The sequence below is a fragment of the Amaranthus tricolor genome, chromosome 5 (assembly GCF_026212465.1).
Source record: "Amaranthus tricolor cultivar Red isolate AtriRed21 chromosome 5, ASM2621246v1, whole genome shotgun sequence".
In the NCBI taxonomy this organism is placed as follows: Eukaryota; Viridiplantae; Streptophyta; class Magnoliopsida; order Caryophyllales; family Amaranthaceae; genus Amaranthus; species Amaranthus tricolor.
The window spans coordinates 24,166,127-24,217,726 of NC_080051.1; the positions used below are offsets into that span (position 1 = coordinate 24,166,127).

The 51,600-nt window shown below is 31.3% G+C and overlaps 3 protein-coding genes across 6 annotated transcripts; 1 reads left to right on the top strand and 2 right to left on the bottom strand.

Moving 5' to 3' along the window:
* Positions 1 to 20,558: 20,558 nt before the first annotated feature.
* On the top strand, positions 20,559 to 28,801 carry LOC130812971 (BTB/POZ and TAZ domain-containing protein 1). The gene is made up of 5 exons (XM_057678641.1): positions 20,559 to 21,193; positions 21,288 to 21,424; positions 23,277 to 23,580; positions 26,312 to 26,628; positions 28,158 to 28,801. The coding sequence occupies exons 1-5, from the start codon at positions 21,044 to 21,046 to the stop codon at positions 28,351 to 28,353; spliced, it is 1,104 nt and encodes a 367-aa protein (XP_057534624.1). The 5' UTR covers positions 20,559 to 21,043; the 3' UTR covers positions 28,354 to 28,801.
* Positions 28,802 to 30,868: 2,067 nt separating this feature from the next.
* On the bottom strand, positions 30,869 to 33,537 carry LOC130812973 (vignain-like). The gene is made up of 4 exons (XM_057678642.1): positions 33,005 to 33,537; positions 31,988 to 32,220; positions 31,403 to 31,543; positions 30,869 to 31,323 (listed from the first exon to the last, which is right to left on the bottom strand). The coding sequence occupies exons 1-4, from the start codon at positions 33,456 to 33,458 to the stop codon at positions 31,072 to 31,074; spliced, it is 1,080 nt and encodes a 359-aa protein (XP_057534625.1). The 5' UTR covers positions 33,459 to 33,537; the 3' UTR covers positions 30,869 to 31,071.
* Positions 33,538 to 37,005: 3,468 nt separating this feature from the next.
* Positions 37,006 to 50,290, bottom strand: LOC130812970 (autophagy-related protein 16). Of its 4 annotated transcripts, none has more exons than XM_057678637.1 (6): positions 50,032 to 50,283; positions 45,194 to 45,326; positions 40,098 to 40,279; positions 39,812 to 40,007; positions 39,325 to 39,363; positions 37,006 to 38,623 (listed from the first exon to the last, which is right to left on the bottom strand). In XM_057678637.1, the coding sequence occupies exons 1-6, from the start codon at positions 50,136 to 50,138 to the stop codon at positions 37,601 to 37,603; spliced, it is 1,680 nt and encodes a 559-aa protein (XP_057534620.1). In that variant the 5' UTR covers positions 50,139 to 50,283; the 3' UTR covers positions 37,006 to 37,600. The 4 variants fall into 4 exon arrangements, with proteins under 4 accessions (XP_057534620.1, XP_057534621.1, XP_057534622.1 ...); XM_057678638.1 differs by having other exon boundaries at positions 37,012 to 38,623; positions 45,194 to 45,323; positions 50,032 to 50,290; XM_057678639.1 differs by lacking the exon at positions 39,325 to 39,363 and having other exon boundaries at positions 37,015 to 38,623.
* Positions 50,291 to 51,600: the final 1,310 nt, after the last annotated feature.

Consider the following 51,600-nt stretch of genomic DNA (forward strand, 5'->3'; position numbering starts at 1 on the left):
TAGACTCTTTCCGACTCACAAATAAAACACTAACATCAAATTTTTATAATCAACCTTTTGGCTCCATAAATAGTGAGATTCATCATGATTGATTTTATTTTACATATTGGAGATTTATAAGCTCTAATTTGGTTGAATTCGTGTCTTGAAATGATATAGAATCAACGTGATAGGATAGATACGGATATGTGTTTGAATTTAATTTACACTGGAATATATAACGATCTATATGAGGAGGGCATATGTTGTATTTACAATTCTAATCCAAAAGACTCTCGTGTGAAAGGATAAGATAAAGTATAGTAGTAAAAGATATACCTAGGTTTCAACCTTAAATTAAATCATTTGGTTGAGTTAATTCCGTGATAGATCATGTCACATTTCTCTACTCTTTGGTCTACTGTCAATTATAGATCAGCATGTTTTGTACGAGACCGTCTTATGATGAGATGGGTCCATACAAGTAGTCCAATTAATTTTTTTAAAAAACAACTAACTAAGTGAATGGAAAATTTTTTTCCAGTTTTTTTAAAATTAAATATTAGGCTAGCTCATATTAAGTTGTTTTACAATGAGATAGTCTTAATAAAAATTTTGTCATTATAGAATATAGATACACAAAAACTTGGACGAGACGGTCTCATTATGAGACCATCAATTTGGGCCGCCCAATTCGCGCGTGTAATAATATTTCAATTTTCTGAACATTTATCAATTTTGACTTTAAAGTTATCAATTTTAAAAATTAATACTTTTCAAGTCAAAATTAATATTTTTGAGATCAAAATTAAAAAATAATCGGATAATAAAAAACTTACTAGGTTCTTACACGGATATTTCTAACCACACAAAATTCAAACACTGTTCAGTAATCGCAATCAAATCACACAGGCCCAGACAAATGCAAATGAAAGCACAGGTGAGACCATGCAGCCCACTATCTATTTGTTGGGTTACGATGGATGCTTAAAGCGGAATTTCAGGAAACACTTCCCTAACATCTATCTCAGGATCATAAACATAATCAAACATATGAATCATATAAAAGGATTAGTCTATATTACCTTTGTAGCGTGAAATCCACGAAAATAACGCGATAAGATAATATGGAGAGCCTCAAGCGTTGCTCCTCTATTCGGTCTACCGGAATCAATTGAACACCAACGTTTGCTAGAACGGAAGAGATTGTTTCTCTTGCTTTTTCTGGTTTTTCAATAACTGTATATGAGAATTAAGTATGGTGAGAGTTTTAAATAAACATATTTATAATACTCACATCCATCGTCCCATTATCCCCACTTCTCCACTACTAGCATTATATCCTCATATAATACTAGTAACCTAGGTCAAAAAGAAACCGATTCTTTTGTTAACCTAATTGGATCGCAAGCCCATACTCCTAATGGGCCCGAGTCATTTACCGTTCAATTGATTCTTTTGTAAGACCTTATAGGATTAATTATATTAGTTGTGGTCCAATTATTATTGACCCACCAATTATATTTATTCTCTAGCAAGCAAATATAATTACTAATAATAATTAACTTTATTATCTTCATAAATATCCTATATATTTATATTTAGTAATTGTCGGAAATGTCTACGGACATATTCCTTCAATCTCCCACTTGTCCGAAGACAATTGCACAATTATAAATTCCTTAAGCCACTTAATGTGAAATTTGACAACACAGTTTTATTTCTCAAATTATGTTTCTTGATCTCTGAGTTCGAATTGTTCAACTAAGGATTAACCATTTAATCTTATTCCGCATGGCCATGCAATTTTCAATTCTCGCTCATCAAGAGGCCTACACACCAATCCTATCACATAGGAGGACTTATTCATTCTTGTATGACCATAACTCCCACTCAATTCTTAGCCCACCTGATCACTGCCTTTATAGCCTCCTTTTACAGCACGACGTTTAACAGCGTCAAGGTTAAACTAATTATTTCGTAGTGATTAAGACATACTCATGTCTAAGGAATCCACTAAATATAAGGATTCGATTCTGCCCTTTCGAATCAGATTAGGTCAAGTCTCAATGCATCAGGTATGCATCCATGTAATCGATTAAACATCTCTATGTTTCCATAGCCCATGGAACCGAGCTATCAATTAATTACATGCTAATCTTTAATAAACCACTTATGTCCAATTTAGTGATTTAGATTAGGGACATTATATAAATTGTGATTTCAGTTCACTTATAGGGTTCCATTATCGAAACGTTTCCAATAATCCTATTGAAAACACAAATTATATGAACATTTTATTTAATACTAAACCAAGCAATTAAATAAGAAACAAACCATTTATATTATTGATAAACATTCCAAACATATGGTAAACAAAATTCTTTATAATTGTAAACATGAAGTAAACAACCTAAAGACATTCTCCTATATGCTTAAGCCCCATAGACCTAGTATGACTCTCATGCTTCGGCTGAGGGAGTGGTTTAGTCAACGGATCTGCTATGTTATCCGTGGTATCAACTCTACTTATTATTACATCCTGTCTTCCAACAATATCTCGAATAAGATGGAATTTTCTTTCAACATGTTTAGATTTTTGGTGAGATCTAGGTTCCTTGGATTGAGCAATAGCACCTTCATTGTCACAATACAACTTGATGCCATTCTCAATGCTAGGAACTACACCCAGTTCACTAACGAACTTTTTAATCCAAACCGCCTCTTTTGCTGCTTCAGCTGCTGCTATGTACTCAGCCTCTGTTGTAGAATCTGCAACTGAACTCTGCTTGGAGCTCTTCCAGCTCACAGCTCCTCCATTCAGACAAAATATGAAACCAGATTGGGATCGAAAGTCATCTTTGTCAGTTTGGAAGCTTGCATCAGTGTATCCAGTGACAAACAACTCATTAGCTCCGCCATATACCAGAAATTTATCCTTTGTCCTTCTTAAGTACTTGAGGATATTTTTCGCTGCTATCCAGTGTGCATCTCCTGGATTGGACTGGTATCTGCTGCACATACTCAAAGCAAATGCAACATCTGGTCGAGTACATATCATAGCATACATGATTGATCCTATTGCAGAAGCATAAGGAACATTATTCATACGCTTGAACTCTTCTGAACTCGATGGGCACATAGTCTTGCAAAGTTTAATGCCATGTTGCATAGGAATAAACCCTCTTTTGGAGCTTTCCATTTTGAACTTTGTGAGAATCTTATCTATGTAAGTCTCTTGATTTAGTCCAATAAGTCTCCTCGATCTATCCCTATAGATCTTTATTCCCAGTATGTACTCAGCCTCTCCCAGGTCTTTCATAGAGAAATGACTTTTAAGCCATTGCTTGACCGACTCAAGCATATTTTTGTCATTCCCAATGAGGAGTATGTCATCTACATACAAGACCAGAAAGGTGATATTATTCCCACTTAACTTCTTGTATACACAAGATTCCTCTTCATTTCTAAGAAAACCAAACTCTTTGACTGCCTCATCAAATCTGAGGTTCCAACTCCTTGATGCTTGCTTCAATCCATAAATGGATCTCTTAAGCTTGCATACTTTCCTTGGATTTTTCGGATCTTCAAAACCTTGTGGTTGTGTCATGTACACATCCTCCTTTAAGAACCCATTCAAAAAGGCAGTTTTGACGTCCATTTGCCATATTTCAAAGTCATGAAAGGCAGCTATTGCAAGGATTATCCTAATGGATTTTAGCATGGCTACTGGAGAAAAAGTTTCATCATAGTCTATACCATGAATTTGTTTGAAACCTTTTGCTACCAACCTTGCTTTGAAAACACTAATGTTTCCATCCTTGTCTGTTTTCAGTTTGAAAATCCATTTGCATCCAATGGGTTTTACCCCATCAGGCAAATCAACCAAGTCCCAAACTTGGTTTTCAGACATGGAATCCATTTCAGATTTCATGGCTTCAAGCCATTTTTCGGAGTCAGGACTCTCCAAAGCATCTTTGTAACTAGTAGGCTCTTCTGATTCTAACATGGTTATTTCAGAGTTTTCAGTCAAAAGGAAATCAATATATCTTCTTGACGGAATTATTGTCCTACTAGACTTACGTAGGGGAACAACAAGAGAAGTTTCTGCCTCATTAGGTAGAGTGACTTCGAGTGGATTTTCTCCACTTGGGGCGGTAGGAGGTAAGTGCGTTGAATGTATTTCCTCCTGGGCATTTTCATGCTGGGGCGCCTCTAATGAGGTGTTAACCTTATCCATTTGTTGCTCATCTCGAACTTCTTCGAGATATACATTACTCCCACTTGTTTTTCTAGAAATAAATTCCTGTTCTAGAAAAACACCATTGCGAGCAACAAACACTTTGTTTTCGCTTTGGTTGTAGAAGTAGTATCCCTTTGTCTTTTTTGGGTAACCCACAAAAAGACATTTGTCAGATTTGGGTGCTAGCTTATCAGATATTAAACGCTTAACATAAGTTTCGCAACCCCAAATCCTTAGAAAAGACAACTTCGGAACTTTTCCCGTCCACATCTCATATGGTGTCTTTTCCACTGCTTTGGTAGGTGCTCTATTAAGTGTGAATGCAGCTGTATCCAATGCAAATCCCCAAAATGAAATAGGAAGATCAGCAAGACTCATCACTGATCGAACCATATCTAATAGAGTTCGATTCCTCCTCTCAGAGACGCCATTTAATTGTGGTGTTCCTGGTGGAGTCAATTGTGAGAGTATGCCTTGATTTTTCAAATGATCATCAAACTCGTGAGACAAGTATTCACCACCACGATCGGATCGTAATGCTTTTATTTTCTTCCCAAGTTGGTTTTCTACTTCATTTTGAAATTCCTTGAACTTTTCAAAGGACTCCGACTTATGTCTCATGAGGTAAACATATCCATATCTGCTTACATCATCAGTAAAGGTTATAAAGTAGCTGTAACCACCCCGAGCCACGGTACTCATAGGTCCACATACATCAGTATGTATGAGAGCTAAGAGGTCATTGGCCCTTTCACTTGTACCTGTGAAAGGTGACTTTGTCATTTTTCCCATCAAACAAAACTCGCAAATACCAAATGATTCAAAATTAAATGATTTTAGAATTCCATCTTTATGAAGTTTCTCTATTCGTTTTGAACTTATGTGGCCTAATCGACAATGCCATAGGTAAGTGGGGTTTGAATCATTTGTTTTACGTTTCTTGCTGTCTATGTTATAGATGTGAGTTTCTAAGTCTAGCACATATAACCCATTTAATAATTTAGCTGAAACATAGAACATATCATTTAAATATGCAGAACAACAATTATTCTTAATAGTAAATGAAAAACCTTCCGTGTCCAAAACCGGAATTGAAATAATGTTCTTGGTGATGGCAGGAACATAATAACAATTATTTAGTTCTAAAATTAAACCAGAGGGTAATGTTAAAATATAAACTCCAACAGCTAAAGCAGCAACTCTTGCTCCATTTCCGACTCGGAGATCCACCTCACCTTTGCTCAAGCTTCTACTTCTTTTTAGACCCTGCACATTACTAGTAATGTGAGACCCACAAGCAGTATCAAATACCCAAGAAGCCGAAGTCGCTAAATTAATTTCAATAACATATATACCTGAAGATGAAGCACCAGACTTCTTTTCTTCTAGATAGACGGGGCAGTTCCTCTTCCAATGGCCAATCTTGTGGCAGTGGTAGCACTCATGTAGTGCTGCTACTTTAGCCTTTGGAGTAGCCTTTGGTCTGGGAGAGGCATTAGTGGTAACTACCTTACCATTGCCATTCCATTTAGGAACCCCTTTCTTCTTGAACTTTTTATTCTTTCTGACCATAAGCACATCTTTCAGTGCGGGTTCAGAAGGTAAGCTCCTTTCAGCCTGAATAAGCATACCATGCAATTCTGGCAAGGTTGCTTCCCCTCCTTGCATGTAAAAATTTAATCTGAAAGCATCAAAAGTTTCTGGCAAGGATCTGATCACAATATCAGTGGCCAGCTCTTTGGGATAAGGAAAACCCAACTTTTCCATGACTTGAAAATGCCCTATTAAGGCGAACACATGGGGTCCGACGGGTTTTCCCTTGCCCAGTTTGCATTCCAAAAGTTTACAATTAGCTTCAAATCTCTCTAATCGAGCATTCTTTTCGAACATTGTTCTAAGTTGCTGGATTATTGTGTAGGCATCAAGATTGTTAAAACGTTTTTGAAAATCATGTTCCATGCAAGCAAGCATCAGACATGTTACTTGCACAGAATTGGCCTCGAGATTTTGCCTAGCTCTTTTCTCTGCAACTGTTGCAGTTTCTGGCAGGGGTTCAGGGAGTGGAGTGTCAAGAACACTTTCCCTTCCTTCAGCTCTGAGAACAATTCTCACAGCCATTTCCCATTCAAGGAAGTTGTTTGCATTCAATTTGTCTTTTTCCAAGACACAGCGCAAGTTAAAAGCAGGAGTGTTGTTGTTAGTTGAACCAGACATGATTTCTACAACAATGTAATAAAGTAAAATTAATAGTCTATCAATAAGCAGTAATTAAACAATTTAATAATTTATTCAAAATTTTTAAAATCCCCTTTTGAATAAATAACAACTAAGATCCTCTCCCACTACAGTTAAACGGACTTTGGCCCTGCCTTTAACTATAGTAGTTAAGGTAAGTAAACGTTTTACTAATTATAACTAATTATAATTCTTAGTAGATAGATTGATAATTCTTGTTCAATCCTATCTCTTAGTTTCAAAACCCAAAACTTTGTTTTTGATGATTTTGTTGAGTGAAACCAAACATGAACCTGTAAATTTTCAAAAAAAAAATTTACCCTATATCCCAAGATTTATGAGCAATACCTCGCTTTGGCAGAATGTATTATTCATTATCAAAGGCTTATAGGTGTTGTTTGGAAAAACAATAAAACTCAATATTATTTATGGGGATTCAAGTTAATTAGCATGGTTAATATTAAGTGAACACATAGCATATTTAACCAATACATTAACTTATGCATGAAAAGACCAAAATAAACGCTCAAAGCAAATAAAAGCATGAATAAAAGATGATCTAGTATGGCCCCTAAAAAAAAACTAATCTTCATGAAGCTTCCATGAATTTCCATTGATCACCTTCCTTGAAACTCCTTTCATTTGTGATTACATACTTTGAATAAAAATATTACGATACGCAGATCGTATTTAATTACATTCAAAACAAACGATTCGCAGATCGTATATAATTACATTCAAAACAAACGATTCGCAGATCGTATTAACTATCCTAATTTTATATATAAATTTTGTTTTGGGCCATACTAGTCATAACATGTCAAAATAATATCAAATATTATAAACGACAATAACAATGCAATATATCAAACTAAAGGGTCATAACAATTAGCATATAAAATATTTAAATGTTGAGTCAAACTTAACTAATTTAAGTGAGACTTTTTTTTTTTTTTTTTTTATTTTTTATTTTTTTTTATTTAAGGAAAAAAAAAACGCACCATATAAAGCCAATTAAGACTCAAAAAGGGGTTATTTTGCACATATTAAAACAAATACCAAAAAAAATAAAAAAGAAGATGGTCACCTTCATCTAAGCTACTGGAACAAAGAAAACAGCAAAGGGAAAGAAGGGAACCCAGCAACCCTTCCAGGAGCCGGTTCACCACTGCCCCACCAGCCCGCCTTCGAGGAGCGGCTACACAACTGCCGTGCCACGCAGCTGTGCCTCCCTCCGGCCACTAAGTCACCTCAGACAACTCGTGGCGTTCGCATGCTTCCCGGTTTGTTTTCGGTTTTTGTTTCCCTTTTTTTCTTTTTTTTTTTTTTTTTTTTTTTTGATGAATTCGAACAAATTCGAACTGATATACAATCTTTGTGCATGAATTGCTTCAAATTTCAGGGAAAACAAGTTTTTCGCATTTAAATTTCAAGCCAATTGAACAAATTTTGTGTTTTAACAATTAAAATTGAATTGGGGATAAAAAAAGGTTTTAAGCGTTTTCGATCCAAAACCTTGAATTCCTTAACGAAAAACACAATTAACAATGAACAAAATTTGTGTTTTAACAATTCATTGTGTGTGGGTTTCGTAACTGATCAAATCCCCAAGACAGTTATCACAAAATTTCGAATTTTCATCCAAAAAAAAAAAGATGTTTTTTTTTTTTTTTTTTTTTGATTAATTCGAACAAATTCGAATGGATATACAATATTTGGGATGAATGGCTTCAAAAATCAGGAAAAACAAGTTTTTGCATTTGAATTTCAATCTAATTGAAATGGAATATTATGAATAACTTCCAAACAGTTATCATAAAAAAACCTGATTTTCATGAAAAAGAAACGGTTGTATTTTGTTCCAGAGAAAAAAAAATCATATGAATATTATGAATTAGGCTTAACTGATACCACTGTTGGGTTACGATGGATGCTTAAAGCGGAATTTCAGGAAACACTTCCCTAACATCTATCTCAGGATCATAAACATAATCAAACATATGAATCATATAAAAGGATTAGTCTATATTACCTTTGTAGCGTGAAATCCACGAAAATAACGCGATAAGATAATATGGAGAGCCTCAAGCGTTGCTCCTCTATTCGGTCTACCGGAATCAATTGAACACCAACGTTTGCTAGAACGGAAGAGATTGTTTCTCTTGCTTTTTCTGGTTTTTCAATAACTGTATATGAGAATTAAGTATGGTGAGAGTTTTAAATAAACATATTTATAATACTCACATCCATCGTCCCATTATCCCCACTTCTCCACTACTAGCATTATATCCTCATATAATACTAGTAACCTAGGTCAAAAAGAAACCGATTCTTTTGTTAACCTAATTGAATCGCAAGCCCATACTCCTAATGGGCCCGAGTCATTTACCGTTCAATTGATTCTTTTGTAAGACCTTATAGGATTAATTATATTAGTTGTGGTCCAATTATTATTGACCCACCAATTATATTTATTCTCTAGCAAGCAAATATAATTACTAATAATAATTAACTTTATTATCTTCATAAATATCCTATATATTTATATTTAGTAATTGTCGGAAATGTCTACGGACATATTCCTTCACTATTTTGGTCCGAAACCTTTTAATAAACTAGTGTTAAAAGGGTAAGGGAAACCCAAAAAAACTCAGGCTCATGCAAAACAAAAGCTACTTAGTTGCATTTTTTTTTTTTAAATTTCACGTGTTCATTCTAAGTTTTTGACTGTTCCACAAATATTTATGTGATGACTTTGAACTTTTAACTTTTTCATGTGGTAGACAAAATGTTAAGCTTTTCGTTATATTAAGCATTTATTTCGACTGGATTTCAAAATATGTGGTCAATTAGGTGATCACGACGTTTATTTTTTGAAAAAATATCATTGGTTGAGTAAAAATAGCGTAAATTTAATAAAAAAAACTTTCCTTTTGCCTACCACGTGGAAACATCGAAAGTTCAAGGTCACCATTTGGATTAAAAAAAGGTTTGTACCACGTAAAAAAGCCAAAAATTTAGAATTATCAAGTAAATTTCCCTTATTTGAATGCACTCTTTACTAAAATACTACAAAGAGGTTATGGATCGATTTTCACCTAGTTATTCACGGTTAAAAATTCAGTAAAAATATTGATTCAAGTATTACAAAAAGGTTATGAATCGATTTTCACCTAAGTTATATCACGTAGGGCAATTTTTAGCTTGCATTGATGTAGGGTTTGATAGGGATGCAAGAATCCCATGTGCCATGATTTCGAATCTAAGAAGAACAAAGAGTAGAGAAGGGGTGCTTCAACGAGCAATAATTTCGCTTGACGAGGAACATGAAACATCTGTACAAAAAAGCTTAGAGCATGCTTTGCTGGAACAAGCAAAAGTGCTCCTATTTGAACTACTGGGAGTAGGGATAGTAGAATTATCCCATATAGACATATTTTTTTCCCTTTTCAAATCTAATAGATGCGAAGTTTATTTTTTGGCTCTAACGCAAAATATTAAAAAAGCTCATAAAAACTTAACAACTTAAAAGCTCATAGAGTATAATATTCTTTTTGTTTTTGATTGTTAATATTTTCATTACTTTGTTTTTGAAATAATAATTAATAAATATTTGTATTCTACTAAATATAATTTATGCCTTAAAAAAGGAAAAACATGAGAAAGCTAGAAAGTTTAAATAGAGCCCATTAATAAAAGTATTTAACCAAATTTGAATATCAACTAAGTTCGTATCGTGAATATTGTTTTGACTTACATTAAAATAAAATATCAAATAATCATAACATTTTTAACAAAAATAATTTCGATCTCTTTTGAAAATGTTGTAAAGTTTTATTGCCTACTCTTTTATTTCTTTGAATTGTTTTAAATAATGATAATTTTCCACATAACATATAACATTTAATTATTAATAGCAATATTAAAGGAAGAATACATTGAGGATCCCTTTAAGTTTTGGAATGTTAATTAATTGCGTTAGTTTCTAGAATGTACCTTGGACATGCAGCTCTGACATACATATCACATATGCTACTCCAACAATTTTTCACCGTAAGAATAATTTAAAAGACTATCAACGCCCATTCTATATACTTTGTCCAACCGACCTACCACCGCCAAATACTTCCACCTTTCAAAATAATCTTAAAACATTCCCTTTTCGTTTTCACAATATTGACTTTGTGAAGATTAAAAAGATAAAAATTATTAAAAATTATAATTATTGAGTAAAGTAAAGTGGAATATATAAAATCATGGGCGAGTATCTCTCATATTCTAATTACATGTGTGATTTAATTTTTCACATTTTTTTATACATGTTAGATAATTGAAGAAGAAAAGAGGCAAAAAGAATTTAACTAAGGATCTACGTATTTGGAAAAGGTATATGCTCTATTCAATTACGATAAGACTCAATTTTTAATTTGCATAGTTTCAACTTTGGATTGTCTATTTCATTTTGCATAATTTCGTTAGTTAGAATTGGACTTTGGCTGACGGCCTTTTCATTTTTTTAATCCCATCCACACATTTAAATTCATTTTATATCATTTATGTTAGGGGCAGAGCAAAGATTTTGGAGGCCTTATTTATTTTTGCGATGTCTTTCAAGATAGGGTCCTTCATTATTTTAAAAAAATAAATTTGTTCTACTTTAAGAAAAATAATTTAAAACAAAATGTATTGTAACATTATATTCTAAATTACTTCAAATATAAAAACATTACAAACCAATTACTTAAAAAGTATTAGCTCAGAACCGAGCTTAAATAGCACCATTTGATATTTGAGACTCCTTATTTCTGAGGGCCTAGGCGGTTAACTACCCCTAATGGAGTCAAAACCAACCCTGATTTCGACAATTCAATCTTTCTTTATTTATTATCACACTTATTATACTAAAGAACAAAATAATACCATTGTTCACACTCTGCTTAATCCACTCTTTTTGAATGTTGCAAATCTAACCTAATTCAATCTCTCACTTTATTAATTTTGCAAATCTAACCAAATATATAATCCATCCAATCTTAAACTTAATGTATTTACACCAAGTATTTCAATTAGCCATATTTTGTTGCATTTAAATCACCCATGACCGAACCTTAACTTTGTTTTGTCATTCCTAAAATCCAAAAATAAAAAAAAAAAAAAAAAAAAATCCATAGCAATTAATTAATTTGGGACGAAGGGGAGTACTTATCTAATGAATCACATCAATTTTTTGTTTTACAAAAATGAAAATAATTACTTACTTCTATCAATTCAAATAATAATAAATTCTTTTAATGTTTGAAAATAGTAAGTGCATCAATCTCCATTAATATAGCATGCATCGCGAGCTACGTATTCTCCCAAGAATATGATCATTTCTTGAGGATTAAAAATTGGCAAAATGGAAGAGTTCAAGTCTTTAATTTAATTAATTAATTAATTCCAAGTCTTAAAGAGTTCATTAATAGTTCTTCTTGACCTCATATTGATAAATTTGGTTATTCATATGTATAGAGATGAAAATTTTGTATTTTATATTAGTGCTTGTTTGGACTAAGACTCTTCTCAAATTAAAATTTAAAATAATTTTTTTAATTATTATAGTACTAGCTATTAGAAGTATATTCAACTCACTAGTCACAATGAACGTACTAATAATATTCATAAGTTAAAAGTTTACCAATAAGATGTTGGCCGAAAACTTAGAATATGCAAAATCAAATTCTTAGAATTTCTCACAGAGAAAAGTTGCTCTCCCCAGGAAAAAAGTTGGCTAGTTCGAGCGAATGAGTGAAGGTAGATGTAGAAGAATATGCAATGTTTACTCTATATTGAGCAAAGGGATTGATGCCTGAGCAAATGGTGCTTGCCTAAACACCTTGTGCTCACCTGAAAAAAAAATTATCAATGAATATGTTTATTGAAATTAATTCAATTAGAAGTGATCGAATGTCTTTCTACCGTGAATATAATGTTTATTCTTATTATTATTAATAGATAATGTAATCAAACTAATTTTTATAAATTTAAACTAAACTAAATAAAATAGAATTGATAATTTAAGAATAAAAATAATATGATGAATTAAACTGAATTTAATGCAATTGAGGTGTTTTTTAAATATTTTTTCAAAATAAACATATCCTTCTTTAAATTATTTTTAAAAAATAAATGTTGATACATACAAACTTATCCATAAATTGGTCAACCACATTAAGTTAATTATTGATCCTGTTTCTTAATTACCTTATGACTCATTGACCTTATACTAAAGCTGAATTTTGAGTGATAATATAGTGTTATTTTTTTCATAGTGGATTGATAGAACTTAAATAATACTCCTTATTACACAGTATATATATAAGATTCTATTATCCACTAGGATCTTTAATAAAGTAAAATTGTAGGATATTATAATGCGATATTATTGTTTTCCTACACAATCAATGAGTCATAGTGTCCACATAATCTTTAAACTATACTTTTTGCCTTGTTGTTTGCTACATTTTTATTTTACAAAAATATTTTCACTATTTTCTATATTCAGACTTATATTAAGAATAAAAAATTATAGAGAAAATAAAAGTCACACTAAATAAATGTCATTAGAGTAGAAAATTATATTGTCTTTAAAAGTAAAATATAATTGTAAAGTAATGAAAAAAATAAAATAACTTTTCTCCTCATTTTTAGGGTGAATATTTGTATCATTTAACTTTTATTTTCGTTGTAAAGATTCACTCTCACTACAAATATATTTTAATTTATATATATATATATATATATATATATATATATATATATATATATATATATATATATATATATATATATATATATATATTTTAATATTATTCGCACAGTTTAAATGTTGTCTATCTATCGTTAAATTTTGTGTGAAATATTTTTATTACAATTTCAAAGAGATTTAAAAAAGTATTGGTTGGTACACAATAAATTAAAACCTATTTGATTCATTTTGTTGGCACAAAAGAAACCAAAAGAATTGAAGAGAAACCAAACAACTTGGTACTTTTCCCACCATTTTATTTTTTACATATATTTAACTAATGACCTTTGATCTTAGCCGAAAGGATGACCGAAAAGGTGCACTTTTTCAAAACTTAACGTAAATTAAAATTAGACCAACCAAAACATAATTAATTATTGGCGATGGTGCACTTTTCCACCATAACTTGCATTAAATTAAGTTGCTTAGATTGACATACAAAATGTTTGTTCATTTGGACCAAGTCACAAAATTTTGTATTGCCTTTTCGTCACTAATGAAAATCATGATCATGTTAATGGGTTATTTTCTTTTCTTTTGTCTAAAATATTGTCAATTTGTAGCACTTTATCATTACTTTGTATGATTAAATATTTTTTTATTCTATTGATAAAATTATAAGGTCATAGTATCCAACTATCAATGCATGACATTTGTAAGAGTGTTATAGAGGTAAAGAAAAACACTAAACTAGTTAAGCAACTAGGCATCAATCATCTTTATTAAAGTTATTAGCTAGCATTGAAACATAGAATTCATCGTTAAAAAAACAAATCAACTATAAACTTAAATTAAAATGTCATGATTTATTATATATTCTAACATGTCTCCTTATATGAGAGCTCTTTTGGCTAGAAATATGGATACAACATATGTTCTTCTCATATGTAACACAGAATATTTCACTTTGAATGAGCGGTGGTTGAGAATCGAACTTGTAACCTCTGATACCATGTCAAAGAATCAATTCAACCAAAAATTTTAGCCTATAATTAAGGCCTTAAAATATGTTATATACTCTAGCTTGGATCAAGGGGTAAGTTTAAAACGCATGATCACATGATCCAACTTATGGTTTTGATCACATCATATTTTTAATGGTAGGATTATAGATCAAATCAATTCGATTTTAATAACAATGAGTATCATATTTGCTCGCATGTCAATTAAATTTTTTTAGATTGAAATGTAATTGTATTGATATGAGACATATACAATTTTGATAGAATGGTTAAAGGATTGCAAACTTTGTTTAAATAAAGAAAATTTAAGCAGATTTTTATGTGGCCATAAAGATAAATCTAAGTTCTTGTGATTTGATGACTTAGTTTATCCAATTCTTGCCTAAATAAGCCAAATATTTTGAACTCTACCACTTACAGTTATAAAAGTAATGAATGAAGTTGGGTATTAATTTTTTTAGGTTTTATCGCAAAATTTGTTTATGGATTTTTTTTATTTCACACAATAAAAATAAAGGTCATATAATATTAGCACTGGTAATAATTTTTTTTTTTAATTCGCCCCTAAAAAAGTTAAATATTGAGATATAGTATTCAAGGTTGTAGTATGCAGATACTCCAACAAGCACCTTAAATTTGTTATTTGCCAATATTAATATCAAATATTGGCAAATAAGAATTTGTGTATTCACTTATACATTTTATTTTCTTTACTTGCTCTGTTGCTCATCTTCAACTTTCGTTTGTATTAATTTTATCTTTATAAGCACTATTATTATATGATAAATCTCAACTTGTCATTTCATATTAAAATTGATTTAATTATACATTCAAATTATATCAATATTTGTCTATCTAATTTCAAAACATTTACTCAAAAAAAAAAGTTCTAATTTCAAAACATTTAGAATCATACAAAGTTTAAATTAAGTATTAATTATGTATAGATGTATATTAGTATTATACACTAACAGTTTTGATGAGAAGAATAAAATGTAAATAAAATTTACAATAAAATAAAAAATGACTATTCAATAGATAACTAATTAATTAATATATATTTAAATAAGGAAGTGATAACCTTAAAAATAAAAAGGATAAAATAAAAAGGAATTAGTGTAACATTAAATAGAAAAAAAGTAATTTTTACAATAATATTTATATATACGTACAATAAAAGTATTATACTTTCAAATTTCAATACATACGTTGCTTTCGGTATGATCTTAGTATTTAATTAGTAAAAGTAATTGCCTTGTGCTCTTCCTTGCAATTTGACAAATCCTTCAGTCCTATCCTCTAAAATTATTGATGAAAGAAACGGAGTATAATATATCACAATTGTTATAATAATTTTTTGAGAATATATATTTGAAAATCATATTCCAACACAATTTAAGCTATTATAACAACGTTTAACTTTTTTACAAAAATTACTCTCAAAAATTTGTGTTCCTGTGCTATTGGTCATATTGCACATGCATGTTACATGAAACTCAATCCTGATCAAAATATTAAAGTTACGTTTTCAATTAAGATATAATTCTAAATTAAATTCTCAATGCTATGTTTAGTGCTTGGAGAATATTAAAAAAATAATTTAAAATCGTATAAAATTTGTTAAACTTACCCCAATTATGCATGATCTGTTCATAATTATCTCTTCTATTGGTTAATTTAAAATAACTCATACTATTTGGATAACATTTTAAATTTGTTGACTTGACACTTATTTTAATATTGCATTTTTAATGTGACAATCTTAGATCTAAAAATTAAAGTTCAGTTTACAATTTGATTTTTTCATAAAATCAAATCAAATCAAAATAATTTTTTTTATTTTTTAATTCAAATCTAAACCAAATTTAATTACAATCCAAATCAAACCAAACAAATTTAATTCACTTCAAATTTTTTGATTCTTATCCAAATCAAATTTACTACTTAAAAACAAAACTAAACTGCAAATCAAATTAGAAAATCATATTAATAAATCAAAAAATTTAAAGTTATAGTAGGAAAAGTCCAAATGAAAAAATAAAACTTGAATTGTTAATTAAATACTTGTTTTTGCTTGTAAGAGAGCTTAGGTTTTTTCAGTATCGACTATACAAAATGTGAGCTCATATTTTAATTCGTTTTGGAACTTTGGTTTTTGAGCTTAATGATCTTTGTTAAGCTAAAACCCAATCCAAATCAAATTATTTTAGTTTAGAAATTTTTAGTTCAAATTCAAATTAAATTATAAATAGTATAAATTATATAACTCATTCAATTTGAATTGATTTGGCTTATCATTTTTATCTAAAACATGTTTTACTTTTACCCCTTAATTTGATCCGTTGATGCCTTTTTGTTACAATATTTTAGGAAAATATTTGGGAAATATTTTATTAGCTTATTTCCCAAATATTTCCCTAAAATAAGTAACACTTTTGTTATTCAATACAATTTGATAAAATCCTCCAATCCTATCCTTTAAAAATAATTCTATGAAATGATTGATAATAACACAAAATATATTCCTACTAGATCACCCAAATAACTTTAGCCATAATTATAATAAAAAAAAATTCCGTAAACATTTAAGTGGTTATAGGTAAGTGCCACGTATAATCAATTGTGGGAGCTTTATCCAAAACAGTGTCTACCTGTAAAAGGATTACTTTGAAAATGACACGTTGGATTATGCTTTTACTAAAACACCATTTCAACCATTCCAACTTCCAAGAGCCGCTCTTTTTCTCTATCTTGTTTCAAAATATCTGACCCCTTTCCTTCCCTTCCTTATTTATTTCCTATCTACTTTTTATGTTTTTATTAATTTTTTCAATTTCCACATCAGAAAATAATCTTTGTCTCATAAGTAAAATATCCAAGGTTTTTGGGCCACCCTAAATAATAGAAGTGGACATGTTTACAAATCAAACATGCATCAAATTGTTCTTTCATATTCCCTACCTACTTTATAGTTTCCTTACTTCCTACACTGGATTGGTTGTGTTTAACGTACTATTTTACATTTTGTTTTTTTGGTTTATTTTGATTTAAATGCAACTTAAAATTAGCGTTTAGTAAAGTAATATTCTCTCCGTTTTCTAATTTTTTCCATTTAGAATATTCTATTTTGTAGAGAGAAATTTGATTAATATTTTTAAAACATATATAGATGATAAAATATATCCATGTGAAATCTTATTAGATTCGTCTAAAATATTCTTTTCTATTATATATTTTTAATAATTTTTTATGATCCGTATTTAGAGATATTAATACTCAAAGTTTGTTTTGAAATCTATGCAAAAAGTAAATAAAATGAATATTAGGAAACGGAGGGAGTATATGTTTTAAGTATTTTTTAGTAATTTGACAGTTGTTTACAAAATATTGATCATTGTAACATTTGAAGTAGCAATATAGAAAAAAACATTGTTTATGAAAATAAAATTCAAAATTCTAATTAAAAGAATAATACTAGAGCATACTTCAAAAAGTGATTTTTTCATTCAAGAGTCTTTGGTTTTACAATAGAAATGTTGCGATGTATATTTGTTATCTATATGTGACTTATATATATATATATATATATATATATATATATATATATATATATATATATATATATATATATATATATATAAAAGTCTTATACTACTAAAAATCGATTTTAGAGGTGAATCTCATTTGAGTTTCTACAAGTTATCTATTCTCCTCATTGTTTAGGTTGCTAGACACATTTTCTAAATTGCATGAAGAAAAGCAATTCATTGTTGCGTTTGTTTATGTTGCTCTTTAATTAATTGCTATTTTTATTTCCCGATTGAGTTTGTTAAGAAATTTCTCTACATGTTATTATTTTGCGTGATTATTTAGTAATCATGGACTGATGTTTTGATTTGATATTTAATAATGTCATTTCTATCAATTCTTTTTGCTATATTACTATTTAAATTTAATTATAAATAAAATTACATAATTATGATCTTAATAAAACAATTAAGTATTTAACATCAGTTAAAATAATAAATTATATTCTGACAGGTGACAGCTATTTTGTTGAACAATCAATTATAGTAAGTTAGACAACTATTACAACCCACAACTACCTAGACAACTACAGCTACCTACAACTATTCCGACTACTAACAACTTTTTTGCTCCAAATAAGCTCATATTTCTTTATTTTTATTTATTTTTTATTCTTTTTGGCTTTTGAACTTTTTATTTCATTTGTTTTAATTCAATAGTCTGCAAGAAGGATGATAATGATGATAAATTATTTTGTAATTACCCTTATTAATTAGTTTTTGTGATTTACTATACCATAAGTGATAAGTCCATAATCCGAGTGTGCCTTTTGTGTTGCTGGTTGGCATTGTCGTCATGTAGAAATTACTCCTAAAACGTCCTCATTGAATGCCATATAGTACGCATTGAACAATATGCAAAGACTACTAGTCTACTACAATACTATCTATAGTCAGAAGTGAAGCCTAAATTTTAATTTATAGGGTGAAATTGTCGATGTACTAATAAAATATTTACCATATAAAAGTTAGAGGACTTTAAAATAGATTTAATGACCCGAAATTTAACCTATATTGTAGCCGAATTTGATTTGACTTGACTTCAAAAATTATTTACAATTATGTAACAATATGGACACAAAATATGATTTCAAATCGACCCAAAGTATGTAATTCGAAATTAAATCGATAATCCGAATAAATACCTCTAAAACAACTAGTTAAACAATGGAAATTTTTAAATGATATGTACTGAAATAAACTTGAATAATTGCAAAAATTACATTTAACAAATGGAGTTGAAGCTTCCCTACAATTATCCTTTTTAAAAAATCTATGTATTTTTGACTCTATATATTTACGAAGTAAGTCTCAAAAAACACTATTAAAATTAAGATTGCAAAAACATCAACGCACATTTATAAATATAAAATTATGAAAGATAAAAAGTAAAGACATTATAATACAAATTTACTAGTATATAAAAAAATAATTGTTTGATTTCAAATGTACTACTCCATCCATTGAGCCATAGTAACGTTTGTTATGCTTTTACACTCTTAAAACTATATATCATATTAGTAAGGGGCTAAAGCTAAAATTACAAAAAATTGTGTTTTCGGTAAGGGGGGCCGGAGGAGGCCCCATATGGCTTCGGCCATGTCTATAGTGATTCAATAAGATAATTCAAGTTGTTTTTCTAGCTTAGATCTATTATAAAAAATAATTATTATATATGACTTAATATTGATGTATTGTACAATATTTGATAATTGGTATGTCCTCTGGTCTTCAATCTCTTCAAAAAATTCTGATTGAGCAGATTTTTCTATAAGTAAAATACATGATGATAATTTACCAATTGAAATTTATTTTTACTGAACTTGATCGTAATTTACATTTTACTCTAAATTTATAAATTTAAACATAACTAAATGTAATAATGTTTATTTATCTCAGTGTAAATTTTATAATTATTAATTTTTATAATATTTAATTATTTACACAATAAAAAAATTAAATTATATAGCGTGCGAAAGCATATGAAATATTGTAAAAGAAATGAAAGGGTGTGAATTATGGTCAATTCAAATTTATTAGAGTACCGAGGTCTGAGGTGTATTGGTTGTTTACAAATATATTCAAATAGACGCTTTACTTAATTCAATACATAAGTAATAAATACAAATGCCAAATGATAGGAGTAATAAATAGCGAAAAGCAAAGGCAAAAACAAAGGAACCAAAATAATACTACTCAGTTTTGCACGACACTATCTCATCTTAATAAGACGAATTTATATAATTAGACAATTTTTATAGTTGATGATCTTTATATTGTAATTATCCAAAAGAGATAATTTCACCATGTGATAGTCTCATTTAAAAATTTATATAATATTTTAAAGATCGAATGACAGTCTAAGATAAATAATACTCTCTCTTTTCCATATTAAATAATATGAAATGGAGTAAAATTTTAAAAATAATTAAAATTAATAAAAAATACGTCTTATAAATCTAAGAAAAAAATATATCATGAAAAATGGAAAAAAAAAATAAATAATAAAAAAAGAATAAATTTTAAAATGAATTAAACAAAAATGAGGCTAATGGTATGACACATAAGCTAATACTCCTACTCCTAATAAATAGAAAAGTACAAAAAAAAATAAATAATAGTCCCCCCGAAAGTGCTAAAAAGGGCAAGGCAACTCCAAGTGAGGAGAACAGATAAGGCCTCCCCTAGCTGCTGACTGATTTCCAGCTTCCATCTTCAAGTCGCCCCGACCCCCGCCCATTCCTTATTCTTAACTATTTCACACAAATATAATAAAAACTTCTTAATTAATAAATATGTAAAAAATTATTTATGACCCCTAAACAATTATAAATATATATATATATAAAAGTTTGAATCTTAGCATTAGTTGAAAACTAATATTTTTGGGGAGCTCTGAGCGTAGGCACATTTTGCACTTGCTTAGGGCCGACCTTAATTAAAATATACAAAATCAAAAAAGATATATTAAAACAAAAAGACTTTCACTCTATCATATCTTATAACGTAAAAGGTGTTTTATTAATTTAAAAAATAACTTGTGTTTACTAACATTTTCTCTTACCATCACGCGTGTGAACCAAATACATTCTCCACGTCTTTAATTTTAGGACTCCCTCCCTCCTATAAATCCCACCACCAAACACTACCATTTTCACTTTCCACTTTGATCAATTCCCATTCTTCTCATTCTCTTTCTCTTCTGAAAAAGTCTCTAACCCTAATTTCTACTCTTAATTCAAACAACATTATGTGTCCTACTAAATTCGCCAACGAATTCGCTCTTTTGTCTCTAGAATCTTCTCTTTTCGCCGATAAACTCGCCAATGATCTTCCTCAACCTGATATTCACGTCATCACTTCTGCCGGCCTTCGCATTCCTGCTCATTATCACATTCTGGTATTTTTACTTCTTTTTTTCTTTCTAAATCAATTAATTTATTCTATTTTTAATTATATAGCTTATTTGAATTTGAAATGGAAATTATTGGAAGGCAATGGCATCTCCGGTGGTGGAGAAGATTCTGGAAAAACCGAGAAGGAATCGGAAAACAGGGAAGAATGTTATTCCCATTCTTGGAGTTCCTTGTCATGCCGTTTCTGTCTTTGTGCGATTCCTTTATTCATACCGGTTAGTTTTTTTTTTCTGAATCATTTTCTGCAACTTCTGTTGATTTGTTAGAAAAATTTTTTTGGATTTGGTTGATTATGTTATATAAGATATCCTGGAGCCTCAACCATTCGCTTAAGCTTTTGATTGAGTTGGTTCCTACATGGTATCAGAGCCAACGTGACAAGAGGTTACGGGTTCAAATCTCAACCACCCTTCAGTTAAAGTGGAATATTCAGCGTATATGCGCATCCACACTTCTAGCCCAATGGATTCTCAACCATTAACTTAAGCTTTTGATTGAGTTGGTTGCATGTGAATTTGTTGGACTTCACATGGTATCGTGTGGAGGTATGATGAGGCAACGGTCAAACGATTCCAAGATTAGAATCCTAGTTTCTTTTGCTTGTAGTTGTGGTCTTTAGTCCTTACCAACTTTATAGAAATTGATTATAATTTTTGATTAAGGATGCCTTACTTTGATTTGGATGTTGTATTGGTTGGATGATTCTGCCTCTCATTTTGCATACCCTATTTTTTTTTAATATAATACGAGTATTTCAATTCTCCTCAAATTTTATTGGCATGATTCAATCTCTTTTCAAAATAAATTAAATATAATATTTTGTTTTCTTTTGACGGGTAGTAATTTGATGGTAAAAGTTTGGTATGTCATTTCCTTTTATTAGAGTAAGAATATTTATTTGGATTTGGATTTTAAAAATAAGAGAAAATGATTGATTTGTAATTAGAATTTGTTCGCTTATTTTCTTAAGGAATTTTGATACCACGGCATTTTTGAATTAATAGAAAATAAAAATATAAAAATGGTATTGATTATTGAATATTCTCTTCGTTATACATATTTGAAGATTTTAGGATAAGGGGTGGTAACTTTTAGACGTATAAAACTTATGCAAAGTGTATAAAGAATGAAAAATAAAGGATCATTTGTTCATAGTCAAAGTAACATGAGTTGACCAGGTATACTTTTACAATGTGGAATGTACCAAATACCGTCCAACTTTCCACCACGAGTTGCAAACAAGACGTAAGAAATGATCAATTGATGGAGTAGATAGACTTATGATACACGAATCATATCACATGAATCATATTTTATTTGAAATTAGCTATTACATGTAGTATATTTTATGATTTTATCGTAAACTTCTATTATTATTATTATATGAAAAGAATAGTTGAAAAAAGCTTTTGTAAAGGATTTTTTAACCTTACGTTTAAGTTAAAATGAAAAAGTTAATTTAGTTATTTTATTTTATTGTTTTTTAGCTTTTAAATTTATTTTTTATCTAATAAAAAACAATTATCAATTTTAATAGAACATTTCTAGAAACATGTAACTTATTCCACTAGTTTGCCAACTTTAAAATAATTAATACTCTTAGCTGATCAAATAAAAAACTTAAAAAATCAATAACTAATAATTATTTTCCAAACACTCTATTATTGGCAAAAAAAAAAATAAATAAATAAGAGAAAACATATTTTATAGAACGAAATGAATGGAGACACTTAGTTTTAAGATAAGTCATTAGATCAAGGAAGAAAATTCTAATCCGTGTCTTTTGAATTAAAATAAAATACATTAAAATCAGTTGAACCCTCAAAATTATTTGATAGATAAGATAAGTTTACCATGTCTTAACTGCATATGCACTATTAGAATATCGTAACAAATGTATTGTTATTTAACCTTGGTAAAATTTAGTATGAATGAGTAAAAAAATTAAGTCTTAGTAAATCTTTTTCAATCGTTGATTTCTGTTAATTTGTTAGCTATGCTAATTTTTACTATTTATGGGTCGTTTGAGAAACATAGATGCTGATGTTGGTATGTTTTTGTGATCAGTTGTACCGAAGAAGAGATGAAGAAGTATGGAATTCATCTTCTAGCACTCTCCCATGTATACTCTGTACCAAAGCTTAAACAGGGATGTACTAAAGCATTAGCTGATGGACTAATGGTTGAGAATGCTATAGATGTACTTCAATTAGCTAGACTATGTGATGCACCTGATCTTTATCTCAAAGCTATCAAATTGGTTGCTACCAAATTTAAAGCTGTTGAGAAAACTGAGGGCTGGAAGTTTCTTCAAAAACATGATCCTTGGCTTGAGCTCGAGATTTTACAGTTCATGGAAGAAGATGAATTGGTATGCTCATCTTTCTTTTGCTTGAATTTATTTAGAACGTGGTTTGGTTGCAATTCATTTCCCTTAGAATTGTGAAAAATTCTAGTGTATGGTTGAAAAAAAAGGAAATTATAAAAATAAATCAAATTTTACTTAATCCGTTGAAAATAATTTAATTATTATTTATTTTTAAATAAATTTATCTATCGATATAATTGCTGAAAATAAACTCTTAACTATTATTATTACTAATAGCTTTACTTATAAAAAAAACTTTGAAGATGATTATAAATAATAAATGAGTCTATTTTAGAAAATACCATAATAAGGAACTTTATTTGAAATTAAATAATAAGTGAATTTATTTTCTTTAGATTAAGCAAATGTGGATTTATTTATTGATAATTTACAAAAAAGAAATGAAGTGTTATAGTATTATAAGTTTAATTATGAAAATAGCTAGTCTCTTGAGAGATCGTCTTTTTAAGAGACGTATATGAAGTCTAGCCCATTAAAAATTAATGCTTACTTATTGTATTTTTAATGCTTATATATATCATCCTTAATGCTTATTTACCGTATTTTTAATGTCTATTTTTAATATCTTAAATATCTACTTGTATCATTTCTAATGCCTACTTATAATATTTTAAAAAATATATAATGGGCTAGTCGAACTAGAGATGGTCTCTCACAAGAATGTATGTTGTGAAAAATACTACACAAGTTATTATGTGATTAAATATAAATTCGTTTTGTTGATAAATTGGTAGTTTAAGTTTTATTTTGTTAAATTGTTAAATTGATGTTTTTACGTATCATACCATTTTAGTACATTATCTGAAATACTTTGTCATAGCAACAAGTGGTTAAATTTCGTTATTAATGAACAGTGAATTCAATCGGAGTAGCCGTGAGCATGTTAATCGAATGATTTTTAGAAAAATATCTGCTGTTAATTCAAAGTGAAAATAACAAGTGATGAGACAAAACCCCAATATGTGTGGTTAACCAATAATAGTCGTGTCATTTACTCATTTACATCCAACTAGACATTTCATATATGAAGCCTTCCATTGGATGTGGTCAATTTTGTTACATCGTGTCAAATTAGATTCTTCTTATTGCAATAGAAGTTTTTTCAATTTTCTTCTAATAAATACTCCTATTCCTACTGCTGTATGCTACTGTTTCCATATTTTGTTGGGTAAATTGTCAAAAATAATTAATTTTTAATCTGTTGAAAATAAATTTATCTGCTGATTATTATCAAATAGACTCACCTATTCGACATAATTGTTAAAAATAAATTTAACTATAGTTTATTTTTAATTGCTTGATCACAAAGAAACATAATAGGTATAAAGCAAATAGATCTAATAAATAAGTTTATCTAAAAATAAATAATAATATGATGACATATTTTCAACTGATCAAATATATGTTAATTTATTATGGGAGTTACTAAATTTCGCCACCCTTTTCATTTTATCGCCAACCCTCCTTCCCACGAAATTACGTATTTGCCCCTGAAGTTTAAAAAATTACAAAATTGCCACTCCTTACAAATTTCTTATTTATAATAATAATAATAATAATAATAATAATAATAATTAACTTTTTATATTCTTAAAAAAAATATAAATAAAATTAATAATAATAACAGTAATAATAATAATAATAATAATAATAATAATAATAATAATAATAATAATAATAACAATAAAATTAAAATAAATAATTTAAAAAAAAAAAAAAAATTGAGTCGCCCAGAATTGGGCGCCTGAACCATGGTTCAGGCGCCCAGAACCGGGCGACTGGACCCCGGTTCAGGCGCCCAAATTTGGGCGACTTAATTTTTTTTTTTTTTTTTTTTTTTTTTAGTTTTTGGAAAATAATAATAATAATACTAATACTAATAATAATAATAATAATAATAACTTATTGATTAATGTGGCCTATTAGCTCAGTTGGTTAGAGCGTTGTACTAATAACATAAAGGTCATAGGTTCGAGACTTGTACAAGTCATTATTTAATAATTATTAATTTTATAAAATAATTACTTGTACAGGTTTCGAACCTGTGACCTTTATGTTATTAGTACAACGCTCTAACCAACTGAGCTAAGGCCACATTAATCTATAAGTTATTATTATTAGTATTAGTATTATTATTATTATTTTCCAAAAAGCAAAAAAAAAAAAAAAAAAATTAAGTCGCCCAAAATTGGGCGCCTGAACCGGGGTCCAGTCGCCCGGTTTTGGGCGGCTGAACCATGGTTCAGGCGCCCAATTCTGGGCGACTCAATTTTTTTTTTTTTAATTATTAATTTTAATTTTATTATTGTTATTATTATTATTATTATTATTATTATTATTATTATTATTATTATTATTATTACTGTTATTATTATTAATTTTATTTATATTTTTTTTAAGAATATAAAAAGTTAATTATTATTATTATTATTATTATTATTATTATAAATAAGAAATTTAAAATGAGTGGCAAAATTGTAATTTTTTAAACTTCAGGGGCAAATACGTAATTTCGTGGGAAGGAGGGGGTGGCGATAAAATGAAAAGGGTGGCGAAATTTAAGGATCGGGATTTATTATTGACTATTTTTCTAATTTTTTGTCCGTAGGATGCCTTTAACATACTAGGATCTAGTATACGAATAAATCACTGTTTGTTATTTTTACTCATTTTATTATTCTATAAAAATTAAAGTTTGAACATAAAAATGCAGAGGAAAAGGAGGACAAAAAAACAGAAGGAAGAGCAGAAGCTGTACATACAGCTAAGCGAGGCAATGGACCGTCTAGTACACATTTGCACCGAAGGATGCACCAGTGTGGGGCCCTATGACATGGAACCGTCCAAGAAGAAGGAGCCTTGTAAAAAATTCTCCACGTGTCATGGCCTCCAACTTTTGATCAAACATTTTGCCACGTGTAATAAAAGGCATAATGGAGGGTGTTCCAGATGTAAAAGGATGTGGCAACTACTTAAGCTTCATTCCTCCATGTGTGAGCAATCTGGCTCTTGCAGGGTTCCTCTTTGCAGGTCAGATACCCTCTCTTGATTTTTTCCGCTATGCTACAATGTTAAAATTTGTTTTTAATGGTGTGTGAAATTTTCATAGCTTAATAAATTGGGGTTGAAGGATAAATCGTCTACTCGGGTGTAACTAATAATATTATTACATGTTTTTTTGATAACGATAAATCGCTCAAAATAATTTAAGATTTTTTAGTTTTTCTAATTTAAATTTTGAAAGTTTGACTCTTGAAAAAAATCGTGCGATAGAATTATATTTTGTTTTAATTGAAAAAATGTTTTGAATTTGATTTTTCCTTCTCTTTTGTCGACCTAAAAAAAGATTTCAATAAAAATCTAGAACGTGACTGGCTTAAGGTGGAACTTATTGCAAACCTACCTTGTAAATCGCTTTGTGTGAGCTTTCGGCGAGTGGTTTGCCGATATTTTTATCATTAAGAAATAAGATTAGGGCCGTTGGTATCAGTTAATAATGGATTAGGATATGAGATCTTTTTAGGGTCCCTTTCAACTCCTTAAGAGTTGTAATCACGTAGGACACAATTCTTTCTCATTAAGGGCCAAAGTTGGGTTGACAACTTAATTTGTCCTTAATTGCACAATATTAGGATCTAAGTTTTTGCCACTTTTCCCATCTAATTAGATGCCTTTTGTTAGGTAACTTACATACATGTGGGACCTTTTGTAATTGCGAAGTAATTTCCTATGTATTTTTTGATTTCATTATAACTGGGGTAGGTTGATTATCACTGTTTTTGCTCATGTTTAAAGTGCCTACCTTTCTGATTAAAGTGCCTACCTTTCAATAATGATGAAATTTCTAGCTGTCTAGTCATAATAAAGTATGTAAAATTTTCTTTTTTATCATACAGTTTTCCTACAGTACATAGTCCTCTTAGTAAAACCATGATTTCATGGCATGTCTTAACACATTTGGAAATATATTATGTAAACTGTAGTGAACTAGTGATTTTATGAGAAATTACCCATTATCCACATTAGGTTGTCTGGAAGAGGGAAAATCCAAAACAATCTATTTGGTTAATGATATTAAATAATAGTAATAGAATTAATTTATAGCATAAATTTTTATAAAATAAGTTAATATCATTCCCATGGAATTAAAATATTATACTTAAAAACATATTGTTTACAATTATCCATTATTATCAAATATCATCTCCTTAAGTAATGCGCTCGAATAAATTTAGGTAAAAAAAATTAAATCAAGTATGATCGTTTAACTCGGTGATTTCATACCTAAATTGTACCAACTTTAATATTGACAATCAAGGAACATGCAAATGTTATAATTATGTTGAAAAGATAGGTGCATTAATATTTAATAGTAATTGACATATTGTCATTTCAGCATACTAATTTGATACAACTACAATTCCCACAAGTTTCATGCTCTAAACTTAGTCATTATGGGTCCAAACCAAAGAAATATATTTTTGCCAAAAATGTTTGAAAACAATAAAGTAGTACGTTCATACAAAAATTGACGTTGAAATAAATGTGTAATTGGACAGGCAATTCAAATTGAAAATGCAACAACACAAAAAGGGATCAACCGAAGATGCAAAGTGGAGGCTTTTAGTGAGGAAGGTTGTTTCAGCCAAGACCATAACTTCCTTATCTCCGTCTAAACCACATGTACTTAAACAATTCAAGACGCCTAGTCTACTCCATCACTCCAACCATAATGGACCCATTTCCTGTCCATAATTTTGCTAGGTTATGGTGGAGTCATATGAATACGCCGGCCTTTTTTTATAGATATTTTTATATTAGTGTGTAAAAATTTGAGTTAAAAGATTTTTCTTTTCATTTTTTCGGAGTTTTTGTTGTTGTAATGTTTGGAATGGTCAAACGGTGCAACTAAAAAAATCTCAAAAGGTTTTTTTTTTTTTTTTTTTTTTTTTGAGAGGTGGTTGTATATTAGTATTAGAGTATTAGTTTGGTGTAGGATATCTATTTCACTTCTCGCTCAAAGTTTTAGGTAGTAGAGGAGACTGGAGATAGTTGAAATATGATGCTATTATTGTGAATAGTTTTAAGTGAGAGATATGTCATATGATAGATTATCTTTGGTTGTATTTATAATATAGAAAATAATAATATCTTTTTAAGAAGAGTAAATGAGAAAGTTTGCTTTGTATCTTTGTGCACCTAACATTAAATCTCTATTCGCAACACTTGTCAATTCATCATGATGTAATTATAGGATTGGAGATGTGAAGACTAGATCTTGATCACTCAAGATTGATGGAAGGGACCTTTACTGGGATACCTGAAATTGAAACGTACAAATAAGTATAAAATATTGAAAGCATAAATATGCAAATTAGATCTAATAAGATTTACCTGATGTGTTTTACGTTTTTTCTTTCCCTGTCTTAGATTGCTTTCATTGATTGATGAAGAATAATAGAGTTTAAAAAACTCAAATGAGAACTACAATGTGATACAAAGTGTTTTATATGAAAAATCAATTAAATCCTAAGCAGAGTAGAATATAGGTTAAGAAAAAAATTGGATGAATTTGAATTTATGGTTTTTAGATGGAAAAGGAGGAATCTTTTGTGGTCTTGAAATGAGGGATGGATAAAGGGTGGTTTAGGAAGGTAATGGCAAAGAGAGAAAGACAAAGGTTGATGAAGATTCGAATTTTAGTGTGTTAAAGTGATTAATTACAGAAACAAACTAACTATATGAATCTATCTTGTGGTGAGATTGTCTCATACTTCAAGTCTTGAAATAAGTTAGGATAGGCTCATGATTGGGCCTAAAAACAAGCCTTACGCATTTTGGACTTTAAGTCTTAGTCCTATTGGACTTCTAGTCTAATTTAGATTCTTCCATTCTACCTTTTTTGCAAGTGACCATATGAAGAAATTTTCATACTCCCAAAATTTTATCTTCCTCATGTCTGGAGCAATTGAAGCCTTAAATCTTTCATCTAGGGATTGAAAGCAAGAATTTGATCACATCTTCGGGAAAAACAGACCTAAGAATCTGAAAAGGAAAATTGTATTATTATAATGAGACGCGTCTTATACATGAGTTAAATAGTCCATCTGATACATATTATGAGAATATGAGCTCTTTATAGACTTCGTAATTAAAATCGTCTCACCGAGAGACGGTTTCTCTCAAGAAAAAAATAAATAAAATTATTAGTTGGGCCTTTGTTGAGATTAATGCTTGAAATTCACAATTTAAATGTTAAAATGGGCATTTCACGTCTTTTGATTGGGCAAAATGTTTCATTTTGGGTGATTTAGAAAAATTTATTGGGCTGGACTCTTCATTTGGTCGCATGGATACAACGGTCTCACATAAGATTTTCTACCTAACTAAAACCTAGCATAAAATAAGTGGATTTTGGCAAAGACTTTTGACCCAACTAATTAAACGCAAAAACTCGGACGAGACCGTAGCAAGTTAAGACGAAGTGTGGGCTGACCCATTTCACTCACGTGAAATAACATTTCAATTTTCTGGACATTTATCAATTTTAACCTCAAATCCTTTAAAGTCAAAATTGATACCTTTATGATCAAAATTGAAAATTCCTAAAAAATGAAAAAAAATGCCCAGATTGCTACACGCGCGAATAGGGCCGACCTAAATTGATGGTTTCATTATGAGGTCGTCTCGTCCAAGACCAGCTGCTAATTAAATAGGCCACGACCTGTTTATCAAATAAGTTAGCTTAAGGTCAAAATAATAAATCCGAAATCAACTTGTATAACCCATTTACTTAATTAATTTTGAGTTAAATCAATATAACTTAAACTTAATCACAAATTGTTGTGAGAGATTGTCTTTTTAAAAGACGCATTAAATATATAGGCTAAATAACCCAATTAATACAAATTAAAGAGAAAATCAAAATGTAAGAATCTTGTTTGGAGGTCATCTCTTTAAGAGACGGTCTCTCACAAAAGTAGATGAAACTTAATTCATTTAATATTTTCCTTTTTTCATAATAATAACAAAAACCAACTCACATGCAAAAATTTAAATTAAGGCCTAAAAAATATGATGTAATCAATGATAAAAACCTAAATTGAAAACAAAAAACTCTACAAGTGGTGGATGTGATATACTAAAATAGTACATGAGACAATCTCAGAAACAAAGAAGAAAGTATGCTGCAAAACAGCTTGAGTGACCCCATCAAATGCATGGCTATGTACGTTTAAATCCAAATCATATATGAATTTGCTCATCCATCTTTGTGCAAATCATATCATAAATTTTAATTTAGTAAAACATAGATTGAACACAAAGCAAATGCAAATTTTTATTTCTTAATATGCTAAACAAACTACTCCATAAAGTATATTAGACCAGCTTAAAACAGGCCATTAATTCCAGCAATCATCATAATTAATCATAACGTATACTAATATCATTAAAACAATATGTGATTCTGATTCAAAGTTCATCCTTCAAAGACTGTCCATCCATAGAAGTGTTCTTAACTGGGTAAGAAGCTTGCATTGCAATACCACACAATCCTTCTTTCTCCGAAACGCCGCGTTTCAACCTAATGTAACCATTTTCACCCCAATGTTCTCCCCATGAATTCTTGACAATCCAATACTTGGTTCCATCCAACGTAGTTCCATAGCCCACGGCTGCAACACCGTGGTTCAAGTCTGTTCCACATTTTCCATCGTACACGCCCTGTGTGTTTAAATATATTAACGATTGAATTAGTGCATTATAAATATATGTGAACGGAGGGAATAATAAAAAAAATTACCTCTGAATAGAATTGCATGTCATCACTGCCAGCATCTATTGCTACAGATACAGGTTGGTTTGCAACAGCTTTAAGCAGAGCACTCTCATCATTTTCAGGTACATCTTCATGCCCATCGATTGATACTTTTTTAATATTCTTCTGAAAAATTATAAAAATTATATATTTATATGAATTAAATTTTATGCTTAATATGTAATATTAAAATAAATTGATAACAATTGTGTTAGGTTGTGACAATTCGTCACATAATCACCCCGTTAACAATTAAATGATATTAGAAGGATTATCCATCAAGCATATTTTTAATTACACAATCCACTATTTTAGTGACGTGGGATGAAGTATTTCCAACACTCTATCTTACATCTAAGGCACATCATATCCAAGAACTAGACTTTCGACTCTGATACCATGTTAATTTTAGCTGGACTTATTGTCAATCCAGCATATAATCGGGTAAATACGAGGTATAGACACTTTATAAGTCAAGATGATATCATTCTGGATCATATGGCAATGGGAGGAAGAGCTCTAATCTAATACTTATAAAGTGTATACGCTATTTTTTTAGTTAATGGATACCTTAAGTTTACATTTTCCGTCTTGACCAACGTAAGGGTAGGTATCTTCAGTGGTGATGCCACCTTGTTTTTTAATAAAGTCGAATGCATAATCCATGAGACCACCATTACAACCTTGGTTCTCTGAGGTATCACAATCAACAAGTTCTTGTTCTGATAAGGATATCAACTTCCCTGTTTTGATTTGGTTTATTCCCTCTACTGCTGCAACTGTTGAAAATGCCCAGCAACTTCCTGTACGTAGTTAACATTTCTAAAATGTTAAAAATTAGCAAATCAGGCTTATGGGTCTGTTTGCTATTTAGTTGTTAGCCGGAGCTGTTGGTTGAAACTTAAAAATATTGATCGATACCTATGTTGTTTAAGCCAGTTGTTCAAAATACGTTTGGTAAAAATAATTTGTTGGTCTTTGACCGTTTATCAAATGAAAAGTGGGTTTAAAAGCAAAAAGACAAACGACATGTTTGATAATTGGTATTAAACGGTAGAAATGTTGATGGAAAGATAGTTTAGTTTTGCTAGAAATATCTGTTTTTTTCTTTTTAACAATTTTATATTCTTCACAAAATTCATTTTAATGCATTAACATTTAAAAATACGGTATTAGATGGAAACTGTCACTTTTTTGATTTGCTGGAAACAAAATTCATTCCAGTACATTCTCATTTTCATCATTTTGTACTGATCCGAAAATTAAAGGTAACTTAATTTGCTGGAAACTGTCACTTTCGTGATGGAGTTATCTCAGCTTTTCAAGTAGTTCATAACAAGGGTCAAAAGTTTCTTGCAAGTTTGGTATTAACTAAGAATAGTCATTCCAAATTAAGTAATAATTCAATTATTTTGAATATTTATGGATGAACTTAGAAGTCGCCTTGTTTATTTTTTAGTTTCAGAGCGAAAGATAAAAAAAACTTTTAAAAAATTTATGACCCAGGCAGTAGCCCACTTTGCCCTTACTAATCGACGGTCATTCATGAACTAAATGAATAAGTAAAAAAAAAAAAGTAGTGCATACCACATTGGCCTTGATTCTTAATAGGAGTAACAGCACCCATCTTCCTCCAATCAACAGATGTAGGAACATTCTTAACATTTGCATACATAAAACCTTCACTTCCGGAATTCTTCTTGCCATGGAGCATCCTGTGGTGGCTAATGCGGGACCCAGCAAAGTGCGTACGAAACTCATGGCTAGTCATATCAGCAAATTGGTTCAATTTAAGCTTGTAAGGCTTGTCCATTTGATTTACTTGATGTACAAGTTTTACATTTTGCTTGAACACATTGAACCTTTTATGCTTGTCATTAAGGCTCCTTGACACCGTATGATGACTACGCCACCTTTCGTATAAGTCCCATAACCGATCTTCTGATTCGAGATCATTCTCATGGTAATCAAAACCTTCTGAAAGACTTATGATCATTGCTAACACTAAGGATACTAGAAAAATGCCTTTTTTGTAACCCATTGTGTTATATTGCTTGTTTTTCTTGTGTTTTGGTGAATTAATTAAGTGGGTTATGTTTGATGGAATGAAGGGAAGATAAGAGAGGTATTTATAGATGTTTGATGGAGAAATAAGACAAATATCAAGGGTTTAATAATAAAGGGAAATAGAAGAGGGTGCCTTGTAGGTAACAACAACTAAACAAGCTAAATTGTTTGGGGAGTGTGAAAAGATATATGGGGTTACTTCTAGTTTGAAGTCAAGTTGTTTAGTGGTAAACTCTTGAGGTGAAATTTTTACCAAAGATTATGGAGTGTATTTTGAGCTTACTTATTTTGCTAGATGATGAAAATAATTAATTATCTATTTTGAACTTCACAAAATAAGCTACAATTTATCATTGTGTTGTTCTTTGTTTGTTAGGAATTTGGGGCCAAATTATGTATAAAGATTTAACTTTTTATAACAAATTGTGAATCAAATATATTGCATATACCTTTTTTTTTTTTTGATGGGATATTGCATACATCTTCAATGTAAGAATGTACAAGTGCTAAGTTGACAACAATTACTACAAGAGAAGAGAGCTAATTTGCATAAGGTTCTCCCCTCCAATCTTTAAACTATTTTTTTTTTTTTACCAAAAATCCTTATTTGTCATAATTCCAACCACAAAAAATCATGTGAATACTAAAACCTAAAGTACATATTGAACTTTTTGGAATACATATTCTAGTGGCATTTTGATAAAATTTGTAAATTTAAAATGGGATACATATTGTTAGTGATAGTTTTGAAAATATTAAAACAACTGAAACTAAAAATCATATATACTCTGAAAATTGAATTGGAATGACATTATTAATTTAACATTTTACTCATCCGCTGTGGATCATCTAACCTTTGAATTATTTACTAATAATCTAACCTTTGTCATCTATTTACCAACAACATACCATACTATTAGCAATAGGTAAAAATATGGTGTGCTGTCAGCAAACTAAGACAATAATTGGATTTTTCACAACGAAATAAAGACAAATATTAGATTACTAATCAAAAGATGTGATTATTCATACCGAATATGTGAAAGACTGAATTATTAATGTTAATTTTTCGAATTGAATTTCACTAGTTTCACCACTTTTGTTAGCTTCTCCCCATTTCAACAGCTCTCTAATTCAACCTTGCATCCAATCATTTTTCAATTTTTTTATTTATAAAAAAACTGCTCAAATAATTTCAAACTCAAAATAAAAAATCACATGATTATAGGAGCATAAGGTTCACATTATGAGTTCAAAAACAGATAATTTAAAAATTAGTTTTTTTATCTATTAAATAAAAGACTATATTGTATTTATTGATAATTTTGTCAACATGAATATGAATATATCTATAGTCGAGAGAAACTTACGCATGTAAAATCATAATTCAAATCCAATTAAATTTGAATTATTAAATATACACGACCTTAGGATTTAATCATAAAATTGTATAACAATTCTAAATTACTAAAATTCTTAAATTGTGATAAAATATGTGTTCTTAAACGTTCATTATTGTATTATTATTTGGACTAACAATGTTTGAATATTTGAAAAAATATAGGAGTAATTATCATCTTAAATCTTATCTAATTAATTGAATTTCATCAATCCCCAGACGAAAAGCGTTGCTCTTATGTCAACAATTTAGTGGTTACATTACATGTACACAGTACATACTTCCTTTATTGTTAAAGAATGACCACTATTATTTTGATGGCCATGCAGCTTTATACTCCCTCTTCTTACCTTCTCCGTACGCAATTTAATATTTTAGTTCATCTAATTAGGTATAATAAAAATTTATAAATACTTGATATTAATAAGATAAATCAAATAAGATCTTATTTCACTTTCTACTTATAATATATGTAGATGTTTACGAATCGTTACAACTAGTATTGTTATAATTAAAATCAAAAAGTAATGATTTAAGATTTCTCTATATTTTTTTCGCGTAAGTTATTTTTCAACAGCTATCATAACTATTAATTTTTGTCGAATAATATTAATTCACACAACTGAATATTTGTCGGGAACTCATACAACTACAATTACCATTTACAGCCATCCATACAATTACGTTGATAGAGTGAATTTAAATTTGAAATTTACAAAAATTAAGTACACAATACGTAATATAGTTTTGCTCATTGGTTTCAAAAATGAGAAACCATAAAACATTAACATTGATATTCATAGAAGGGAAAAGACAATTACAGTTGCAAAACTCTCGTGGTTGTCCGTCATCCCCATATTCTCACCCATCCAAACAATCTACGTATTTCTAAAGGAGCGAGTCATATAGTAGTTTAATAATTTCTTCCTATGTTATCTTATATTGCTTCATTTTGTTAGTCACATTAAATTTTTTTTTTTCATGATCCACATTTTTAATTTAATTTTACGTTTAACTTATCTTTTCGTCATATAATAAACATTTTTCTTCTATTACCTCATAATATTTACTTTATAAATTCTCAAATGAAATAGTCTAATGGTAAAATCATCTCTATTGGATGACCTAATGTGCACTTAATGTCTTAAAGTGATCACTTAATCATTTATAGTTTTAAAATATTCTCTTTATAGTCTTAGAGTGATCACTTATGACCTTATAAAGTTATCACTTATATAATTTTAAAGTGATCAAATTAAAGAAATAAACTAATTATATGAGCCTCGTCTCATACAAAATTGTTTAAATTTATCTTAATTTTTTTTGATTTTTCAAAAAAACAATTGTAGTAAATTTAATAGGACAGAGTAATTACGTAAATGATTCTCCAAACAAAATAAATTTAACAGTTAATTAGTGGTAATGAGGGTTATTATCATGGAGTTTCAACTGAACATTAATCCAATTTAGAATAATCTCAAGAGTAATCACAGATTAACAATCAAATAAACCAGTCTAATAATACCCATCTACAATTTACTTTTAGTAACATGATTTATCATGGCGTTGCTTGTAGATTCAAGCTTACGTAGTGTGTTGGGTGGTAATGGCTTCTTCAACTGAAATTCTAAAATATTGCTTAATAATCAATGATAAAATCACAACTTCACAATTCATGTGTAAATTTCAATATTTTTACCTTTTCTCTTATTCTTTATAACTTTGCCTATTAATATCTCTAATTATCGATCATATTATTGTTAAATTCGACACTAGAATAGCTACATTTTTCTTCAAAACTCTCAACGTAAAAAAAAAAAAGAAGTGTAGCTTTTGTAAAGAAACGATACATATTGTTGTAATTATTATAAAAGGAAGGATTACATACCGCTATTTCGAAAGCATTTTAAATAGATTTATAAAATAGTTTTTAATTATGGTTAGTTTGAATATATACTAGGTCATTGTTTTTAGCTTCAAAGGCTAAACAACAAGAAAACCAGTCATTATTGAACGTAATCCTTTCAAAAAGGTTTCTTGTCTGCTTAAGAGTAAGGATTCAGATTATTAGGTTAATTGATTAGATTAATCTTATGATAAAATCAGGTTTTCTAGGGATTATGGTGAGTTAGAGTTAACATGATTCTACATTTGGGTAAGCATGTATGATGAAGCACATAAAGATTAATCATTTAAACACTTAATAGAGATCCAATGTTTTGGCCAACAAATTAGGCATATTTGCTGGTTCCAAACTTTTTATTATAATAATCCATAATAACATGATAATGATAATCGATAACATCAATATGACCTGATTAACCGAAATTGTAGATGAACTCACCTCGAAAGTAACCCACATATAAAAAGCAAATATGAGAAGCGAAATATTTATTTACATAAACCCAAGACCCCAAATGGAGCCGACCCAAATATTGTATCTGAAACCCAACCGAACATTACAAACAGAATACCATGATTTTACCAATTTTTAACAGTGTAACAATATGATCCAGAGGAAAAAATCAGATCATACTTTTTTCTAAACTAATTTTGAAACAAAAAATAAAGGCAAATCATTTCTTAGGGAGAAGAAACAACTGTACATAGAAAGAAAAAAATAAATCATCACATTTCATGTTTATGATCCCTTACAGCACGCCGATGAGATTCAACATCAGGAACAACATGAAGGCCATTAAGAGACATAAAATGCATCACATCCAAGTGCAGATAACTCCATTCTTGTCGGAAGTCGCCAATGGCTTTCCTAGACCACTCCAAGTACAGCATAAAACAGACGAACCGTGTTCTTTGAGAGTGCTAACAATATCTGCTTTCTGTATTGACCATATATGTACAGATCCATCAGCAGATCCTGCAGCAACATAATTGTCATCTGCACTGATACAGGATCTGCTCCAGTTAGATGCCATTCTGTTTCCACTTGCCCTTAATGTTCCATAAACCTCGAGTGTTCTCAAATCGAACAGATTATGCACATTATCTCTTCCACTCGTCAAAATGGTGTTTCCATTTCGAGACAAGGAGATTGATGTCACAGCAAGAGAATGCGCAGCAACCTCACTGAGAAGCTTCCCTGACTCTATGTCCCAAAGCCGAAGATTACCATCAACATGACCTGAACATATCGTTCTTCCATCTACACTGAAACAAATGGCATTGCAATTGCTTGGATATATGATTGTTTTAGTGCAGTAACCTTTCTGCAAATCCCAAGATTTTATAGTTCGATCATATCCTGCACTGACAACATGGCGGTTGGAGACTTTGCTCACATCTACCGCACATACTTTGTCTATATGTCCTGTAAGAGTATGTCGAATTCGGCCTGAGGTTACATCCCAAACATACAAGTTATTTGAACTACTTGCTGCTATAATAGTTTTATTGTCCTGAGTGATTGTGAGATCAAGAACAGAACCCAAGCAACCATGAAGCGTACGACTCAACGATCCTGTGCTAGTATCCCACATCTTAATAGAATGGTCCTGCCCTCCAGTGACCAATTTGCTCGAATTGTACTCAAACAATATGGAAGCACAACCACCATCATGAGCATGAATCCTGTTCTTGCAAGTTGAAGGAATGATTGATTCAGCAAAAAACTCAGCACCTTCCTCAAATTGACGAACCACACCATCAACTTGTTCACGAGCAAGTTTCTGTATGCTGCTGGCCCTAAATTGTCCCAGTAGGTCATCATAAACAGCATTTACCTATATCAAAGTGATTACAGAACATTAGATGCTCTGAAAATTGGCAATAAAACAAGGGGTGTAAAAGCTGATGCATAGATTTAAGGTCCTCTCTTGGATACTACATACAACAACAACAATGTTAGAGCCACAACCCCAAAAAGATTGCGCTTGGTAAACCGGATACTACATGCTAATTTTTATTCCTTGGTGTCCTACATCATAAGCAATCAAGGGTCAACCAACAACAGCCTCATCGTTATTAAATGGGTGACCGTGAAGTTGCTCACATCTGAATCCCCCAAACCCCGCACAGGTGGGAACCACTTTGCATAGGGGCATTGATGTGCTTCCAATGTCCTAAGTATGAATGCTTAGGGATGAATTGAGGCATACTCAATGTTTGAAGCATTGGTTTTGTTGTTTGACATATGCTTGAGGATTATGCAAGGCACCAAGAACGTAAACGCCATATGCATAGCCAAAAGCAACAACATAAGTTCATTCTCGATTGGGCTAAGGAGTTATAATTCTTTGGTTTAGATTTATAATGGACTATCTTAATGGCTCATTATATTACATGCACTTGTTTGCCGCTCAAGGGTCAATTGGAGACAACCTCTGCATTATCCGGGAGAGCTGCCTACACCTCTCCAGACTCATCAATTGCAAGTAACAGAGTAGCAGGTGGGGAGAGGGTGGAAACTTATAGAAACACAAACCAGACAGTCCCTCCGGTGCCCAATGATTCTGCTCACTGCCTAAAGCCAAACAAAAATAATGCTGCTTAGCTTTGAAGTGATCTGCAAATTTTCTTGCAAAAATAGAACAAAGCCCCCCACCAAAAAAAACAAGTAAATAAAGCAACGAAAAGCCAAGGCCTATAAGAATCAAAAGGGAAAGGGGCTAGAAATCAAAAGCAAAAGAGTGAAGTAGTGCTAAGAAAAAAAATTATGGAATCCATCATGTTGCAATATCAATGTCAACATTAAAAGAGTTATGAGACGCTCTGCAAAATTTTTTTCTCGCAGGTATAAAAACCAAAACGACCAAAATTGATGGCAGTGATTGACAATGGATTCATACTAACTTTAAAGCCAATAAACATTTCTTTTCCATAATTCAGTAACCGCACAGAATCTTAAAGTCAAGAATAGTAGTCTTTACTGAACTGACAGCTTGACAGTTGACACAGACCACATAAATTACCTCATTGAGACGCTCTGCATCCTGCATCTTCTGAAGCATCCATCGATCAATCAACATTTTATTTTCAGCTTCTGCACTTTTCACTTTCAAACTTATCTCTTCAAGTTGTCTTTTCAGCTCTTGATTCTCACTTGTCACCAATTCTAAACCCTTGGTCTTTTCATCTAAAAGCATCTTCAACTCTGAGTACTCGTTGCTGAAGTGGACACCATTCAATATCAAAATGAAATGCAAAATCACAGTTATAAATAACAAAAACTCATAGTGGAAAACATAATAGGCTAACCTGATCTGATCAAACTCCTTTTTAAAGTTAGCTAAAGTTGTTTCTTTCTCTTGAATTACAGATTTGCTCACTCGACCCTCTGCAACTTCAGTCACAAGCTGCTCTGATAGTCGAGATTGGGCTTTGTAACATTGCTGCAATTCAAGCTCCAACTGTTCTGCTTTTTCTTTCCATTCTGATCCCTTCAAAAGTGGATAGAAGCATTCAGTCCAACTTCATAGAAATGAGATTACAGAAGACATGTATGCAAATTGCAAAACCTGCATGCTCATGCAAACAGAGCTCAAAAGATGAAATACTGTGATTTAACAGGGACACAATATAGATGCTTAAAAACTAACTATTTTTGTGGGGTAATATGCACAACAGAGAAAATTTTGACAAGAAAAAAGGACCATTGACGAAGACACATTAGCTCAACCAAATTGTTCACTAAAATATAATACACAACAAAATTCTGTTTTGGCACTTGCCAATTAAAAAATTTATAAATGTTTTAAGATATCAAACTAAGAAAAATTAACATTATGAACAATATCTAAAGTCGCACAAAACAGACCAAGGCACTAGAGGGTCTGCCTAGGCGCAAAATGTATCATTGAAGTGAGGCACTTAGGGTAATAATCAGATATTCTGTGTGGTTAAAACAGGTTGCAACTGAAATCAGTGCAGCCAATATGCCTTTTTGCAACTAAGTATGGTTTTGTGCAACTCATCCAAAACATCTTGCTATCAACAGCAACTTGAGCCTCAGCACTTAAGAACGCCTTCGGTGCACTATTATATACAATAATGAATATGAGTTGTGTATCCACAACCAAGTGAAGTATTAAACTCAAGGCCAGCAGTGCACAAGAGATAAGTGGCGTACCAAGTTGTAAAGGTGTCAAAAGAAAAATGCTTAGGCATATTTTGAAAACCCTATAGTGAGGAGTAAAATAACCAACTAGAGGCCGTTCTTGTGAGTAAGCTAGAGGTGCATCAGTTGTTGGTGGCAATGGCAGCAATTGCTCTTTAATGTTGGCATAATCAATACAAGTTTTACTTCAAAGAGACACAAAGATAGTATGATATTCGTCTCATGATTCACTCAAAAAAATGATTTTCTGGGTTTGATTTGATCAAAAATATATTAACTCTCAAGGTGATCGCTTCCTACAACTCTCAATCAAGCGTATAATTGATTTCTTGAATTGGTTTATGTTTAGGCAAATGAGCTAACTCTCTATTTCTCCTTTACATGCTCTTGTTGGCAATGTTATACAACACTCTTACTCAAGTTCAACAACAAATTTTCATCGGAATTCTCTACTCTTATATTATGCACGTAATTTGTCGATTATATTAAGAATAATAACCTAGTCCAATAACTATACGCAGATACGTAACCTGACTCACAAAAGGGACACTGCAGGAATTTAGGATGAGTCGGCATCTATGGATACGGGCTGGAATATGTCGCTGCATTCTGGCACTCTCCAGTCTTGCACGTTGCGTACATCCTTCACCTATTAATGCTTCACTCCTAACATAGCCTAAACACATGCTAACAGAAAACTAACAAGACAACTAAGCGATTATCAAAGACCAAAGTAATCAAACTACTAACAAGCTAAACAAAAGACAACTTGCAATGACTTGAAATGATTTGACACCCAAGCTCCTTGAACGTGTCATGTAATGTGCCCACAATTGGTGAAAACTCCCCATAACAAAAACTCACTCTCAGAATTTTGTTCATAACGTCCAATAATATCTATTTGAGGTACATGTTCACATTTGTTGGCAACCAACCCAGTTTGAATTTCTCCAAAGTCGTTGTATATGTTTTGATACCGTACATATTCTTTGAACTAGTCAAACTTACATACTTCAGCTCAGATTTGAAGTCCAATAACATTGTGGCACTTTCCTCAACCATGTTGTCTCATTAAAAAACATGGAAGAAATGTTAGTGGATCAAACAAAGTATCAAACACATATTCCACAATTTAGCATTATTAGCCACATTACGTTAATGTCTTAAAACTATAGATGCATCAGGAGTCAAAACACATTTCTCTTAAACATGTTCTATTAGTTCAGTCATAACTTTTGTAAAGTCCTCTTTGACATGTTCAACTTCAATGTGCTTGGTATGGTTCAACAATATGTTTCTTAGTTTGCTCATTCTGTTGCTACATCGTAGACCTCACAAGTAATTTGTCCCTTTCGATAGTAAAATATACCAAATTTTCTCCACTTAGCTTTGAATGCTTGTCGCTTATTCCAATCCCAAACCCGAATAAACGAGGAGGGTGAGCAGTAGCTTAGTGACAACCAGCTTAGTAAAATTTTAGTCACATCCAATGATCATGAACCAAAAATCAATTCTTGTGAGGGCGTCTCCTACTTAGCAACGTGCTACACTTAGGCTTGGTGTAATGAAAGGTATGCAAAGGTTGTGAGGTCCTCCTCTAGAAGCAACGCATCACATTGCCCGAGTGCGGTCGCAGGTTACTTATATTAGGACGCCGTCCAAAAACGACACTTCACATGGCCCGAGTGTGTTGTCAAATGAGTAAGGACACATAGGTTTTTTTTAAGCATAGGAGGTTAAGAAAAATCAAGGGTCTTAGGTTAAGAATGAATATTTTATGTCTACAAGAGACAAAATGGGTTTAAAATAAGGCCAAAAAGATAGTAGGTGAAAGGCAAGATTATAAAATTGTGGTGCTTGGGACAAGATAAAAATTAAAATGGAGTTGGTGTCATTATGGATGAAAAAACATCTAAGGATGTAGTAGAGGTATGTAGGAAGAACAACAGGGTTATAAGATTGAAAATTGTAGAATGATAAAGAGATTTAAATGTCATAAATACCTACGCATCGCAAGTGGAGATAAAGGAATCAATTAAAAAGAAATTTAGGAATGATGTCGATGATATGGTGCAAACAATGAATGAGAAGCTCTATATTAGAGGTGATTTGAAGACACATAAGGGTATGTCACACTGGCTATGAAAAACGTTCACGGAGATTTTGGCTATGGAAGTATGAAAATAGGAGTCTTTTCTGGATTTTGCACTCAAGATTTGTTGGTTGCTAACACAAGGTTTAAGAAAAGAGATAGTCACTTGGTGACTTATATAACCATAGTAAACGGAATCAAAATTGACTACTTTTTGACAAAGGTGATAAATAAAAGTAGTTGTCTTAACTGTAAGGTTATCCCAAGAGAGTGAGTAGCCACCCAATACAAACTCATAGTTCTAGATGTTCATTAGCATGCAAGACCAAAGATAAAGAAAGCTAATAAAGAACGCAGGATTAAATGGTGGAGATTAAAAAAGGACAATGCTAAAGTTTTCAATGAGAAAGTCATTGACGAAGCAGATTGGGAAATGACTTCGGATGTAGAAGATACTTGGACAAACATTAAAATTTGCATCATTCGAATAGCTACGGATATTCTAGGAGAATCAGGAGGTATTTTGTGGTACTGAAGGATACGTGGTGGAGTGAAAAGGTCAAGATAGTTTTCAAGGAAAAGAAAATATTACCTTGCATTAAAAAAAAAGGCAGGAATAGGGAAAACTTCGTCAAGTATAAGGAAATTAAAACCAAGACAAAATTAAAAAGAGAAAATGCTATATATTGGATGGAAAGGGGAGGCAACTACAAATTAATGACATAGGTATACTGAAATGTACTAAGGATAAGGATAAAAACATTTTTAGTTCAATACGAGAACATCAAGGATCAATGAAGGGGATATTTTGATGAGCTTTATAATGTAGAAGAAAGGAAATGTTATAGGAGACACAACAATCCCTCTATTAGATGAAAATAGAGATTTATGCGAATAGATAGGGCGTTCAAGAAATGAGGTTAAGGAAATCGATTGGGCTAGATGGTATACCTATAGAAGTATGGAGATGCCTAGGACTCCTCAATTTAATGCAAATTGTGTACTTGCTTCACCTACGCATGCTTCATGCTAACATAACCTAAATACACAAGATAAACCAACAAAATCTACTTGATTATCTATTGACTTTGTATCAAGTAATTAAACTACTAAGTAGCTAACACCGAAATTTTTCGTTACAGCTACCGCATCACTCTCATCACCGCATTACCATGCAACCCCAATCAAAATCGCATTTTAACCAATGTCATGAAGTTCATAAAAAAGTAGAAAACGTGAACTAAGTCATCGTGTGGTGTTTTCTTGCTATCTCATTACTTTTAGTATCATTCATTAACTTTCTTTAGCATTCCAAACATCTATTATTTTCAACGAACTAATTTTTTTCCAAATATAGTTTTTCATTCCTTCTTTTCCCAAAGAATCAGAAAAAATCAGTAGTCCACAAAGGAAATTACTACTTACCAAGAAAGTGGAACAAATGAACAAAACAATCAAGTAGTTTTCATGTGAAAATCGTTCAAAAGAAAAATATGATAAGAATGGAAATTAGGGAGGACTATATCAATAGAAGTTGCAAAGTTGGAGAGATACACATAATCATTAATATTCACTTCTCAGATAAAGTTACTCGACAAAAGATAGTATTCACTCCACAAAGACAAGTTCCAAGTATATTCGAAAATTTATTTCCTAGTGCCAATGAGGCCAATACAAAATAACAATATACATCCCCCTTAGACAGAAAGTAATTGATCCAATCATCAATTCAAGACATCATGTAACAAGGCCAGTGGCTAGTGTTTGCACCAAACAAACTTTTCACAAGTCATATACTCATACATATTACTACAATATACTTTAATTGGACCGATTACTTACAGCTAAACCAGATCAAACTAATCAACAAAATTAAATTCCTATCCCTCTACAAAAACACATTACACATGACAATCCTAAATAAAAATGAGTAATACTACTATCAATGCTTCAAAAATATATTTTACATTTTTTATTTTTACATAAAATCAATTTAAATCAATAAACTTAGAATCCAACTTCAATAATTGGTTTCACATCCATTAATTTAATATTTTTGGTAAAAAAGAAATTTTGAATAGTGGAGGAACTCTTGAATTCTTGCCTATAAATGAAAAAAAAAATCAAAGATGGAAATAAAAAGACCTGATAAACAAGAGGTCTAGATATAGCGATGATGGTTGGAGCATGAGCAGCTTCTTCTGCTAAATGTCGCTTTCGAAGAGCTTTCAAAGCATGCTTTATTGCCGCTATTGCAATCTCATCTTCATTTAACCTGCTTCATAATTATATTCTCATTACTTAGTTAATTATAAAATCATCAAGTTCATCAAATACTATTCTTCAGTATTCAAATCACATTAAAGCCAAAAAATATTATAATTAAAACTGAAAGACAGTTACATTTTAAGTGTTTCCATTGATTTCTACTCTATCCAATGATTTCTATTCCACCATTCAGCTTTGCTTGGTAGATGGCGCTTGATTGTATGCATATTATAAGATTTATGAAGATTTAATTTTGTTTGGAAATTTAAGAGTTTTGCTCAAAAATTAAAATTTAAAAACAAATTTAAGAAAGCTTTTTGACAGTTGAGTATGTATAAGGATGCAAGATATTTTAGTTTTTTTGCTTGAGAAGGCACGTACGGAGGAAGACGGATAATGAAATAACAACAGATTCGGGGTCTAAAGTCAGGCCTGAAGGTGGTTATTGTTTGTTGTATCTTTTTGTTTTAGGAGTTGTAATAAAGTAGCACATCGAATAGGTAGATGAGCGATTGTTAGCCCTTGTGATGAGGTGTGGTCTAATAGGAATCTAAATTTGATTTCAAATAGGAGTACTATTTTTGCCGACTCTATTTCTTAATACTAGTTTTCGCCTACCTTTATTTTTAAAAAAACTATCCTAGACACAAATATTAGAAGTCTCAAAGTGGTTCATTTAAAAAAAAAGTCTTTGAGTTGAATGCTAGATATATTATAATCCTACACAATAACATTGAACAAATTAAATACAAATTTACCACAAGTAATATTATTACTAAGATAATAATATTAATAAAAGTTTTCTAATAAAGTAATATTCATAATAATAATAATAATATTAGGACAATAAGTATTATTGTTATCATAATAGTAATACATAATTAACGCTGAGAATCCTAGGTGAGCATAGTGATTAAGAACTTTTCCTTCCATCTTTATGACATGGATTTGATTCTCAATGTTAAATCTCTCTCCTCCTAATCTGTAGGGATTCTTTACCCTACCTTCAAATAAAAAAAACTACTTAATGCTAATAAAATAAATACAAAATTCACACTAGTTAACTCTCTTTGCATTGCATAGGACCAATAAATTATTAGGAAAATATTGTTGAAGTAAAAAATGATGCGTGGCACGAGTCAAGACATTGTAACATATGAGAAGAACTTCACCTGCAAATAATAACCGCCTCTAGGTCTGGATTTAAACCCCGAACTGGTTCCTATTTCATTCTCTTTCTTCCTCCTTACGTGCTTTATCAAACGAAAAGACTACAATTTCTTTCATACTTATACATAGTCAACTTCCAAAAAGCTTTCTTAAATTTGTTTCCAGATTACAATTTTCGAGCAAAACTCTTAAATTCCCGATCAAAATTACTATTGAAAATCTACCAAGAGAAGTTACATGACGAGATACAAATAAATGGCAATGCTTAAAATGTAATTTTCTTTCAATTCCAGTTTTGATGTAATTTGAATATTGAAGAATAGTAGTTGATGAACTTGATGATTAATTAATTAATTGAATAATGAGATTGTGATCATGCAGCTGGTCAAATGAAGATGAGATTGTAATATTAGCAAAAAGCATGCTCTAAAAGCTCTTTAAAAGCGACATTTAGCAAATGAAGCTCCCGCTATCACCTTGGTCAAAGGTCATTACCTTGGTCAACGGTCATTTAGCTGGTCACCTCACCTGGATCAGTGAAGTGGCTATATCAATATCGTGTTTATAAATTTTAAGGTTGTTGTTCGCAAAAAAAAAAAAGTTTGCGGTTGTTGTTTTCAAAAAGCCTAAACTTCAAGGCTATAGTTGGCAATTAATCCCTCAAAGAATGAAAAAATAGGATGAACGATTGCGGAGTGTTTATGTGAAGGTAAGCGAAAATGAGTATCCTCATCATTCAAGCCTTGGTTACATAATTGATCAATGCGAAGACATTTTCTCTCGAAAAAAGAAAAAAAAAAGTGTTTTCAAACTACCAATTTCCACAAAAACATTGAAATCGATATGTGTCCTTAAACATAATAGGTGACCTAAGAAAAAGTTGGACAACAAGGAATGTTTTAGCATAAATCTAAGAGACATCTTCCAATCCATAAAGGAAAAACTTCTCAAACCCCTACATTAAATCAAAAAGAAATCTAAAATTAAGGTGGGAGTACCATAATGAATGTCGTCATACAATCATCGAGTTAAAATGAGCGCCAAACAAGTTGGCAAATAAGAACAAAATGAATATTCTAAGGCTAACCAACAATGCATCCAATCTGCCAAGTTAATAAGGAACCAAACCCCAAGGGCAAGTACATATTTGAAGATGGAACAGTACAACAAGTGTAATTTTTTATTCAAACAAGTCTGGGGGCATACGTACATGCGACCTAATTTATGTTCTAGCCGGATTAGCATTGTAAATATGTCCTTAGCAAAATATGTAATATCCTAAACAAACTATATAATGAAAATTGCCTAGCAACACAATCTTCAAAACCTTGTGCACTCACGAAAAATAACCATAGCAATCAATATCAAAATCAATCAGCCAGAAGTCATGGTATTTTGAATTTTTGGGGATGCTTTGGAATCAAGCACATCTTCAAAAGTATTACAAAGCGGAAGTCATGGAGTTTCAAGTTTTCAAGGATACCCTTTGAACTAAGTACATCAAAGTCATCCTAGTGGGAAATCAATTGTGCTCTGGATTCTCAAGGATACCCCCTATAACCAAGTACATATATCAAGGTCTTCCTAACCAAAAGTCTATTGCTTGACTTTGATTCTTCCCAAAACTTTCTAAACAAAGATATAGTAACTTAGAGTTTTAGCAACACATCGGTACCCCCTAGAATTAAGAAAATTTATATCAACATCTTCCTAACCTTAATCCATTTGTAGTCTTCTTCATGGTAATTTGAACTTTGAGATAATCCTAAAAACCAAAGTGAAACCCAAGTGCAACCAAAAGTATACGACTTAAACCACCTCATGGGCTTACTTTAGTGATGACAATATCTTTTGTACTTAGAAAATATCTCCTAAAACCCTTTCATGCACATCGGCATTGGCAGCCTTACAGTGCCTCCTCTTTAATCAGTCCATAACGGCTTATGGCACACCTTAGGCTATTAATCCCAATGTGTCTAAAGCTAATGTCCTTTGACAAACTTTAGACCCAAGTCGATTCAAGCACGAGCTTGGACAAGAGCTCGAACAAGAACTTAAAACACACACTTTGACCTGCTATAGTTAGAAATGTGCACCCATGAGTTCTTTCCTAACCATTTGAAGCCTAGGGTGGAGCTCTCCACAATATGGGTCCAAATCCTACCTTAGATGAACCCCTCCAATTTGCATAGCCTCATCAATCTTCAGCAATATGCTTTTTTACCCTTTGCTGAAAAAAGCACCTTAAGTTTAAGCTATGTGATCCTTAGTTTGTGCCTTACAAAAATTTTAATCATTAAGTACTTGGACAAGCATATTAAGGAGGCAGTCCCTAAACCTTTGGTAGCCTTCACATCATCATTAGCAAATCCACGGTCTAAACCCTTTCTTGATCGATCCGACTACTAGACACTCTAAAATCTCTACGGTATGATACAGCCTCATCGTTGCTCGATTCATACGTGTCATTGCTTACTCTTAAGATTAACATATGTCCTCTCTTTCAATCAATTATTGTGTGATTTGAGTTTAATTACGGATAATGTGAGTTGAGTTTAATGACGAAAATACTCCAAAGTCATATGCATTCTCACAAGAATTTGTCATAATCTTACCTTTATATATTCCAACATCGATTAAGGTAAGAGATGCATCCAAAGCAATCAAATATCACAAACATTTAATAACCAAAAATCCTAAACTCTCTAAAGCTCATTAATTGCCTAATCAGATTTTTAGCCATTAATCTTTTTTCTAACCGGAAAAGCATCTAACTTGGGTCTCAAAGGACTATTCCAAAAATAATAAGAATCATCGAGATCATTTCACCAAAACTCAATCTAGCCAACTTCAAAAAAAACCCAAACACATTCATTCTATATTCTTTCTTGCAACATCATACTCTTGTTGAGTGTATGGACAAGAACAATTAAGATGAAGCTTTTCATGTTTAACTAAACTAAAAAATCATTCTTGTTACTACCTTGTATAAATTGTTGCCAAACACGACTTCCACGCTCTTGAATCTTCACTCACTTACTAGTCTTCATGTACTAATATATTTTATATGCTCGCATTCTCAAAACTAAATTAACCAAAAATACACAATCAATCCTTCAGATATTAACATTAAATGCAAAATAATGGAACTACTAGTTAATCCAATACTCCAATAGACGAATCAAACTTGAGATTCAGTCATGAAGAATCCTCATCAGATAGAGACGGCCCCGTGTCGATTAAAGTACGGTATTCTAGAGAAATAGTACCCATATACAATCTATTCTCTAACCAGAAGTCTTACCTTCCTAGCCTGTAAACATACCACATACATAATCCAATTAACCGCAAAATTTTCAATCTTTCTTCCTCATTTCAAAACTAACTCCATAAATTACAATAATTACACTGTTAAACAATAATTGTATTAAGGTAGTGCTATAATTAACATTGAATACTGATCGAACCCATTGCACAATGTGAGAGACAAAATAGAAATAACAAACAAAGTTAGAATTTCGTAGAAATTAAGAACAAGGACAAACCTTTTACCGGTAATGGGTTGCCGGCAAAGGGAATTAGCGGCAACGTTGCTGTTAAGCCTATCTTCTATTGGCGGGTTGGAATCTTCCTCCAAACGATCAGCATACATCTTCAAGAAAACAATAGACGAGGTCAGAGATGAATTGGTTTAGCAGTGACGAAACCCTAACCCTAGATTTTCTGAAACTTTTACTTGGCAGGTTGGGCTACGCTTGCTTATGATCAAATGATGAGGGGGAATGGCCTTTAGGAACCCTGAAAAGGTTAACTAACTTTGCTTTTCTAGAAAATTTGAAATGTAAAAGACAAATAATAAAAAAATGAACAAAATATAATAAATTTGAACTTTATTCTAAAAGTAAGCATGAAATTATCAAACTTGAGGTTTGGGGTTGACTGCGAACAGCTAAAAAAAGACAAAATAGTTGTTCGCAGTTACTAACTGCGAACAGCTACTTTACTTAATTTTTTTTTATTACAAGTCAATGTATGTTTCAGGCGGGATGATTCATCGTCAAAACTCCGAACATTCGTATGTCAAAGCTTGGAAGCGATGATAAAGTAAATAAACATATGTATACAATTAAATATATACAAATATATGAAATATACAACTAAATAAACATATATTTGTATATGTAAATAGTCAATCCAAATACACAAAAACGAAACGCTAATGCTCATGACCCTCATCTATCCTATCCAACTGAGTTGGTCTCCTTCGCCTCCTACGATAGTAAGAGGTGTTCGGTGTTGCTCTGGCAATGGAGGGGACTAGTACTGTGATGGCTGCGATGGCCCAGCCTGCGAGGTCCCCGCAACGTCAACGGGGTATGAAAGGTCCATCTCCTCCAAATGATAGTCATAAGCAAGAGATGAGACATGTGTGTGGGCGGTAGCCGGTGAGGATTTTGCAATGACTTCCGGTATGAAGTGCTTTTACTGCGTGCCGACGAGCATGCTTTGCGCAATCTCCCTCACCGGCTCCTCGTGGCTGTACCGCATCACTGCTGCCGCACCTTGTGCCTGCAATTAATATTTAGTTAATGTAATATTATATTATGTAATCGGCAACTTAATCATTTAAATGCAAATGAAGACTTACAAATTGGATCATCGTAGGCGCAGCAGGTGCTGATGCCACGTGGTGTCATCCATCGGTGAGTGATGGAGAGGAACCACGACATGTAGTCCGGTGTAGTAGGTGCGCCATGAATATCAATCGGCGCACCTTGGGCCAGCAGCTCAAGTCTACGATCCCAACGAGCGATGTGGCACTAGTTGATCTCCATCCAGTTCGTCGTACCCTGATTCTTGCGCGAAATCAGGTGCAGCTCGGGCTCAGTGTCGCAAGGCAGTGGAATGCCCTGTACCAACCCATATTGGCGCATTTTGCGCTTTGGTAGATGTACTTCGACATTGTCGAAGCATATGAGTGGCGCAGAAGCCCTCCATGCACCTGATTGAATCCCCGAATGCTCGGGAACAGCTGCGTACGCTTTCGCAGGGTACGAGTCCCACAAAAACTATAATATATTTTATGACAATGTGAATGATGTGTAAATTAAATT

Bases quoted from the DNA above. Each gene is read 5' to 3' on its own strand.
- LOC130812973 (XM_057678642.1), bottom strand. From the start codon at position 33,458: ATGGGTTACAAAAAAGGCATTTTTCTAGTATCCTTAGTGTTAGCAATG. The intron at 31,544-31,987 runs GTATCCATTAAC...ATAATTTTTCAG, and splicing joins ACGGAAAATGTAAACTTAAG to AAGAATATTAAAAAAGTATC. The intron at 31,324-31,402 runs GTAATTTTTTTT...TTAAACACACAG, and splicing joins ACATGCAATTCTATTCAGAG to GGCGTGTACGATGGAAAATG.
- LOC130812970 (XM_057678637.1), bottom strand. From the start codon at position 50,138: ATGTATGCTGATCGTTTGGAGGAAGATTCCAACCCGCCAATAGAAGAT. The intron at 40,008-40,097 runs GTTAGCCTATTA...TGTCCACTTCAG, and splicing joins AAGGAGTTTGATCAGATCAG to CAACGAGTACTCAGAGTTGA. The intron at 38,624-39,324 runs GTTTGTGTTTCT...ACTTTGATATAG, and splicing joins GGCACCGGAGGGACTGTCTG to GTAAATGCTGTTTATGATGA.
- LOC130812971 (XM_057678641.1), top strand. From the start codon at position 21,044: ATGTGTCCTACTAAATTCGCCAACGAATTCGCTCTTTTGTCTCTAGAA. The intron at 21,194-21,287 runs GTATTTTTACTT...AATTATTGGAAG, and splicing joins CTGCTCATTATCACATTCTG to GCAATGGCATCTCCGGTGGT. The intron at 26,629-28,157 runs GTCAGATACCCT...GTAATTGGACAG, and splicing joins TGCAGGGTTCCTCTTTGCAG to GCAATTCAAATTGAAAATGC.